Source organism: Biomphalaria glabrata, chromosome 5 (assembly GCF_947242115.1).
Source record: "Biomphalaria glabrata chromosome 5, xgBioGlab47.1, whole genome shotgun sequence".
NCBI lineage: Eukaryota > Metazoa > Mollusca > Gastropoda > Planorbidae > Biomphalaria > Biomphalaria glabrata.
Window position 1 is genome coordinate 6,603,193 of NC_074715.1, and position 72,089 is coordinate 6,675,281.

General features: G+C 37.4%; 1 protein-coding gene and 1 long non-coding RNA gene across 2 annotated transcripts; one reads left to right on the forward strand and one right to left on the reverse strand.

Annotated features, from left to right (window-relative positions):
• The first annotated feature begins 3,723 nt into the window (after nt 1–3,723).
• On the forward strand, nt 3,724–40,790 carry LOC106055505 (metalloprotease TIKI1-like). Its single transcript, XM_056029543.1, has 10 exons — nt 3,724–3,914; nt 18,496–18,710; nt 22,550–22,757; nt 23,896–24,045; nt 27,397–27,593; nt 33,460–33,590; nt 38,924–39,111; nt 39,244–39,334; nt 39,495–39,593; nt 40,632–40,790. The coding sequence occupies exons 2-10, from the start codon at nt 18,615–18,617 to the stop codon at nt 40,780–40,782; spliced, it is 1,311 nt and encodes a 436-aa protein (XP_055885518.1). The 5' UTR covers nt 3,724–3,914; nt 18,496–18,614; the 3' UTR covers nt 40,783–40,790.
• A 10,278-nt stretch (nt 40,791–51,068) lies between these two features.
• LOC129926291 (uncharacterized) lies at nt 51,069–59,398 on the reverse strand. The gene is made up of 3 exons (XR_008777937.1): nt 57,583–59,398; nt 55,204–55,296; nt 51,069–53,814 (listed from the first exon to the last, which is right to left on the reverse strand). It is a non-coding gene; the product is annotated as an uncharacterized LOC129926291 (long non-coding RNA).
• Nucleotides 59,399–72,089: the final 12,691 nt, after the last annotated feature.

Consider the following 72,089-nt stretch of genomic DNA (forward strand, 5'->3'; position numbering starts at 1 on the left):
CAATAGTGATGCTATCATGATTGTATTAGTTTTAGACTTTTAATTTGCTGTGTTCCATTATCGGAACACTAGGTAAATCCATTACAGTATCAGGACCACTAATGATAACTTTTACACTCGTAGAATCTTTCTGAAAATGCTCTTGGAACAAAGATAGATGCGTATAATGTACTGTTTAGTGCTGCTGTGAGTAGTGATTGATATGAAACCATATTTTCAAACTTGCATGTTGCTGAAAAAACAAATTTAAATCCAATGGACAAGTTTTCCAAATTGTGACCTTCCATAAAAGAACTTAATAACAGATGCATACAATTTACTTCAAATGAAACATTTTTCAGCCTTGATTTATCTATCCATGGTTCCTTGGTTTGTTTGTCACGGGTGCAAACAATTTATTTGCGGTAAGACCATTCATTTTGGTTTCAAGTTATTGGTGTGGTGCCACTCTTCTGGTCTACATTTGCTGGTTTCAGCCATATTTTGGCTAATAATTTTGATAAATATGACTTTGTGCATCCTTTGTTCTGCAGTTTAGTGAGGCCAGGCAAACCATTTTGTGTTTGATATATCTTTTTTTTTTCACTAGCATTGCACTTTTGGATATGCCAATTTCAATATGGCCATTTTTAACAGGTACTGTGAGAACAACTAACATTGACAAAGTGCCAGATGTAGTGAATAAGAAAATAGAAGCATGATCAATTAGATGCAAAGGCAATATTCTTTGCAGATGTTATGATAACAGTTTTTCCATTTTGCATCGTCTAGTTGTGGTGTTTGTGTCATGTTAATTGTTATTTGCAAAAACTGAAGATGAAAATTCAAGTGCAGCGCCAAACATAATCTACAGCCATTTCATGGGAGGTGTAGACAGAGCTGATGAAAACATAGTTAAATTTCAGGCATCAATCCATGGAAAGAAATAGGCTTTACAAATAGGCAACTGAATAAAAAACATTATAAGGAGCCAATGGATCTACTGAAGTGTGATGTATTGCATGTTATTGCTTGAAGAGTTACAGTCATCCTGCTGACCCTAGCCAAAATTAGGACCTTCTCAACAGGGCAACATTGACTCACGTTATGATGGTCTGAATTATGTGATAATCAAACAAACAAAACACAGATGGCTTATAATATTATTTCACTATGAACAATGTGCTGTTTCCTTCCTTGTGAAGTGCTGTGCTGCAAAAAATTATATTTGTTGTAGTACTGAATTAGCCCAGTGTTCCAGTTTTAAAACACCTTATCACCTTTGGTATGAACTTTTTTTTTTTTTCTCTTCAAATTATTGTTTCTTATATTTTTCTACAAAACATATGTGAATTTCAGGGAAAAAACTCAAAAAAAATTGCAACCTTCTGCATAAATGGGTTAAGTACCAAACGAAAACCTATTAATAGAGTCAAAGTTCCCCCCCCCCTCCTTTATCAGAGCAGCAAAAATGATCTTATCCTGGTGTGGTCCTATTAACTGGATTTGACTGTGTAAACTTTAAGATTTGTAATTAATTTTTAAAAGCATTAAAAATGGATCTCTCCAATTTTATTTAATGAGATAAATAATGTTCCTATCAGTTAAATTCTGATAGATAGAAAAAGAAAAGACAAGTCTGTCACTGTATTGGATAAGAGAAGATTTGTCTTTTTGTGATAGTGCTTAGAGATTGTTTACTTATTGACAGTGTCCAATAAGTGTCAATTTCTAATGAGACCCTTGAAAGTTTTCTCTCAAAGACTTGGCAGACCATATGCTCTATCACTGCAACATTTATCAGTAACAGAGGGAAAAATAAGACAGAAGGAATTACTAAATGTAAACTATTAATATAATAAATTATTCATAATTGTGAGATTATTTTTTTTTTTTGATTCAGAACTAAAGATTAGAATTGTAAAAACTATATCAATTGTTTCTTCATTTATAAGGTCACTTTAATTGAATTAAATTAATTGAATTAAAATAGAAAAGATAACTTGTCAAATAATTTAACTGACATAGATCTTATCAAAGCTTATATCATGTGACATATTCATTCCCTACACAATAAAAACTTCAGCATGTTAAAAATGAGAAAGTCCATACTCATTGAACAAATCTGCAAGTTGAAGTGAGTTAAAGCAAAAAAAAAATTATTGGTGTGAGAATTCTAAAAAATATTGAGCAAAACAAAAATGTAAGAAGTAAGAAAAGAGAGATCGTAGGCACAGTGCAATGAAAGTGGTAGAGAAGAGGAACAGGTTTAGTGAATGTGGTGGAATGTGAAGAGATCAAAGGATGATAAAGAAAGGTGAAGATAAGAAGAAAGACGGCTTACTGACAGTTGTTTCCCCTGAAAAGTGAATCACATAAGAACTTTTACCTAAATATTACCTCCGCAAAGAGTACATAGGAAATGAGAAATGCGACTCATTGAGAACTTAAAACAGCTTACATTTTCATTAACTACGCATATATTTTGATCAAATTCATAATTTTCTGTAAAAAAAAATTAATTATCTATTCCAATATGCCGTCAACTCTGTCAGAAAGAAAGTCGAATAAATTATGTCATATCTTGCATTCAATAAGATCCAGTGCTAAGCGTATTGCTTTTTAAAAAGAACACCAAATACTCTAATTGAACTAGGTTTATCAAAATGGAAAGAACTATATTAAAATATTAAATAATAGAATGAAATTTTATTTTTTTTTAAGCAACAAAATTTGCAGTTACAATTGAGTTCAAACAGGAAAACATAATCAGCTTAAATAGAAAAGTTAAAGTTCCCTTTCAGACATTGCGATAATGTAATGGTCATTTGTTTTTGTGGCCCACAGTTAACGAGGGTGTCATGTGGCCAAGCACAACGACCATCTGTCTTTAATTTTCCCCCAATTAATGTCAGGTACCCATTAGAGCTGGGTGGACTCAGAGGCGCACAAAGACCCCGAAATTAAAAAGGCCAGTCTTCACCATGATTCAAACCCGGGACCCCCGATTAGGAAGCCAAGCGCTTTACCACTCAGCCACCGCGCATCATGCATGTGTTGACGCATTTCACTGTTCAGTTTCTTTGTTTTTTATTTGGCTGATTCTTGTAAATATTCGAATTGATATGGTAAACTAGTTTTGGCTGGAAAAGATCTTTTAATTACCCTGAGCAATATTGTCCATTTGGGTGTAGGTACGGTATAGGCCTACCACTATGCATATTTCTATGAATGGTGCCTTTCCCACAGGGTACCGGGTATCAATAAAGTCAAATGTCTTGACTATATATAGATCTACGTTTTGCCAAACTTGACCTCAGGTTGTGTCAATGATTGATGGTAACTTTCAGCACTAATTAGTATAGTAAATTTTATTTATTAACTCTCTTAAACTCTGTAATTTCTTCTCTGCAATACTTCCGCTAGCCCTTTTTTGGTGAGGGGGTTGAGAAGGTGGCGAATGCTGCTACTATCCCTCCTATTGACGATTCAACCAATGGCCTTATTTGGCGTAACCTGTAAGTAAAATTCCGCTACATTGAAATTTATGAAATGCTAGAATATATAGGATCCAGATTTATTAATTGTTACGCCTTCCATTGTTCATTTCGTAATGGTAATCTAGTAATCGTAGCTATAGAGCTCTAATGACAAAGCAGTGACTCTAGCTTGCTTTAACAGTGTGAAAATCTACACAATTGGCAACAGCACACTTGCATTCAAAATGAATTACTGGCTTTACTGCAGTATTGGCTACTTGGCTTTCAGATCTACTGCCACCTTCGCAAGTTGACCTAGATATCTAGCGCTCTAAAAGAAATAAAAAAAGTGTGTGAAGTTAAAAGAACGTTTTCTCAGCCATATTCCATTCGTTGAGAAATGTTATTGTGTTCATTCATGACCAACACAAGTGTGTTGATGATCTGAACATAGTAGTAAGTAGACACATTTAGCTACTAAGCCTACTATTATATAAGGCCTATAAGATATATTATCATATAGGCCTACTATTTATATACTAATTATAGGCTATACTATGTCATAACATCTATAGTCTTATTGTGTTTTTTTCCCTGTATTGGTTTTTAGTCCATCTCGTAAAAAGTTGTAATTGTAGGCCTAGGCCTATACAGGCCAGACTTTAAATTTTTGAAAGTGTATAGGCCTTATTTTATTGGGAAAAGTGGCAGAATTATGTTTGAGCGAATCAGTTAGGACGTCTTGATCGGCTTTAGGGAATTAACGTGCATTTTAACAATTCTCCACCCCCCACCCCCATTTAAAAAAACCGGTAGCCTAATATTATGTAGGCCTAATAGATCTATAAGCCTTAATATTTAGCACGTGATCGGCGAATTGTGCGCGTTTGATACGAAACAGCAATCATCATCTGTCCCTTGACTTTCGTTGTAGGGGTGCTGTGACAGTTCACGTAACCAAATCCCTACATTTTTCCCAGTCAGCAGCTGTTCTTAGTAAAGGCCGATCCATTCTTTTACATTGTCCAGCCAGTTTTTGTTTGGACGACCCTTTCTTCATCCTCTCTTTCCTGTACCTTGACGAATGACATTTGATAGTGTCTTACAATATGACCAGCTCAGTTTTCGTCTCTTCTCACTATTGAGGAGCTCTTGCTTTTTGTCCGCCAATGTGTTAACTTGTAACAGTACAAACTCATTTGTCTTTTTTTCCTGGACTGTTGTGAGCCTGCTAAAGGGTCATGGGAGTCTGAACAGTCTGGTGCTGAATGCTGTCCTGTGTGATACTAAGAAACTGTTTGGGAGACCTGGAGCGACACTGGGAAGTGTGTCGGTGGTCTGTTCTGTGTTCTGGTATGAAGTAGGACTCTTAAAACATATTACTCCCTGTGACTTTATATCAGAAGACCAAGTCTAACTAGTAACTATTACTATTTGTTGATGCTTATAATAAATAAATACTGTTGCCGACCTGCCTTTCGTTGAGTGCCTGCCTTAGAGTTACAACAATTGGGTGTCGAAGTGGGATTTAGGCAGCTCAACGAAAGGAAAGAATGAAAACGCTTAGGAAACTAGATGAACTTAGCTGTAAACAGTTAAAAGAAAAGCTCCGAGCCAGGGAGCTGAGGATCTTCTGTGCCAAAGAAAAGGTGAGAGCCAGCCTTCGACAGAACCTGGTTGATGATGGGGAGGATCCCGAGACCTACCTGTTTGAAGTCGAACCAGATATGGAAGATATGCAACAACAGATGGCAGCTGTACTTAAAAAGATGGGTTTTCAGCAGGAACAGATGGGAGCTGTGCTCGAAAATATTGGGTCTATCCGAGAACAGTTGAACTCAGGGCTAGGAAACGCCAATGACAAGTTAGATCACATGGACAAAAAGATAGATGTCATGGAATCGGTAATCAAAACTGAGTTATTAGCTATGAACCAACGCATACATGCTGTGGAGGAGAGAATCACCAACATTGACGAACAGATGAATCAGAGGGTCGACGCAGTGGAAGAAAGAGAAGAAGTCTGCTTTGTGGCTGAAGCTATTGCTGTACCTGTTATGAATACCACTACGAGCAAGACAGGTGAATCGATGTGTACCATGTTCGGCAAGACTGATGAACCGATATATGATCTGCTAAACAAGACAGACGAACAGATGGCTATTATGTCGAGAAGAATAAGCGATCCGTTACTCATCGGAGACGCTGATAATGGTAGTGCTGTCAGGGACAAGCCTGGCGATTGCTACGAATATCACAACGATGAGCACAGACCTGATCATGTCCACGTGATTCCTGCTGCCTACACCCAGGCTTTCTACGAGATCTGTGCTGACGGGAGCTTGCAGGGAGAGGGCAAGTACTAGAAGACCTGCCAACAAGGTCTTGACCCAACAGGCGCTTGTCCTGAGGCCATAACGAGCGAGAGAAGACCTGAAGGTGGTCAGAGGAAACCAGTAAGACGTGATGCAGCAGCTGATGAACTTTTGCACATTGGACGTTACTCACGTGCCCTACAGACATGTCTTTCAGATGCTGCTGGTTTTTGGTGACCTGTTTGATAACCTGACCTGCTGGGGGCCTCCGACTTAATTGCAAAGCATTCACCGAGAAAGTCTGCTGAACCGACGATCTGGATTAACTGCATTAACAACAAGAGCTATCATCTCCGCTCTACGTGTCAGGTGGCTAACGGCAGCAACAACCGTCAGGATGGAGAGACAACGATTGCGACATCGTCTCGAGAGAAACTTGGTCAACTGCGAAGGAGAAAAGGCACCTGGAGAGAGCAGTGTGGGGTACTTTGTGGGGAACACGCTCCTTGCCGTCTGTGGCTCCCACAGACCGACCTCCACCTGCACTGACCAACGTCCACTACCTTGTAGAGTACCTATATCTGTTCGGGACGAACAGAGCTGAGAAGGGGGCATTGTTGTAACTCCTCTCCCGAGCCACACTGATGGTGCGCATCAGAGCGCCATTCAACACAAGTAGTGGAAGACATGTTTAGACAGGAAGAAGGACTATGTGAGCCGGCTAAAAGTCATGGGAGTCTGAACAGTCTGGTGCTGAGATAGTTTTTATTTGAATACATTGATTGGGGGGGGGGGGAGAAGGCACTGACCACACCGGGTGATACCGATTCAACTCACTCACTCCGTCGGTCTGTCTGTCTGGTAAAAATGTACGCGTTGTTTCTCTCACCCCCAATTTCGGATCAAGTTGAAATTTAGCACAATTATTTCTTGTACATGACAAAACAAGAATCAATAAATAAACAAGGTTACAAAGACAGTTTGTGTGGAAACTGAAAATCGGCCCCGAAGTGGTCCACCCAGGCAGGTAAAAAGGTAGGTTTCAATATTATCAGAATGAAATTCTAAATTGACAGAAAATAATGGAGAAAAAAAGTTAACAGATCTCGTGTGGTGCCCCAGCGGTCCAGCAGACCTAAGGATAGGTAAAAGTGAATGTGAAGTTAGATGTGAACCTGACCTAACTAATGTCTTATAATGAATATATAATTGCTCTAATTGTTTTGTAAAGGGGCAATCTCTTATTCCTCAAGAATAAAAAATTTCTTGAAAAAAAAAAAATTCCCTTTGGTTACGTTTTCTACAGTGATCGCAGCATTGCAGTTCACACGATAATATGAAACACTACTTGTTAATTGTTGTTTTAAATTATGTCTGACTTATAAACATACTAAATAAATTTGTGTGTATAAATATCGTACTTAGTATAACAGAACTTACATAACTTTAGAATACAAATATAAAAAAAAATGACAAAAAATCTATAACCGTTTGCATAAATGTGTTGAAAATATGGTAAATAGTCGTTTCCCCTAATAAAAAGCATCAAGTGTTTGTTACTATTAATAGTGAATAGTTGTAAAAGTGATGTATTTTTTATGAAAAAACTGCTTGAATAAGTGATTAAAAAAAATAGATTTTTCGTTTCAGAAAGAAAAAATTAACCGTTGCATCAGAACTTTGAATGGTCTAAAATATTGTGATGTCGGATTTTCACTATTTTTTCTAGTTTACGAGCTCTAAACGGGACGGACAGACAGGCCACACAAAACTAATAGCGTCTTTTCCCCTTTCGAGGGCCGCTAAAAATAACAAATTAACTATTGGTAATTAATTATTTTGTTTGGTATCGAACAAGGAAAAGAAATCGTACTTGACAGATGTAGTGGTATAAGTTGAATTAGTCCCCTTGCGCCTTGAGTAAACACGTTTTCTTTATGCATTTAAAAAGCGATCATGGAAAATTCACACAGATACCGGTACCCCCTTCTTTACACCCCCCCCCTATTTTCCCTACTGGCCCAGACAGGTGATAGGATAAAAGCGCATTGAGATAGCTAACAGCATGAAATTGCGCTTAACAAAAACAATTTGGTAAAAAAAAATTCTAATTGCACAGATTTATTGTTTTTAGTCTAGATCAAGTGAACATTTGACTAATCCAAAGTAATCGCTACAATTACACTTAATATAAACTTTGTTTTTTTAAGGTAATTTTAGCTGCCCCGAAAAGGGAATAGCCGCTATTAGTTTTAAAGACATCATTACAAGTGAAGGTTTTGTCTTTGGGTACAAGCTCTTTCAAATTTCTATCTTGATGAACTTGATCCTTTGTATTAGCCATTCATTTCTTCCTTCTTTCATTTACACATCGTGTCGTGTCTTTTGTATCAACACATTTTTTCTTGCATTATAAAGTTGGTGCACAGCCGATACTCTTAGACATATGTAATTAAAACGGCACGAGACTCTTAGACATGTGTAATTAAAACGGCACGAGACTCTTAGACATATGTAATTACAATGAACTCAACAACTTTAGATCACAACAAAATTGTTTAGATTTCTGGCGAAGAGAAATATTATTCTGAGAAACGTGTATTCCAGATTTTGTAGGCCACACATTTGTAGACAAATAAAGACCTACATAAATTCACACAAACAACCGACAGAGAGCGGCTTTGTCTTCATCAGTTGTGAAAAATATGCAGATCGCAACTGGATTTGCATGGACATGTGAACACTGCACTCATCCTTAGTCTTCAGAATTGAAGACATTGTCACTAAATTAAATAAATAAATATATATATATACTGGGTGGGACATAAAGATCTCCAACATTTTGAATGAATCTATCAAAAGAACCCAACTATCTAGAAAATAATGCTTATATTTTTGAAAAGTATATAAAACAAGGTTACAAAAGTGTTTGTGTTTCCACACAAACTCAAAATCGGCCCCCGAAAAGGTCCATCCATGCAGGCTTCAATATTTTCAGAAAGAACATGCAAATGAAATTATATCAAAGACAAATGAGAGATAAGAATGGAGAAAGAAGGTTAACAGATCTTGTGTAGTGCCCCAACGGTCCCGCAGATCAAAGGATAGGGGAAAGTGAATGTAAAGTTAGATGTGAACCTGGCCTAACTAGTTCCCCTTTTAGACCTTGTGGTCTATAGGACAGATGATGTTCATCTGTTTTTGTGGCCTACGATTAGCGAGGGTGTCATGTAGCCAGCACAACGACCAACCGCCTATACTTTTCCCCAACTAATGTCAGGTACCCATTAGAGCTGAGTGGACTCAGAGGCGCCCAAAGATTCTAAAGTTGAAAATCCCAGTCTTCACCAGGATTTGAACCCGGACCCCCAGTTCAGAAGCCAAGCACTTTACCGCTCAGCCACCGCGCCTCCCTTGGCCTACCTGATGTCTTATAATTGATCCAATTGTTTTGAAAAGGCCCAATCTCTTATTCTTTTTTTTTTTTTTTTTTTTCAAGAAATTTCAATTCATTTAATATCTACTAATTTGTAGTCATTTTCAAAAAATTAAAAATAAAACATGAGTGGTCAACAAATTTCAATTCATTTAATATCTACTAATTTGTAGTCATTTTCAAAAAATTAAAAATAAAACATGAGTGGTCAACAAATTACAATTCATTTAATTTCTACTAATTTGTAGTCATTTTCAAAAAAATAAAAATAAAACAAGAGTGGTCAAGAAATTACAATTCATTTAATATCCACTAGTTTGACAACGCCTTCAATTGTAGTCAAACTGAATTTAAGTTATCTTATCTTGTAGACATTTTCCAAAAAAATTAAACGAAACAAAGGGAAATCTGTAGTGTGATTGTATCCAATTGGTTTATGTTTCCTTTTAAGCACTTGGCATTGTCATTGTCACTTTATGGTTAAAGGGGACATAATGTATTGAACTTGGTGGTAGTACGAAGAGGAAAAAGTGACTGATTTCATCCTAAGCCTCCATTCTGTCTCGTCAAATATTATTTTAGACATATAATAATATTTAATTTTACACAACAGAACAACATCTTTTCTATAAAGTAATACAGAGAAAAAGGACTTCCTTGATAAGTGGCCTCAGTATTTTTGCTTTAACAGTAACAATCTTCTACATAAATGAGTTTATTAACAAAGCTGCACAGCATCATTAACAATCTTTCCGGAAATTGACTTTGTAGCAATGCTATGTTCCCAGGTAGTAGCAAGTAATTAGGCAAGGCAAGCTAATATAGGTTTTATACAGCTGCCTTGTATGCCTTGTGTATTTAAAAAGACTGATCAGGGAACAGGTTAATCCCTCTCACGACAATTTTTAAAGGTCTCCTTGAGATGTAAGAGGGCTACTCTAGCATCATCAAGGTGTCCCTTGTGTCTGTTAGAATCGTTCTGGGATAGTTAACCAAGCAAAGGTGCTGCTGTATCACAATTGTTCAGGGTTCTGTTAGGGTCATGTGTAAATTATTTCAGGATAGGGGTGTCGATTAAGGATTCTTTTTTCTCTCATTACGAGGGGTTTAAAAAAAAAATAAAAATAAAAAATTGATAAATAAATAAAAAAATAGATAATTTGTCTTAAACTATTACATTATTCATAAAAGATTCTTGACTTTCAATTGTCTGCCCTTGTCTATATTCTTTAGGATTATTGGTTTTGGTTATTTTTGTTTCTAGTCTCTTCGCAGGCTCCATTCAGTTGCGTCTTGTTTTCTTGTTCCTTTGTTTCCCAATATATCTAGGACGAGGCTGCCGCTAAGATATAGACATTGTCATACTGTTCTTGTTACGTTTCCACGGGCTTGCCGTGTTCTGTGAGTGTTGTACAGACACACTTGATATTGACTTGTGACATGCTCTCCGATCATGTGATCAAAGAGGACGTAACCGCGAGGGAGAAATAATTCTTCAAAAGTGTTGACTTCCCTTTAAAAAACATTCTTGAGTAGTTTTCCATAGATAAATAAAGTTCAATTTGATTCCTATCCCGCATCTCTCAGCCCAAACTCTCTTTAACCCAGGTACATACACACTCTCACACACTCGCATAACCACTTAAACTAACTGACATAATACCAATAGAGTAACTTTACAGAATGATTACAGTATTTAGATTTTTATCTCTGAGGTCTGACAATTTAATCAAGGACAATACATTATACAATAATTACAATTTCTATCTAACCAGTATAGTTATCAATTCTATGTTCAATTATTTTTCTAAATATTAACTCTAGATTATAAGGATTTAAAGATACATTGTTATTAACAACTTTAATTCTACTGTGCCACACAAGACTTCTGTATTCACTCACTATTATTAGATTAAATTTATGAATCATCTTACTTTTGATTTTAGGCAATTTATTTAAAACAATAGCTAGGTTAAGATTAACATTGGTGTTACAGTTTGCCTCTAGTAGGACTTTCATAGTGCATCTAACATTATCAAATATTTTACATTTTAAAAACATATGGCTTTCATTGTTACCATTATCTGTGTGACAGAAAACACATGTGTGTACATTTCTTTTTTTACTTCCTACAGGGGTCATCCCGAAGATTAGTCTGTATGTTATTTCTCTGGCTTTGGGTGTAATGTGTTTGCTTTGTAGATTTATAAAAGTGTCTCTGAAATCTATTACACCTAACTCTCTACTCCATTTGATCCTATTGAATAATCTTTCTTGTAACTGTTTCTTAAGTGTTGTATATGTGTCTTTTAATTTACTGTGTATTAAATGTTCATTGCCAGGGAGTATTCTTGATATGGATCTGTAAAATGGATGTGTGTTTGTACCAAAGTGGTGTGGGGTGTCATTTTTTATTGGAATTATTTTATTTAACCTTAAGCCGTAGTAGTATATTGTTAATGGAAAATTGTTTGGGTTCTTGGCTACTTGTCCTATGTATTTTAATCTAAGCGCTTGTATTTTGGTTCTGATGTCCTGTAAGTTTATCCCCCCATCCTCTTTGTTTTGTATAAGTGTTGTGTGTTTAATGTTCCTGATAGTGCTTTTAAATATAAAATTCCTAATGATTGTGTTTATGCTTGGTATAAAAGTTGGTGGAGGTTCTGTGATGTTTGCTAAATAAACTATCTTCGGGATGACCAGGTTGTTTACTAGTATTGCTCTACCAAATATAGTAGTTGCTGTATAATGAAATCTTTTAAGTGTGTTTTTGGTTTTGTTTAAAATATTTTCCCACTGCTGTGTGTGGTAATATGTTGGGTTGCTTGTCCACGTGATGCCGCATATTTTAATTGCCTTCTCTATTTTAAGGTTAAAGGGGATGTTTAAGGGGATTTCCCACCTGCCCAATCCCATAATACAAGATTTATTTATGTTGATTTTTGACCCGCTTGCCCTCCCAAATTGAATAAACTTATCTATGATTGCGGCTATGTCTTTTTCTGAGGAGGGAAAAAGGGTGGTGTCATCAGCGTATGCTTTAACTTTAACTACGGGCGTGGGGCCTGGGATTTTTATCCCCGTGATTCCACTATCTAGCCCAGTGTTTCTCAAACTTTTTTGTCTGGCGGCACAGTAAAAAAACTACAAAAATTTCGCGGCACACCACTAAGAGCAACAGTTGTTTTATAATAAAAAGAAAAAAAAAGATTTTACCTGTTTTTAAGTATTACATTTAATGTGTAGGGTGTGCCTGTTTTTGAGAGTAAATGCAATCTAATCGAGGCTCTAGAGTCGAAAAACAAACTCGCATTTCATCGTCTATTGTAAGAAGTCTCTCTCTTTTCTTAGACTTGATTTCAGTCAGTGCTGAAAATTCAAACTCACAAAACCATGAAGATGCAAATGGAAGAATTATTTTGATTGCTTTTATAAACTGATTGCAGGATATAACTTGTTGATTGAAATCCAAAACATGGTCCTGGCTGTTTTCCCCAAAATTTGACTTTAGAACTGCATCATTTTTTAAATCAATGAGCTGCTCTTCTTCTTCATTTTGTAAGATTTGTAGCTTCATTGTTTCCAAATGGAGAGCTGACCCATCCATACTCATTACTTCCAACTGTTGGAAAGTAATGCTGCAATGTTGACTGCAGATGTGTCAAAGTGTCCAGAATTTCGGGGCTCATTTCTTTATTTGAAGCACATTCATTGTAAGTAGGAAAGCAGTCCTTTCGAGATCTTACTTTGCATCAATTTTTCACCAAATGACTTCAGTTTTGAGATGCAGTGATGATGGTTTCCGATGGTCCTTTAAGACTTAAATTCAATGAATTTAATTTGTCAAATAAATCAAAGAGAAATGTGACCTTAACCCACCAGATCTCGTCATGAAAAGAAAATCCAAAGTCTTTTTTTTTCAGCCTCCAAGAATGAAATCAGCTCAGCCTTGAGTTGGACGACATGCTTTAACACATTTCCCCTGGAGAGCCAACGAACGTTGGTGTGATACAGGAGACATTTTTAGTCTGAATCCATTTCTTCACAAAGCTCTGAGAAAAGTCGGGATGCAAGCGGTCGAGATTTGATGAAGTTTACAACTTGAATCACTTGATCCAGAACAGACATCAAATCTTTCGGCCAAGTCTTGAAGGCAAGAGCATCTCTGTGGATCATGCAGTGAACAACTAATACATTTGGATTTTCTTGACGCAAAAGAGTGACGAATCCCTTTCTATTTCCCTGCGTTGAAGGACAGCCATCGGTGCAAACGCTGACACAGTTTTTCCACTGTAGTTTAAATAGCAAAATGTTTTCAATTACCACTTTGAAAATATCTTCACCTTTGGTCGTAGTTGGTAAGTCTTTGCAAAATAAGAATTCGTTGACACATTTTTCATCCTTTATGAACCGAATAAAAGCTAGCAGCTGGGCTTTGCCGCTAACGTCTGTGGATTCATCAACTTAAAGAAAGAGACCACAGCAGAGAAACTTTATCGTCAATCAAGTCGAAGTGTTCGCAGATTTGATCTTGTAAATCTGACGATAAGTTTGCGCGAGATAAAGGAAATTTCTTAACTTTTTCGGCAGTATCGGGTCCATGGATAGTTTCAACAACTATTGCTAAAGTTGGTGCAATGACAGATGCAGCCTCTGTGTGTGCTTTCTTCCGTTTCGCTAATAACTGAGCAACCTTATGACTTGCAATCAATCCCTTTTCTGTCAGCGTTAGGTAATTCATAAGTTTCTTAGCTTGTTTATTTTGTTGAGCCCTGATGTTTTCAAAGTATTCCTTCGGTTGCGCTTTTACAGCTGGATGTTTTGTTTCCATGTGTCTCTTCAATTTGCTTGGAACAAGCGGCTCATTCGACAGAGTTGCATTGCAGATCAGACAGAATAGCAATGGAGCATCTTCAGGTCCAGAAGATATAAAACTATATCCGATGTAATCTTCTTTGTACCTTCGTTTGGTTCCTTGCTTTTCATTTAATGCTTTCGCAGTTTCATTTTTGCTAACGTATTTCTCCATGGATAACTTTTTTTTGTTTTGTTATTATTAGCTTACACCTAAACAATTTACACGAAACACATCGCTTATTATTATCGTTACCAATTCAAGAACTGCTTTGCGTCTGCTAAGGCGGCCTACATTTGAGTCATTATAATTATGTATAGTGGAAAATTTCATAACCTAAAGAGCTAACACCCCTTTCCGTCAATATGGAGCGACCCACTACTATTACTGGTCGTTGCAAGTGGGGATGTCATCGCAACGTAAAATAAAAATTTAATAGTAGGCAGACCTGCGTAACGCTGCACGTGTGGCGTTCTGAAAACTCCCGCGGCACACCTGCAAATCTTCAGCTGCCGCGGCACACAGTTTGAGAAACACTGATCTAGCCTGATGGTTTCTAAAAGGGGTTCTAGGCAAAGGGTGTATAAAAAGGGAGAAAGGGACACCCTTGTCTAACAGATCTTCTAATAGGGATACTGCCACTTAGGGTTTGGTTTATTATGAGTTTGCTTGTGGCATCAGTGTAAACTAGCTTTATGTATTTCTTCATTCTTCCGTCTGTCTTCGTCTTGTCTAGTATTTTGAAAAGGTAATCATGGTCTATTCTGTCAAAGGCTTTTTCCTGGTCAATAGAAAAGAGGGCTGCTTTCAAGTCTTTGTCTTTACAGTAATATATAATGTCTCTTAAAAAATGGTTAAGTTCGTCGATGTTTTTGTCTGGGTTGCTAAAGTATTGGTCCTGTCCTATTAAGTGTGGTATGAGGGGTTTTAGTCTTAAAAAAATCATTTTCGTCAGGAGTTTGTAGTCGGTGTTTAGAAGTGAGATCGGTCGAAAGTCGCTAGGTGAGGTGTTGTTTTCTTGTTTTTTTGGTAGAAGTGTGATGTATGCTAAGTTGAAATCTCTAGGTAACTGTTCTGTCACTAACATGTCGCTGTATAGATTTAATAGTAGGGGTCCTATTTGGGGAAAAAAGGCTTTGTAAAATTCAAACGTCAGACCGTCTGGGCCAGGGGATTTGTTGTTTTGTGTTGTATCTAAAGCAGCCCTCAGTTCGTCAAGCGTAAAGGGAGCGTCTGTCTCTATCTGTTCTGTAATTGGTATTTCTTTGCAGTTCTGTAAAAATACTTTTTGTGCGTTGTCGTCCGTCTGTTCCTTGTCATACAAATTAGTAAAGTGTTTCGTAAATGTGTCTGTTATTTTGTCCAGGTCATGTATAGTTTCTCCTTTACTATCAACAATGTTGTCAATAGTTCTGTCAATTTGAATGTTTTGTTCTGCTGATAAAAAAGTTTGTTAGGCCCTTCGGTTATTTTTTTACTTTTGCACCTCAATTCCGCTCCTTTGTATTGATAGTTAAATAGTTCTTCTAGTTGTGTTAGTATATGTGTTTTGGCTGCTTCGTCTTCTTCGTGTGTTAGTAAATTTTTAAGTCTTTCCTCTTCTTTTTTCCTTTTTGAGTTAACTAGTGTGGCCAGTATTTGGCTTTGCTGCTTAATGGAGCTTTTAATTAGCGTCCATATTTGTGTGACTTTGAAATGGGGTGTGTTTGAGTCATGTATTATATTTTTGAGGAGGTTTGCGATTGTTTTTAAATAGAGCGGGTCATTTAGGAGGTCGTTGTTAAGTTTCCAGATCGGTGTTTTTTGTTTTTTCTTTTTTAGTTTTGGGTTCAGCAGTTCCACTAAGACTCCTTTGTGGTCTGTATATTGTAACGTCTCTACGAGATGTGTTACACTTTTTGTTTCGCACGCCCTTGGCACATACACTCTATCTATCCGTGTTTCAATTTGGTGTGCCTTGTCCCTGAACGTGGTGACCCGGCCCATGACCTCTACTTCTCTATAGGCATCTACTAACCGGAAAGCCTTGATGACTCCCCCCAAATAGTCATGCGTTTTAATTGTTACATGAGGAGTAGGACCCTCTGTGTTTGTGTTTTGCTTGTCTAATTGGGAATCAATGTAATTTAAATCACCCCCTACTATCAAATTTTCTCCTGCGTACTGAGTGTGTAGAATGTCACTTAGCATTCCAAAAAACTCGTGTTTCTCTTTTTTTTGAGCGGGTGCATAAATGTTGACTAACGTGTATGTGTGTTTTTGTGAGCTTGTCCTAATTATTACTATCCTCCCGCTATTGTCTTGATATGAGTGTGTGGTTGAAAACCTATTGGATGTTTGTAAAATGGCTGTCCCTCGTGGCTTTCTACCTAAACTAAAATAACCCTCCCGGAGGCCCATAAGAGAGACTGCTTTTTTGGCCTTGTACTCTAACTGTGTGTTGGTCTCTTGCAGAAAGATAAAATCTGGCTTGTATTTCCTTGTGAGGTGTGCTATGTAGGTGTGTTTATTGTTAAGCCCTCTGATGTTGAGTGTCAAAATTTTGATGTCTGCCATGAGTGTGTGAGATTGGTTTGCGTGTTTGTTTTTCTATTGTGTGTGTGTGCGTTTTATCTTTAAGAGTTGCTTTGTTGTTTATGTGTTTGAATGTGTGTTAGGGTCCTCGCCCTCATCTATGACTAGCACTGACGGGGAGTCTGGAAAGTTCAGCTCGAGCTTGAACTGTTCTTCCTCTCTTTTCTCCTCCTCTACCCGGGGATCCTCGTTTAGATCCTCTGATGAGGAAGAGAGAGAGAGGGCCCTCTTTCTTGTTATTTTGGTTGGGGTGGTGGGTGCTGAACTTGCCCCTCCGGATGTTTTAATTTTTTTACTTTGCTTAGATTTGTTTTCAGGGCTGTTAGGTGGGGGGAGACCACTTGGAGTAGCTCCCATAGCTTCTATTTGTTTTTTTCCCCCTCCTTTGCTGCTTTCAACCATTGTGAAGCCATCTTTTTTTAGCTGTTGATCAATCTCGGATTGCTTTTTCTCTCCCTCCCCTTTAAGGGCCATGGCATAGGAGATTTTCCCTCCTACCTCCTTTGCACCTTCTGTGGGGTTTTGGTCCCGTCTGGGGTTCGCCCTATTTGGACACTGGTTTGACCAGTGCTGATCCTGTCCGCAATGCCAACACTGTTGTCTACGTCCCGGGATGGTCACGAGGACCTTTTTGGTCCTCGGATCGTCCTCATATCGTAACTGAATATAATGGGGGAGTTCAGTCTGTTTGCGGAGTTTGATCCAAGCCGCCCACTTATCTGAGTTGCCTAGCTTGATTGGCTCTGTCTTGGAGCCTTCTTCTGCAAAGGCTCCAAAGATTTCTCCTATCTTTGATTTGTTTATGGTTGGTGCTACCCAGTGAAGGGTAACCCTGATTTTTTCGTCTTCTAAGGTACAGACATCTACCTTGAAGTCCTTATCATTCCCGAATGATTTCCCTAGTATACGGGTTCTCACTCGGGCGGATGTTGGGACCAGGAACCAGACAAAGGGGTTCTCGAAGCGATAGAGAGAACTCACTTCGTCCGGTGTTAGTTTCAGGCACTCTATTAGGCTCGCCATAGTGGCCTTAACAGCCCCTTGGCCTGACAGCTTTAGAAGCAAGGTACCTGGGGCGTGGACAAGTCCACCATCCAGGTCCTTTTTTTCAATAAAAAATGTCTTAACTGACATTTTTACAAGGGTTTATCACAAGTACAGAGACAGAAAAGAGACGATAACTACACTACAAACTACACAGTACTTTACTACACAACCCTCGCGCCGTCCACTCTAAACAGTAACACACAAATATCCGCAGAATCACAAAAAAAAAAACACAGAAACACAAGTAATCCACAGAAATAAATCCTCAAGTGTTAGCTACTTAATCAATCTCTTATTCGAATCCTCAAAAAAAAAAAATAATTCCGCAATAAAAAAAAATGTTCATAAAAATGAAGTTTATAAGATTCCTATTCATTTTAAATTAGGTCTAACTTATAATGCTTTTTTTTTTTTTTTTTTTTAACTTTTTTCTCTTTAAAAAACTGCTTGCATAACTGATTTAAAAAATTAGATTTTTCGCTTTCAGAAAAAAAAAAAAGGAGCCGTTGCATCAGAACTTTGAATGGTCTAAAATATTGTGATGTCGGATTTTCAATATCTTTTCTAATTTACGAGATCTAAACGGGACGGACGGACAAACGGTCAGACGGACCGACATTTCGCACAAAACTAATAGCGTCTTTTCCCCTTTCGGGGGCCGCTAAAAAAACAATAATGATAATAATAATAGAATTGCCCTTCTAGCTATAGCGTGTACTACGATACACACGAAATCGTTTTTACCCCCCCCCCCCCAAAAAAAAAAAAAATACTGGGACGAAAAAAAATGACATCTTATTTTTTTTTTAGGCCAACATCATCGAAAAAGAACTTAAGAACTTTGATGTAGGTATTTGTGTTTGTGTGTGAAGACAACAATTGATCCAATTAACAGCCGGAGACTTGTCTCATGGCTTCCTTCTCACATCATGTTGTCTTGGTGGCTAGTGTCACTTTTTCTGATTGGCATATTTCTGCGTCCATTGCACAGTCATGACAACCTGTCAGCCCATTGTGAAGACCAGGTAACATTTAATTCGTTGTTATTAATATAAATTATTCACTTATTATTATTTATTTCTGGTGTGTCTCTCCGAATCTCGCCTCAGTCCTAGCCAAAACTAATTTGTGTGTGTGTAATGTGATGGGATAGGGGGGCCCGGGTGGGCATACCCAATTGAGCGTTTCCACTCAGCCATCCCAATCTTTCCTGGCACAAAGAGTAAGGTGATAGTAGCACTGATGGATCCACCCCCGGGGGTGGGGGGAGATGCGTTACATATAATCTCCCCCATCCATTCAATAATCTTAACTCTTCTGTATGGCCCCGCGGGAGGGTCGTTTTATTATGTTTTTTTTTGTAAATGATTAGTTAATCATCGAATTTATTTTCTAATATTTTAAACTGATTTATGTTGTGTCGACTCCATTTTCCCAATCTAAAATTGAGAAGACCTACAACAGATTTTGAAATCAAAGAAAAATAGGATATGTAATAATGGAATTTGGTGGTGTCTTGGTATTTTCGTGGTATTTTTAAAAGTTGTATATGAATTCTGATGAATTGGTTCAAGGTCTGCCAGAGATTTGTGTTTAGGTAAAGAAGTCAAAATAACCTTGACATCGAAGGCCTTTAAAGAATGTTAAGTGGCAGCGCGCTGTCTATTCCTAAGGTCACCAGGTCAATCAGGTCACAAATATCCTCTTTATGAAATAAAACACTTTTAATCCTCCAGATCTTGAACAGTTTGAACCACGAGCGGATCCAGAACTTTGGAGGGAGGGGAGCAATTTTGTGATCAAAACCCCAAATCCTTTAATTCTAACCCTATGTATAAACACACACACACGTATAGACCTACACACACACACAGAGTGAGAGAGAGAGAGAGAGAATTAAATTTCAGTTGTAAATAGAGGGGGAGTAAGGGACGTAAAGGGAATTATTTACTTTTCTTAATATATTCTAATTATTTATAGGTTAACCAATTTTTTTTTATATTAAGTCACCCCCTCTCTGATATGTGGGTTGAGGGGGTGGTTGCAAATCTGCCCTCTCTTCGACAGGTTTGTGTGTGTGTGTGGGGAGGCCTTTGAATTTCTTTATTTTGTGTGTGTGTAGACATTGTTTTTAAATTAGTCAAATATCTAAATACTATAAAAATATTGCTATTTTAAACTATTTATTTATTATGTCGCTCCGCCCTTTAATATAATCTCCGGTAATTTGTAAATATGAAATGAAATTGTTGGTACCAGCGTTGATCAACTTTTGTTTTCAGCGTCTTGCAAGAATAGTTCTAGTTCTGTAACAAAACAGTTTCATGCAGACTTATTTAGCAAAATTAATGACTTAAATATGAAGGTATTTTGAAAATATTTGTAAAGAATCCCCCCCCCCTTTTTTTTTTTCTCTAGATCTGCTATTCTCAAGCTGTGTGACTTAGTTTGCTGACGGGTGTTTTTTTTTTCTAGGGCAAAAAATCTGTTGCATTTGCAATGTAGTTAGGGCCTATAAACGCATGTGAATAATTGTTAAGTTAAAACACTATTCAAAAGGTTCTTAGTAATAATACATTTTAATATGTATCTGTCAAACCATTTCTACCTGTTTTGCGAGCGTTAAAACGGTCGAATTTCCACAGCGCATTTAACCATCGTTCAATTGAAGTCTTCTGCTGACCAAAATAGGCCTACTACAAAAGATTTCGCTTAACACGAAGATAAAATTACAATGAATATGTTTACGCTTCGATTGTCAATCACACTGTGTCCCCATCTTACTTTATTTTACTTACTTTGACCTGCCCTTTTAAATAGGAAGGATAGTGAGCTGTAGACGTCAAGAGAATTCGTTTGTGCATCAAAGAATGCAAGAAAACGCTGGCGTATGGAGGTGTGTTTTTGTTAGTGTGTGTGGTCATACATAGGGTTAATGTTTACAATGGGGTTAGTTTTTGGGAAAAAAAAACACTTAACATACACAACATTCTCTGCGCACTAGCGGATCCAGAACATTTAAATGTCCGACAGCGTGGGGACCTACAAATAAAATAAAAAAAAAAATACCCAACACAACAGACGGAATACACTTCAACTAGATTTAGGTCAAGCTAGCGATAGATTTTAACAAATTATCGATCAATTCATTTTTTGTTCTTCGCGCAGTGATACAAAGCAAATTAGCTGGTAAGGTTTAAGAAAAAGTAATTTAAACCTGTTATTGAACATGCTTATCATTAATAAACTACCTTATATAAAAAAACAACACCCTATACAATTTTTTAAAAATATTAGTATTACTCAGTCGCTTTAATTATCAGCATGTTGACCCCTTAATTTCCTTCTATATCTAGGTCAAGAACTCCTTTTATAATTAAAATAACTAAAAGCCATTTTATCCGATCGTACAATTTTAATACCTAAGAGGAGACGACTCAACGGGACAGGTGTTTATTCACAGGACATTATAAATACACAACAGCACTGTCTTCAGCAGAGCTTCTGCATAAGCCGTAATCTTGGGTGGAACTCCGTCAACATTCCTTTCTAGTCGAGTTCTTAGCAGTGCAACGTTCGCAGAACGAAATGTCGGTGCGCATCACAGAGTTACAAATCACAGGGGAAAGTGGGGTAATTTGAGATACTTAACTTAAAAGAGCTATAAAACCTACAGGCTAATTAATACATTTTGACCATTTTTATAAAATGGATTGAGTATATATGAAATAAACTTTCTACTAAAGATCAGATGGATTAAAGTATTACTTTTTGAGTCATAGAAATAAAAATCATTTTTAGTATCCCATATTGACCTCTGTGAATGGGCAATATGGGAAACCATAGCCAATGTCAGAAGACTATAAAAGTACAAACAAAATATAATTCTGCATATCAAGGTAACAAAACAAACATTTTAAAACATCACAAAAAAACTGTATTATTTGTAAATATTTTCTGTTAAGTAGACAATAAAAGAAGTGACTGTAAATTGAACCGTGCACACTGGGGCTGATGAGAAGAAATAATTGTCTTCATTTTAATTAATATTATTGGCTAGTTAAGCTTTTATACGAGGTAATTATTTAGGTTTTTCTTCTGCTTGAATACTCACCACCTAGTATGATCTAGATGTAATATGTGAACAAATAAACATACAAAAAAAACATCGAACCCTAATTTACACAAACTGAAATTACTGTTGTATTCCATATTACCTCCTGGGTAGTACACTGTTTATTACAGACATATCGCTAAATTTAAGCCTCGTTTCCACTTCGCCAAATTGTATAATTCAAACATATAAAAAAAAAAAAACCACAAATGCTCGTATTGCCCACCAACTCATATTATTATATCATAATACGCCACATTCCCCTACAACAATTTCTTATTTATGAATTCGTTTTTGTGGTCAATAAAACGTTTTGAATAGGAGCTTTTTGTTGTCTTTTTGCTCATGCACAAGATGTTCTTACGAAAGAAAGACGTCTATACTCTAGAATAGCATTGGTGAAGGCGCATGGAAATGTCTTTTTGAACAGAGCTTTTTAATTCAATCAATCAATAAAAGGCGCTTTTCGGGAAAACAATATGAAAATTCATACTTAGAAGATGAATGATATGACGTCACCTAATGTGATAATTTAGGCCTAATTGATTGAACATTGGCAACACTTGATTATTACTTAAAAAATGAATCAATCCGATATATAACAGCTATGCAAATACAAAGGGTTTTTTTTGTCCTTGGAAACAACTTTGCGCTCCCCTTGGCAGGTGTTCAGGGTGGGGGGGGGCGCCTCACAGACGCACAAAAGTTACAATAAAATACGTTTACTTTCTATGTCTCTCTTACATTCAGGGTCGCAATTCATTCTTATGGACTATCCAGCGATCACCTCCAGCTTATTTGTTTGGTACTATACATGTACCATATAATAAAGTTTGGCAGTATATTCCTGAAAACAGCAAAGTGGCTTTTAATGAAAGTGACAGTGCCATTTTTGAGTTAGATTTAACAAACCCTAGGACAATGAAAGCTCTGGCAGATTGTCAAATGTTACCTGAAGGTAAGTTTTATAGAATTTGGTAAATTATCTGGCAATAACACCAATAACTTTCTTTTAAGGCTAGACACAGTCATATAGCTTGTGTAATTATGGTCAATGTGCTAAGTCATGATATAAACACAACACAAACACACACAAAGGTTAAATCTAGACATTATGAAGTTGTTATGTGCGAGTTGTGATTAAGACTCCAGCTGGACAAGCCAAAGGGATCTTGCTAATGAAATGTAACTTTATAGGCTTTCAATTTTATCATTGTCCCATATAAAGGGAATTTGTGATATATACTGTAACGAATTTCTCTATCCAGGCTCTCTGCAAACTGCACCACACGACACCACCAACTTAAAGAACTTGACAACTCAGGGCTCCAAAATAACGGAACAGTTTAATGTCCAATAAATTCATCCAATACTGTACAATTAGCTACTCGTAACACAAAATGTACAAATATTTCTCAGTTAACAACCGTACCGCCGTATCAACTCTTACAATGGCCTTTCCCATTCGTCCCGGACTTGCACTGGGTTCAACTGTTCCGAACCGACTTCACACTGGACTGGTTCTTGACTCCGACATCGACTCGTACTTGTGTAGTTGCGAGGTTATGACACACTCGCTCTAATATATGGGCTCTATTTACAACACAGATCCTTCTCGAACCGTCGAAATTCGTCACAGTTGACCGCTTGTCTAGCGCTGGCCTGGGGCAATTTGCTAGTGCTCTCTGCACACACCACTATCTCCATCTGTGTCACCACTAGATTTATTACAATACATTAATATTCATGGAGTATTAGGTTCTTAATAATTAGCCTATAAAGTCTCATGTTATATGTAATCGTGGGATGCGTGGTCGAAAGGCTAAGTACGCTTCAAATTGGCTTGGTTACCTATGAAGGGGGCTCGAGGTTCGACACCCGACTCCAGAAGAGTTGTGTTTACTGAGCGCCTAAAGGCAGCACGGAAAACTTTCTCCCAGATACCCCTTTCCCCCACTGGTCCACAAAAGAGATTGGACCATAGCGCTCTGAGCATGCTATAAGCATGAAAGTTGCGCTATATAAAAGCTATAAATTATTATTATACTTAACCCTAAACTGTATCATAAATACTAGGTCAACTATTTCTTTCTAAGGTGAGAGCTTGTCGGATATACTTCCAAGTGAGCTGCTGTCAAGACTTGAGCATCATTTTCACTTTATCAAATCTATTTTACCATATTGGATTAGCGAAGACCAAAAAAAGAAGGGACTTAACTCTGATTACATCTTTAATACAATTGCAGGTAAGGAAAGGAAGAAAATGGTTTTCGCAATTTGCCGGTAAAATATACTTAAAATAGTCTTATCATATCTTATTCTAGCTATATATTATTATATAACACTAGTCGACCGGCGACGTAGCATACGTCGCTATTTTGCAGGGCCGGCCTTAGGCCACTGCAACCTATGCGACCGCAGTGGGCCCCGCACTTTCATAGTACCCGCGCTAGTTTAAGGTGTATAAATTATTACACCATTTTATAACTTAAAACAGATTTCCCGCGCCCTCCTGTCGATTTATCAGGAGCTCCTGGAAATCTCCCGAAATTGCAAAATATACGAAAAAGTCCTTAAAATATACGGAAATATATAGACAAACGTTGTCATTTTGGGGTGTCACTAAATATGGAAAACACCAATCCAACGCGCGATAAATAAAAAACGGCATTATGCATAAACCGTAATTGTGTAATCTGGTGAAAGAAGCTTCTCGCGCCTCAAACTAATGAAGAATTACTTGAGGTCAACAATTCTCAAAGATAGATTGAAACATTTGGTAATTCATGCTATTGAGCGTGATCTTGTTCTCTTTCCATGACTTCTTGGTCACAATGGTTAAGTCCGCTCTGCTATTTAGTGTTTGTAAAATGTTTAACATGTTTCGGATGTTCCTTCAGAGTTGACGATAGTTTACTTCTTAGTCCAAACCTCCCGCGTGACGAAGGGGACAGGGTTTGACAGTCAGCAGCCATCCGTAGCGATGTGTGAATACCCACTTGTTCTCCTCCCCTCTTGTTTTTTCGTGGGGTTACTATCCACAGAAATAAGAGAGTGATCTTTCCTTTACTTCTTGCTCGTCCAAACTGTTGAGCGAAGAAGAGAATTATATATATATAGATATAGATAATAATAAACATTCAACGCTAGAATTCATTGGAAAAGTTTTTTATTGGAAGATAGTTTGGTAAGGAGGATGAGAACATGAACCGGGAGGCACCAAACGTAGCGACGTCGCCACTTAAAGAGGACCAGTGTGCTCATTCGCATGCTATTTGTAGTAAAGATTTTCATCTATGACGGAGGAACTATAAATAGATTTATTTTTTGGTGTAGGCCTACAGATTAAAGAAAGTGTTGTTGTTTTTTACCTTTAGCACCACCGAAGCACATTTTCTATCGCCTGTAACTTTTTTTTTCATTTTATTTATTTCACCATTGAAGTTCAGCTTAGAGCCCTTGACATGATTTCGTATTCACCTATCCCTTAGTTACTTGGTGCACTTCACTGTCTACACAATATCAGTTGACCATCTTTCTCCATTCTTCTTTGTCTTTTGCCTTGGATAGAATTTCTTTCAATGACAGGCCTGTCCATTCTTTTATGCTGTCTTCCTATCGCTTTCTCTGCTTTTCCTTATTTTTCCTGATACTGTTCCCTGAAGGAAGGTCTTTACTAGCCATGATGCGTGGATACCAATAGATTTAAATGATGAAACTATTAATAAACCCAATCCGTTCTTCCTATCACACATACAAAATGTACATATAAACTACCGAAATAAAAAAAAATACTTTAAAAAAAACTAACTTATATTAAGTGTATCAATTAGTTTAGATCAGTCAGGTAGTAAATTATATAATTAGCATCAGACGACAATCTATAAAGAAGAGTAATTCTTCTTATACAACCAATTCAGTCAAGTACTACTTCTTTCCATTGAAAAGGGGACAAATTTAGCTTATACCACCACTTTAGTCGAATACTAAGATACCAAACAAAGTAATGTATTACTAATAGTTAATAAGATTTTTTAAAATCTATTCTTGTGTTGTCAAGTAAAAGAAATAATTGGGCCAAATTTCAGCTTGATCCGAGAATGGGTGTCGGAGAAATAACGTGTACAAACTTATGGCCAGACAGAGTGAGTTGGTATAAGCTTTGTAAAGATGATTGCAATCACTTTCAATGCAGGACCTTTAAAAATAATACACATGGTCCTCCTGCTTGTCGTCTGTCTGAGTAAGCAAGGTAGAGTTTTTCTAATCACATAACTCTATTAAAAGGCACGAACTGCATATTAGAACTTATTACCAACCTAATATCAAGGCAAACTTCTTCTGCCTGGTCAAAATCTTTTACAAGTTATTTCTCCCACGTCTCATTCTTGGATCAAGTTGAAACTTTGCCGATGACAAACAGATGAATCAATTCACCAATCGTAAACAAACAACATTATGACACGTGCTTCTCTATCTCTTCTATACAAATTACGATCTAATTTTAATCAACAATGGTTATCACGTGACAATTTTTTCCGTTGTTTTATCAATATTATCACGTGACCGTTCGTTTTGGTGAACGAGGTCCATTAAAAAAGTAATCATTTAGTCGTAATTTTGTTTTACATGGAAAATGTGCTAAATCGGCGACGTGGGACCCATGACAATAATCATAATAATGTAGAATTATAAGTACTTGAATAGCTCAGTGGCAAAACACGTTGGCCTACCATCATGGAGGCTTGAGTTTGAATTCCAACTCTAGCAGACCTTTTTTTTTAAATTGCTTTTGAAAATGCAAATAATTATTGCACTGTCACTCAATATACGCGAGATATTTTTAAAAGTATTTTTACAAAGCTTATACCAACTCACTCTGTCTGTCTGTCTATCTGTCTGTCAGGCAAAAACTTTGTACAGTTATTTCTCCCACTCCCAACCTTGGATCAAGTTGAGATAAACCAAGAATCAATTAAAAAAAATTAATTAACTATCTGTTGATAATTATTTATTTTGTTTGGTTTCGAACAAGAGAAAAAAAATTGTACTTGACGGATGTGGTGGTATAAGTTGAATTAGTCCCCTCGAGGAAGCTTGAATCCTGAGTTCGAATAACGTCGTACAACTATAAATATGCTTCCATATTCACCCATCTACCCCCTTCTTTCCCCTTCCCCTTGCCCAACTGGTCCAGACAAGTGATAGGATCAGGGCGCATTGGGAAAGCTAAAAGCATGAAATTGCGCTAAACAAAAACAATCGGTAAAAATATTTCTATTCGCAAAGATGTGTAATTGTTAGTCTAGATACATTACACATGTATTTACATGACTGATCCAAACTAACTGATATAGATAGGCTACATTTAGTATAAGCTTTTTTTTTTAAAAAAAAAAGCTTTTTTTCTTTTTGTTCTTAAAAAAAATGCAGCGCATATTGTTCTTTAAATCGTATCAATTACAATACTTTAAAATCTTGATTTAAAAAAATGGATTATTTATATGAAAATTTTTATTGAATTTGAGTAAAACCGATAGCAGCTTTGTCTCTAAGGGACTGCTAGATCTATTACAATTATTTTGTTCTTGCTTCAGGTAATTGGCACAAAAAACGACCAGTGTGGATAATGCTTTTGGTCAATGCACTAACTAAAACAGAAGTGCAGTCAAGAGAAATACCTGTTCTTGACTTATTTCTTGCCCAGCAAGCAGAGAAAGATGGCAAGATGACCGGAGCAGTTGAGAAAGTTGAAGAGCAGTGTGTACCGCTCAACCAACTCAATCTGTCACAAGTAGGTTATTAATTTTACCTCCCCTCCCCCATGGCCCTAACCTATCATCTTATACCTTACAGGTATGTTCAATATTTTAAAGGTATGATATCAACTATAAAACTGAGCGACAAACCACACATGAGTCATCTGTTTGATAAGCAATGCAGGTAAAAAAGCTAAATCCTGCCTATCACCATGATAGGGCGAAAACGTTACAAAAGTGATTGTATTGGCCGGCTGATGTTATTATTATTAATACATTGTTAATACTCCGTAACATTGTTATTTGCCGGAAGTAGTAATGGATATAAACACTCCACTACCTATAAAATACTACCAATTGCATGCGTCTCAAATCGCCTCTGACAAGCACTCCTGGCCTTTCCGCGTGGCTTAGATATTGGGTCATGCGGATTTTTATCACTGACAGGAGAAGGGGCAAAGACAGTAACTGGCGCCTTCACGAGTAAGCCTCGGTCAGAAGGGGCTCATTACCCTTTGACTAGCCACCTGAATTCAAAACTCTCCTGCCTTGCAGCTATATCTAAACATGGGAAAGGATTCGGAAGATTACCCTGAGGGAAAACCAGGAGCCGGCGACCTTTAGGCAGCTTGCATGACACAATACTACATCCTGGCGGAGCCTGCGACGCCGTTGATCCCAAACTGTATCGGCATATCAGATCCATGAAGGTGTGGGGGGGGGGTGCTCCTGTGTGGGCGACATCGTAGGGACCATTGCTAATGCCCAAGCATTCATCTCACAGGTATTTAATGAACTAATTATGATTCAGAGTGAGCCTGGCCTAAGGGATGTTATTAAATGATAATCTAAATGATGGTTGATCTATGGACAAAAGGGTTGGTATATGGCCAATCTCGTATTTATACCCTCTGGAAGAAGTCTTTCCCTTTGGTCATGTCTAAAAGGCATTTGGCTTCATCTTCATATTGTGACCATGCTCTGTAGTGACTCTATAGCTGCGCACCAGCGCACGAGGATGGACTAAATGAATGGGGAGAGAGGAAGAGGAAGTGCGAGAAGATTGAGATGGTTCTTGTTCTGGTGATCTATTTGGATTAAACTTTGTATTGTCTTTGTTCCCATACCTCGTCGAGTTGCCTCCTTTAAATGTTGTAACAATATAATACCCCCCCCCCCCCAAATTTATACAACTTAACACTGACAAGTATTTTTGTTTTAAGTGTATGATTAAGGCAACTGTCTTTGATTCCGAAGATTAAGGAGAGTGCACTATTTCAGGTGACCACATCAGATTCAGACAAAGCATTGTACGCTTATGGTCTATTGTAGTCTTTTTTCAAAGCTTATATCAATTTACTCTGTCTTTTTAGTGAAATGTTTTTAAACGTTATTTCTTCGACACCCAATCTCGGATCTAATTGAAATTTCGTACAATTATTTCTTTTACCTGACAACACAAGAATCAATAAAAAAAATTAACCGATTAGTTAACTAAGTATTGGTAATTAATAATTTTGTTTGGTATCTCGAACAAGGGAAAGAAATTGTACTTGACTGAAGTGGTGGTATACGCTGAATTAGTCTCCTTTAAAGGTCGCCGCTTTAAAGTAAGTTTGTGACAAACAGTAGCTATCTATACAATCTTCTATTTTCATTGGCACCTCACTATCAGAGTGGTCAGTCTGTCAGCTTTGGGAGGCTTGAGCCATGAGTTCGAATTCAGGTCGTTCCCTTTTATTTTATTTTTTAAATAAAGGATTTTAAAAAGTTGATATGGTAAAATTTTCCCAGAAATTCCATTCTTTCTCCCCCCCCTCCCCCATTTTCCCAACTGGACTTATCATTGGGGTGTATGTGCATGTGAATGCAAAATACATTCTTTCTTTAAAAAAAAAATAATTGTATTCGGTAAATTATTAATAGCTTATATAATTGATGCATTAAATAGTAATATAATTAATATTATATATATATATATATATTTATAACTTTATTTTTGTGAAAAATACAAAACTACATGCATAAATTTTATTAAAAAATTTAAAGAAATTATATCCCCTTCGTACTTTTTGCCTCTCCTTTTTATGCTATTAATAGAAATTAGTTTTGAAAATTGAGTAGGCCTATTTTGTATGAAAAAAAAAATATTAATTATAAAATGGTTTTCTTACAGAAAATAAAAAGTAGCCGTTAGGCATAAACTTGCAAACAGCAAAATCTAATGAAATTGGAATGTCAATACCTTTTCTTGTTTTTTGAGATCTAAACGTGACGAATAGACAGATCACACAAAATAGCAGCTTTTCCCTTATAGTCGGACTGCTATCTGCTGATAACATCTGATTCGATTCATTAGAATAACACCATTAGTAAAATTCATCCAGAACCACTAGCGGATCAAGAACTTTGGAGTTCGCCCCCCCCCCCCCCCAAAAGCGTTTTCTTGCATTTTTCACTGGAGAAACGCATTCTCCTGACATCTACAGCTCATTATGATCAGTGGGGTTCTGGGCGAAGCCCCGACGCCAAAAGCATTTTCTTGCATTCTTCACTGAAGAAACGCATTCTCCTGACATAAAACTCATTATTCATTCTATTTAAAAATGACTTTGTGAATAATGTTGTACTTGAAAAATATTCTTATATGAATTTATAGGCCCTTAATGCATTGCAAATAAAACCAATTTGTTCGTTGAAAAGATAAGTTACCCCACATATTTAGATTAAGGCTTTGAGGATTGCCGCCGAAAAACAAATTATTCGATAAATAATACTCAATAAAATTCAAGTATAAATTGTAAGTTATAGTCCCAAATTTATTTAACTAGAAAAATATCAGATTGAGTAAAGGTTGGAAAAGATTATTTTTGGTTTAGAACTCATCTCGTTCGTGACTCTTATACTGAAAAATGTCGTTTGAATTCTAACATTTCCAAAGCAAAGTCTTTCTTAAAATAATTATGATAAATTCATGTGAAATTACATAAACTCTGTCTGGAAAGGGGAGGGGCGGTAGAATGAAAACGATTATTCATCGCTCCTTTTTATAATTTCTGCTAATGATTGCATTTGGGATTAAAGAATAGGGGTGGGGCGCCTCGATATAAGAATCTAATTTATAGCATATATAAATTATATTAGTGACAGATTTTTATTTATTTTGTAATTTCTTACTATAATACAAAAAGAAAAAGTATTGGTTTGTCCGACGGGGAAAAGGCGATTGCATGTATCGCCCATCCCACCTGGTACAACCCTTATTCATTTTATATTTACTAATAATAAAATTTGACATTAGAGTGTTGTACGATATAATATGCAAAGGTTTCACATATTATATAGATATTCAACTAATTTTGTTCACAAACTATGATTTCTCTATAAAAATAGGAACCCCCCCCCACTCAGAGGGATATAGTGGGAAGGGAAGTTCAAGCAATCGCCCCCCCCCACCCCACCGAATCGGCCAAGATACCAGAAGAAGAGCGACATAATATAAAATGTATGTATTAATTCAACACATTTTGTTCACAAACTATGATTTCTCCATAAAAGTAAGACCGCCCCCCCCACACTGTCAAAAGGCTTAGGTGGGAAGGGCAGTAGAGGTATTCGCCACCCCCCAGCCAATCGACCAACAGGGGAACGACATAATATAAAGATCAGTTAAAACCTCAATAACAAGTTTTAATCATGTAGATATTTAATTGATTCTGTTAACAAGCTGTGATTTCTACAAATAAATTTGACCGCCCCCCAACTCGAAAGTTTATGGGGGGGGGGCGAGATTGATGCCATCGCCCTCTCCCGACCTCACCAAATCGGTCAACATACTAGAGGGGGGGGGGCGAAATAATTTTTAAAAAGGTTGAAATATAAATAATTAGTATATATTATTAACATAAGTAATAAATTCGTATACAAATTGTGTGAACTCTATTCTAAAATTCGTCCGTCCCCCCCCCCCCAAGGGGGGGGGGGCGATCGCCCCTACCGCCCCCCCCCCTGGATCCGCCTGTGTGAGTTAAGGAAGCAGCATTGTTAACTTTGTTACCATGTAACAAAGCCTGGAATTTCCCGTGAAGTAGGCCTACTTTTCCTTTCCATTGGCGACTTGCATGTCTTGCGTCGTCTAAACCAATATCACCATCAGTTTTTTTTCAGGTTCAGAGGAATCGCTTCGGAGTCGTATTTGCTAAGGTAGGAAACTAGGTATTTGCTAGAGGCGAGAAGTTTATTTTAAAAACTTGCTTCTTACCCAATTTATAAATGCGCTGCATCCTTCCCGGGCAGGTAATCCTATAACCATATAGTGAAAGACTTGGGGGTAAACGTTTTTTGACAGTTTGTCCATATCATGTAGGTCAATGTCAGTCTGTCTATATAGATGTCGGTCCATTTTATAAGACACAGAAAGTGTAAAGTAGTGCTTGGACGTCCCAGCAATTTATTGTAATGATGATGTTCTTGCAAGACTATTCGGTGGTTGAGTATTTTAGTTACTCTTTGCTAATAACAATAATAATAAGGCTTGTCTTCGAGTTCGAAGATTGATGAGGAGTGCAGTATTCCCCGTGGCTACGCAGCCCCAGATGTGACATACATATCCTGCCACATCCAAGGCAAGCATAACCACCGGTGGTCGATTAAGATTTTTTTTCGCCGTTTGCATCTGTCCTCGGCAGCGGATTTTCTTTTGGTCTCAAATGTGTATCCCGCGGCCTTTGTGAGTGACCTTTAGCTGTCTCATTCTGAGACCACATGCAACCAGGTGCTTTTTTTCTACGTCAGAAGAGTTTTCGTGGGGCACCTCTGTTACGCCGACCGATTTTAGCTCACCAAAAAAGACTGCCCTAGGCATACGTTCGTCTCCCTGTCCAGCGTAACTGTCGGACCATAAGAACCTACTCAGACCCAATGATCACTGTAAACGGTCAGACCCTCAACGTGGTAGACCACTTCACATATTTGGGTAGTATAGTATCTAATGACGCCTCCCTTTCGAGGGAAGTTGATATCCGTCTGGCCATGGCCAGTAGCGCTTTTGGACGTCTTCAGGCGAGAGTTTGGCGGAATAAATTGCTCCGCCTGCCTACAAAAATCAATGCCTACCAAGCGGTGGTTCTCTCAACCCTTTTATATGAATCTGAGACATGGTTACTATACAGAAAGCAACTAAGACTACTTGAGCACTTTCACCAATGATGCTTGCGTTCCATCATGGGCATACGGTGGCAAGACCGCACTACAAACAGCAATGTTCTTGCGAACGCCGATATGGACAGTTTTGAGGGACTTTTGCTAATTCTTAGAAAGAAAGACACTTTTTTTCTTTGCGTGGTTTATCGAGGTATTAATTCACACATATTATTATTATTATCATTATTATTATTTATTTCCGCTTTTGCATAAAAAAAACATTTGTATAAGACGAACCTCTCTCTTGAATTTTTATACACAGCCTCCTCTCTCTCTCTTAAGTATAGGAATATATGTAGTTTGTCTGTTGTTGTTTTTTTTAAATTTGGCTCACATAAATATCTTTTTAACATTTAAGTTGAGAGGGGGGTCTAAATACATATAGAGATATAGTGTCTAAATAACGAAACTCTTTGAAGACATCTTAATGAATAGACATCAGAAATCTTTACGATATTTAAATGATCTTATGTTTTCTTCAAGATATTTGTCCAACTTAATAGATCAAGAGTTAGTTTTCTCCTTTTTATTTCTCTATAATATTCCTCTTTGCAGTTACAATTTCCAAATCTTTTTTTTTTTCTCTTTCTTTTTGCCCTTTACAATATAAAAGAAAAACTTTTGTGCCCTGTGTGTAAGTGAATAAATATTAAGACTCTATAAGGTCTACGCCTATTCAAAGGATTTCTTCAATTTCAGGTTGTATTTGCTTTGAACCAGATCTTAAATAAACAGGAACAGATGAGAGCGCAGGCGCGCCCACTATTAAGTAGAGAAACTTTAGTGATGCATTACACTTGTGGCAACTTGGATTCCTTGATCTTTAACAGGTGTGTTCAACGAGAAAGGGTCTGGTTTATATGTGCTGGCCAAGTCGGCTCACCTAGAAAGGGGCTGGTTTATGTGTGCTGGCCAAGTCTGCTCACCTAGATAGGGGCTGGTTTATGTGTGCTGGCCAAGTCTGCTCACCTAGAAACTTTGTAGTTCCAAAACGTCGTGTAGGGAGCATACAAATAAAGTCCAAGCTAATGTAAATCATCAAAATATAGTTTGTTACGACATTGCTCCACTGCTCCTCGTGGATCGCAGACAAATAATATCCATCACTTCATTCAAGAGGAACATTAATATTTTCAAAACATTGATAGATGAGTCATTTTAACTCTTATGTTTATGTCTCTGAATTTATTATAGAGCTTAACATGTTGAACAAAGAGGAATATTGTCACTACCTTAGTGTTAAACGTTTGGTACACGTTAAACTCTGTCTTGCTCAAGCTATCCCTCTTTCTGTCTTGCTCTAGCTAACCATTTCTGTCTTGCTCTAGCTATCCCTCTCTGTCTTGCTCTAGCCATCCTTCTCTCTGTCTTGCTCAAGCTATCCCTCTTTCTGTCTTGCTCTATCTATCCATCTCTCTGTCTTGCTCTAGCTATCCCTCTGTCTTGCTCTAGCTATCCCTCTGTCTTGCTCTAGCTATCCCTCTCTGTCTTGCTCTAGCTATCCCTCTCTCTGTCTTGCTCTAGCTATCCATCTCTCTGTCTTGCTCTAGCTATCCATCTCTCTGTCTTGCCCTAGCTATCCGTCTATCTGTCTTACTCTATCTATCTATCTATTTATCTTTCTCTATTTATCCCTCTCTCTGTCTTGCTCTATCTATCCATCTCTCTGTCTTGCTCTAGCAATCCCTCTCTGTCTTACTCTAGCTATCCATCTCTCTGTCTTGCTCTAGCTATTCATCTCTCTGTCTTGCTCTAGCTATCCCTCTCTCTGTCTTGCTCTAGCTATCCATCTCTCTGTCTTGCTCTAGCTATCCGTCTATCTGTCTTACTCTATCTATCTATCTATTTTTCTTTCTCTATTTATTCCTCTCTCTGTCTTGCTCTAGCTACCCATCTATCTGTCTTGCTCTAGCTATCCATCTCTCTGTCTTGCTCTAGCTATCCATTTCTCTGTCTTGCTCTAGCTATCCCTCTCTCTGTCTTGCTCTATCTATCCATCTCTCTGTCTTGCTCTAGCTATCCATCTCTCTGTCTTGCTCTAGCTATCCGTCTATCTGTCTTACTCTATCTATCTATCTATTTTTCTTTCTCTATTTATTCCTCTCTCTGTCTTGCTCTAGCTACCCATCTATCTGTCTTGCTCTAGCTATCCATCTCTCTGTCTTGCTCTAGCTATCCATTTCTCTGTCTTGCTCTAGCTATCCCTCTCTCTGTCTTGCTCTATCTATCCATCTCTCTGTCTTGCTCTAGCTATCCATCTCTCTGTCTTGCTCTAGCTATCCATCTCTCTGTCTTGCTCTAGCTATTCATCTCTCTGTCTTACTCTAGCTATCCCTCTCTCTGTCTTGCTCTATCTATCCATCTCTCTGTCTTGCTCTAGCTATCCCTCTCTCTGTCTTGCTCTATCTATCCATCTCTCTGTCTTGCTCTAGCTATCCATCTCTCTGTCTTGCTCTAGCTATCCATCTCTCTGTCTTGCTCTAGCTATCCATCTATCTGTCTTGCTCTAGCAATCCCTCTCTGTCTTACTCTAGCTATCTATCTCTCTGTCTTGCTATAGCTATTCATCTCTCTGTCTTGCTCTAGCTATCCCTCTCTCTGTCTTGCTCTAGCTATCCATCTCTCTGTCTTGCTCTAGCTATCCGTCTGTCTTACTCTATCTATCTATCTATTTTTCTTTCTCTATTTATTCGTCTCTCTGTCTTGCTCTAGCTATCCATCTATCAGTCACCAGGGGCGTAGATAGTGTGGGGAAGGAGGGGAGAGAATTTGATGATCCCCCCGGTCGCCCAAATAAGTGTCCGAAATTTGCTTTTAAATAAATTAAATAATACGTCACTGCCCATGTAATCTTGCTTTTCACGTTGTTATACCTGTGGCATTTTACCTGTGGCATTTTACGTCTCGTGAGACGATCTTTTCCCTTTGCAACTTCTTGTGTGACTAAAGAGGCCAATCCTTGATACACAGCTGCGATCACAGGTTGTTATATAAGTTAGTTATCCTGTTGTATTTATTCCTCACAGATTATTAACACTTTTTGTGCGGGGTTACTCTCAATTTCAAGGAGCAAATTCCATAGCGCTGACTAGTGCCGTGTTACTCTCAGGAAGTAACTGTTTGTTTGTTTATTTCACCATCCTTATCATTTAAGAAGAAAACTGATAAGAGCACTGAAAACAAAGGAGACATGAACGTGTCCAAGAAAAGTATCACTATTCAGATGATTCTTAGAAAGATACAGCAGTTGAAGAAGTGAAAATGTCTCTTGACGAGAGAAGTAGTTCTGAAGAGACTCCAGGGGAATACCTTTTACCACAGTCAGAGAAAACATCTGAAGTAAGTGATGATGAGTCGTGATGGTCTTCCAAAATCACTTTCTCCGGAAGTGGAAGAAGCTGTAGCTAAATACAAAGACTTCGGATATATTCAGCCTGGGTTTTATCTTAGGAACTGCGAGCAAAGATTGTGTTAAAGGGTAGCTTATTTTTCCAAAACAAAGATAAACGGTATTGTTTCCAGTACAGTTTACCAAAATAAATCACGAAGTTTGACATCATGGTTCACAAGAAAGCTTCCAGCAGGAGAAATTTGCAATCTGTCTTGGCTCCTCTTCTCTCTACACTTGGGGTGTCTATTTTGTTTTGCATGTGTATTTTTTTCTGAGGCATCAAAAAAGACATCTAGTGCATTGAACAAACCCGGAGTTTCGCCAAATGTAAGAAAACTGGGAGACTGAAAAAAAATGAAGAAAAAGTCCACCACAGAAAAAAGTTTTTTTTGAAGTAGAAGTTAGAAGAAGAAAAGTTTAAGGTAGAACAAGATGAAATGTCACATATGTTTCATGGTCAAATTTTAAAAAATCAGCAGTATTGGAAGATATTCTGAAGCGTGTAGCAGCAGCTATTAAGTACTTAGCAAAAACAAACTCAAGCTTAGGTGGTCACAACGAAAAACTGAATTCACCCAATCCTAGCATCTTTGAAATTTCTTGCAGAATTCGATGAAGTTACGAAACACCACTTACATAGAATCGAATATGAGAAGGCACATTATTTGTCACCAGAAATTCAAAATGAGTTCATAAACTTGATGGGCAATAAAGTTAGGGAATCAATTGTTGGGAAAGTCAAGCAAGTTTTTTTTTTTACTTTTCTCTTATGCTTGATCCCATCCCAGATGTTTCTCATCAAGAACAGGTATTAGGTTATATTTCGTTACTTGGATGTTGATAATTGGACTGGACTTTGATCTGTGCAGAGGTCAAATCTATGATAACTCAGCCACAATGAATGGCCGTCTGTCTCTTAGACATAAATCCTAAGGCAACATTTCTGAACTGTGATAATCACTCTCTCAACCTGGCAGCTCTTCATTCTACTGAGATAGATCTAGCAATTGTCCCTTTTTTTTTTAACTGTACATGAATTGTTCAACTTGCTTTTCAATTCACCCCAGAGATGGGCCAAACTGAAAAAAGCTGGAGCCCGGAGTTTTAAAAAGGAGAGTAATACAAGGTGGTCCGCAAGAGAAGAAGCTACGTCGGCAGTTTCCTTGCATCTCGACAAAATCAAACTTTCTGAATCAACAACTGAAAGAATGGACACTAGAAGCAATGCACAGAATCTTCATGCAGTGGAAAATTATGAACTTTTTGCTTATCTGGAATTCTGGTTAAATCTCCTGCGCCAAATCAATGTAGTTCAGAAGAAGCTACAAAAATCTAGACTGCACATATGGGAAGCTGCTGAAGAAATTAAAACCCTTTCATGATTTCTGCTAAATGATGAGAAACTGGCGAAACTGATCACCCAATCCATCTAAAGAACAAAAGAATGTAGTGAATGCTATGGATTTCCTGTAATCAAAACAACCAGAAGAAAGAAAACACTTGATGGGGAGTTGAGTTCTGATGTAGGACTGTCAATAGAACTGCAAATCAAAGGTGTTGCGACAGAAGTGCTGGGCAGACTTCATATGGACATGAAGGACAGATTCCAAAGGCTGGAAACCATGTAGACACCTTTGGGTTTCTTCTTAAACCAAGACACCTCTTGGAGTCTATGGATGATGACACGCTGAGGACAAACTGTGTTACTTTTTCCTATTTGATGAAATACAGACAAATCGCTTGTTCAATGATGTCATTGATGCATGAGCATCAACAAATCAGTGCCACAATCACCAATTAACATATTGAGAAAGCTGGTTTCATATGGCAATAATGTGCGCTCTAACCTAGCAATATTCATTCGAATACTTCTAACTTAGGCCACTTCCATTGCGTCATGTGAGAGATCATTCTCAAAGCTATGTTAATCAAAAACTATTCAGGAGCACAATGACGCAAGAAAGGCTTATCATGGCTTTGATGTCAGTGGAGTCACAAATATTAGACAGTATCAATGTAGATGATGATGCACAGAAAGCACGACGTGAAGCGATATGAATTGAGATTTGTCAATTGTGCATTATTTCGCCAATAAACAACGGTATTGTTCATTAAAAGAGTCTTAATGATTATTTCTTGTTAATTTTACTGATATACTATACCAATTTGAATGTAGGGTATATTTATTAATTACATTATCTCAAGTCATGATGTTAAAATGCAAGGGGCCCCCAAAGAGGTCAATACCCCGAGCCCCTAAATCCCTAGTTACGCCCCTGTATCAGTCTTGCTATATCTATTCATCTATGTTTCTTGCTCCATCTATTCATCTCTCTGTATTCTCTAGCCATCCATCTATCTATCTTGACATTTTTTAATAGTAGTGAAATCTAGATAATATATTCTAATGAAAGCAGTGTTGTCTATGAACAGTCACATTTTCTTGTCGTAGATTTAATTTTGTAAACTAATTGAAACATCACTAAACATTGTGCTATAATTTGCTTGGGGGAGGACGCGTGTTCATATTCTTGACTTTCCCAGACTTGGATTGGACAGGTCAGGACAAACCACTAGCTATTAACTTGTGGGGAAATATACATGCATTTCGCACTACTGCAATGTCACATTAGATTGCACATATTATTTCTCTGTACATATGTAGGCCTATATCTAGTCTACGTCTTTTGCAGTAGTGTAATGTTTCCTAAAGCAAGTGAAGACAGAATTCGTCCTCAAAATTTCCTATTTAGAATTCCATTTTTCCCCCAGAGACTCAACACAAGTGCCTGCTTTATTAAGTTCACCTGTAGCTCCATCAGACGTTGAACAGGCTCGACTCATAGAGGAATATTTTCAACATGAATTAATCGATAAGAGAAATGCTCGAATGGCTCAAAGAGTTAGCTACCTTCTAAATCAGTATCCACATACAAGTTTCTTCTTTGCCTTTGGAGCAGGTAAATAAAAATAAATAAATAAAATAAATACAAAATTAAAGTCATTTTGAAAAATTAAGATAAATATAGTTAATATACTTATACTCCATATCAATTTAATTTTTTTTCCTACTTTCTTGAACCTGTTGAAAGGTCATTTTGTTGGTAATCAAACTGTGATAGACCGACTGGGTCAATTAGGCTATAATGTGATACATACCAAGCCTGACCAAAACATTACCAGGTAAAATGTTAGGCTACTGTTTCTCATTTCTTTATTTAGCCTTTTACTTTGTATTGGCCCTATGTGTAATCATCTTCTTTTTTGAAGTAACTTCTGTATTATATATGTTACTTTTATAATGTCTTTTTGAACTGTTAATATACTTATACCTCCTATCAAGACTTATGAGAAATACAAGTAAAAAAAGACCAAAGAATATTAGAGAGAGGAAACGACAGGAGAGGCTTAATCAGATTTGGGAAAAGCTCATTATAGATAGGTAAGTTTATCATGATTGTAGATTTATTTACAAGTCTCATATGGGGCTAGTTTAATGCTTTACAGCAGGATCACAATTAAGAGGGATTCTTTCATCAGGTAGACCCTGAAAATTTTGTGAGATCACATGCTGTGAAGAACTTTATTAACCTGTCTAGAGTTGATTCCCTTTGTAAATTTAATTGCCTGTAATAACTCTATTTTTTTAATATCTAGAACATAAAATCAAAATATTAAGTACAACTTTTAAACTTCTTAAAACAACAAATATTTTTTTGCTAAACTGGGCATTGATCACCAATGTGAAATATGATCATTTAACAAGTCTCTGTAATAAATGGTTTCAAGCTCAATGTCATTTGGATTTATCGATGGTCCGGGTTCAAACCCTACCCGCTACCATCATCCTGCGGGAGGTTTGAACTAGGAAGTAAATAATCTTCAACTCTGAAGGAGCATCCGAAAAATTTTTAAATAAAATAGTATAAGGAACTAATTTTGAAAATAGTGACAGATCCACAATAACATGGTGACTTCAATTCAAAGATGCATTCACTGCTGTCTCTGAACAGATCACTGGTGTCAAAGTCCAAACTAGATCCCAACTTAACGCCATGTCATGTGACTCTATCACCTGACTTACCACTGCTTACTTGATCTCCTCACATTAGCTACTGTCTACAGACTTATGTGTCTAATTTCTTATGATTGACCTGACACTGATTAAATACATACATATATATATCCTGCATATTTTGCAACATCAAATGCAGACAAAGCAGTTGTCAGCAAGGGCTCTTATATAAGTCTCAAATGTGTGTCCCACGACCTTAGTGAGAATTCGCTAGCTGTCTTTTTAAGAGGTCATCCATTGCCAGCTGCTTACTTATGTGTTAGTGAGAGAAAATGGGACCTGATTTGATCTTCATAGCATTTTCAAATACATTGACAAAAATCAGCACACACATAAAATTTGACTAGTTAAAAAAAAAAAAAACACAGTTTCCAAATATTGAAAAAAAAAAGTTTATTTTTTTAGGTCAAGATACCTTCAACGAACAAGCAATCCTGATTTAACAGACAAACAATTCCAGCATAAGTCAAACTCAGCTCAGCAAGGAACAAGTAGTTTAATGATCAATCTTCCAGTACTTGTTTTTTTACTAGGAATATTAAATCTTGTTGCATGAAGATCACATTTACTGTACTATTCACTTTAATACAAACATCAATTTGTTCTCATGACATTTGGCAACTTTATTAAGATGTTCATTAGCAACCTGCATTTGACTGTGGCATATTTACTGGCAAGCAGCCAACTTGTATCCCTGGTTGCTGTTGTGAATCATAGCAGATACTATTAAGATTATTTTCCTTATATTGTATTTACTGATGCTAAGAAACACTAATTGGAAAAGATATATCTGATCATCAGAATGGTGTCACTGTTAGTACATGAAATATAGAGTGTAATCAATTTAGATCAAAATTGAGGCCTTACTAATTAATTACATACTTTGGCGTCATTTCAAGATTGACTTAAGCAAAGTGAAAAACAATGCCAATAATACAATTATTCTTTGAAGTATTACAGTTATTAAAGTCATAGCCAATTTTATTGCTGTTGGCAGGGTTTCCAAGAAATAGAATATAAAATTAAATGATATATCATTAAGTGTATTGTTTAAAACATGATAATTGAACAATTTAACAATTCCGCCTTCTCAAGTTTTTGGATTTGCTATAGCAACCAGAAAAATATTTAATTTATTCCTATATAATTTATTTTTCCTTCTCCAATGATAACAACCAATAGAAGCAATGCTCCTGTAATGTTCTCTTGAAGTAATAGTCTAATGACAGACTTTATGATCAATGTAAAGTGTAATTGTTAATACATGAAATATAGAGTGTATTCACCAAGGATCAAAATTGAAGCCTTCGTTATTATTAATAAATTTTTGTGTGATTTTAAGTTTGAATGAAGCCAAGTGAAACAAAATAAATAAAGATGCATCTGTTATGTTACATCTATAAGAACATAGTCCTTTCAGTGTGTACTTTCAATGTATTAGTTTCTCAGGTCTAACCATAACCCTTAGTTTGCGGCGCACTGCGATACACTCTGTCAGAGCCTTTTTGTTAAACATTTGTTACATGTAGTCAAAATTAAGATATTTTAGTTTATGAAATAATTACATTAATGGGATGTGAAAAATAAAGTCACAGCCTGATTATATGAAATCCATTATCGTAGACCCCCATGGACATCACATAGACCCCCAATTTATTTTTTCACTTTAGTAGACCCCTTGGAACTCTTCGGAGACCCCAGGGGTCTATATAGACCACTTAGGTTGGTTGAATGAGTTGTCAAGAAAAGTTGAGCGTCCCGAGACATGACGTTAAACTGCGCTCCTCTTTCCTTAGCACTTTTGGAGCTCCAAAGTGCCCTACTTCTTTTCTATCATTGTGTCTGCCTCCTCTTTTCCTAAGTCTGCCTTCATTGATCATCACACTGTCTCCTTATCTTTAAAACCCCACTACGTCCTAGACCAGTCCGTTTGCCGTGGACTGCGACGGGTAAGGGGGGAAAAAGAGATCCTGGTGTTTGAGTGGTGGCTATCTGAGGATAAACCACCACAACACAATACTTTGGCTCCAAGTTCCCCTAGACCTGAGGCCCAGATGGCATGCTCTGGGTCAACCGGCTGATCATGCCGAGCTAGGTCGACGACCTATGCTGGAGGGCGGTGGCTGGAGGGTCAATCAGGGAGCTGTTGAATCGCACACATGCCCGATGCAGCAGCTGACAGAGTATAGCACCTGTGTAGCCCTGGCGGGCTCATTCTGGACATCCGAATAGCCCGTCCCCTTGTTGGACTCAATGGCGGGTGGGGAGCACAGGTGCCGAACTAACAAGAAAATATATATGGATAAAAAAAAAAAATAAACTACTTGCCCCAGATTTAAGTCTGGGCAAGAGACGCCGTATTGAGGCAAAAAAGGAGGATGCCACAAAAAGCTGTAGCCTACTACCTGGCCATCATTTTTGGTGGTCAGATGCACAGAGGAGGGGAAAAGCCTGACAAAGCTGAGCCCTTTTATTATCTATAAGGGACTCAAGTCAGTAGTGGGAGAGCCCAAGAGTGTCTAAGCTACACAAATCAATGGAGCTTCTTGTAGAAGTAGATGGCAAGACACACTGATGGGCTTTTAAGATGCAGAAGACTCTGTGATCTCCAAGTGGAAGTCATGCCACACAAGCGTCTGAACACCAGCAGAGGTGTAATCAGCTCTAGGGACCTACTGGAATGTTCCCAGAAGGAAATAGTGGAGGGCATTGAAGGAGTCACCCATGCCCGGCGCATTACCAGGCGCAGGGATTGTGAGGAGGTCAAAACCGCCACTATTATCCTCACATTCGGAACTAGGACACCGCCAGAGTATGTGAAGGCAGGATACCTACAAGTTCCAGTGAGGCCCTACATACCTAACCCTATGAGGTGCTTCAATTGCCAGAGTTATGGACACGGCGCGGCAGTCTGCAAGAGGAACACTGTGTGTGCCAGATGTGCTGGAGAAAGTCATGAGGACAAAAGCTGCACAGCCAGTTCAAATGCCCAAACTGTCACGCTGGCCACTCAGCCTACTCCAAGGACTGCCCTGTGTGGAAACAGGAGGTTGCCGTGCAGGAGTACAAGGCAAGAAATGGATGTACCTTCAGCCAGGCGAAATCGGCTGTATTGGCCGTACCCAAGGGCCAATTCGGCTTGACAAAGACCTACGCCCAGGCTGTTGCTAAGATAGGAAGATCCATAGCCACACAGACGGACACATTGACCCCACCACCCCCTCCTCCTCCTCCAACTCAGAAGAAAACACCGCCAAAGAACAAACATCCGAAGAAAAAGGAAAGCCCTGTTGTCATGCAAAAGAACAGGTTCTCTGTGCTCGCTGATGAGAGCATGGAGACTGAGCAGCATGTCAAAACCAACACTCCGGGAGAACCCAGGGACATCATGTCTGACACAGGTTCTCAGAGAACCCAGCCAGACACCCCAACCTCTACCGAATTAGAGGTTGACCAACTCCCTAAGGGGAGAAATCAAAGCGGAGAGGACGCCCGAGGTGAGAGAGGAGGAAATAACCTCCGCTCTAACCAGAGGGATATCCCCTCTCCAGAGAGAAAGACTTCCCCCAAAAGGGGGTTGTCCTCCTCTCCATCCAAACCCAAGAATAAAAATACCAAGGTCACTGGAATAAAGGAAACCCCTCCGGGGGCCTCCCAAGGCCAAATAGCTCCAAGTAGGTCATTTAGAATAAGCCATGGATTCCAGAATTGTACAGTGGAATTGTAGAGGCCTAAAGGCCAATTATGAGGAAATGCAGCTACTGATGGACTCTGAGACTCCTGTAGCTGTCTGCTTACAGGAAACATTTCTGAAAGATAGCATCAGCTTCCGAAGCTACAGTGCTTACAGCAAGAATGTTGAGGATGCAGAAAGAGCATCAGATGGAGTCTGTATCCTTGTGAAGGATAGCATTCCCCATGAGAGGGTAGAACTACAGACCACACTACAGGCCGTAGCAGCTAGGATAACCCTTCAAAAGGTTAACACTTGCTGCAGCCTGTATCTACCACCAGGCGCTTCATTAAACCGAACAGACATGAAGGACCTATTGAAACAACTTATATAATCCTTCGGGATTTCAATGCCCATAACACCATGTGGGAATCCAACAATACCGACACAAGAGGTCGTATGCTGGAAGAAAATCTTCCTCCAACATGATTTATACATACTTAATGATGCATCACCGACCTACTTGCACCCAGGAACTGGATCGCTCACATGCATTGACCTCACCGTATGCGTCCCCGGACTTCTGGACGACTTTTAATGGTCAGTTAGCAATGATCTACGGGGAAGTGTTCACTTCCCAATCATCATTACTAACAATCTCCCTTCATTGGGACGACCTCAGCGGTGGAAACTGAATAAGGCCGATTGGGAACAATTCCAAAAAAGATGCTCCGAGGATATCACAGAAAATATCCTCTTTCAACAGAACCCAGCTGATACCTTTGCTAGCAAGCTACTAAGTATAGCCAGGAAAGTTTTTACCCCTAACCTCTGCAAATCCAAAACGGCCTAGCAAACCATGGTTTGATACAGCTTGCAAAAGTGCTATTGGCGATAGGAAAAAACGACTGGCTGCATTTATAAAGAACCCTTCCCAGGAAAACCTAAAGCTATTCAGGATAGCTAGAGCAAAGGCTAGACAAACCATACAGTCAGCCAAAAGGAATTCCTGGAGAAGTTTTGTCGGCAGTCTGGATGCCAAAACTTCTGCTAGAGCGGTTTGGAAGGCAGTAAGGCGAACCAAAGGGATAGAATCAAATGCAATAGGGCATTTGAAAACCAAGGACGAACTGTCACGTTCCCCAGAGAAATAGCTGACTGCCTTGCATCCTCAATAGCAGAAAAATTATCCACTGCACACTACACGCCAGAGTTCCAAAAAGTCAAAACCAGGGAGGAAAGACACCCCATTGATTTCTGGTCAGAGAACAATGAAGACTACAACAAACCGTTCTCGCTTGAGGAACTGATGGAATCGCTGGACAAGTCACATGACACAGCGCCTGGAGAAGATGAAATCCATTACCAGTTCCTCCAGCACCTTCCCGAACCCTCATTGACAGTGCTAGGGGTCTATAACTGTGTGTGGCAAACAGACGCTTTCCCAAACAGCTGGAGGAAAGCCACAGTTATACCGATACCTAAACCGGGAAGAGACTGCTCTGACCCAGCTAACTATCGACCAATAGCACTAACAAGCTGCATCTGCAAAACCATGGAAAGAATGATTAACAGTACCTGGTACCTGGAGAGGAACAAGGTGATCTCCAACTACCAGTGCGGATTCCGGCAGGGGCGGACAACAACTGACCACCTGGTAAGGCTGGAAGTTTATATTAGAAATGCATTACTCAGAAGAGAACATCTAGTAGCTGTATTCTTCGATATAGAAAAGGCCTATGACACAACCTGGAAACATGGCATTCTACGTGACCTGGAGCTTATGGGGCTTAAGGGACACCTCCCACGTTTTGTGGGAGAATTCCTGAAAGATCGAAAATTTCAGGTTCGAGTGGGCAACTCCGCTTCTGACACTCATGACCAGGAAATGGGTGTACCCCAGGGCAGCATTCTTTCCGTCACCCTGTTCAACATTAAAATAAATAGCATCATAAATGCGCTGTCCCCTGGCATAGAGTGCTCTTTGTATGTTGATGACTTTGTCATTTTTACTTATGGGAAAAACATGAACACTTAGCTTAGAAAGAAAATTACAGTTATGTTTAAACAAAATTCAGGGTTGGGCAAACGACAATGGTTTTAAATTTTCAGACTCCAAAACAGTTAGTATGCATTTTTGTAATCTAAGGGGACTCCACCCAGACCCTGAACTATTTATACACAAAAAAAAAACAAGATCCCGGTCGTGAAAACTACAAAATTTTTAGGCCTCACCTTAGATTCAAAATTTAATTTTCTCCCCCACATTAAGGAACTTAAGAAGAAATGCCAAAAGTCATTAAACATACTTAGAGTACTCAGCCATACGGACAGGGGAGCTGACAGAGATACCTTGCTGCTGCTATATCGGAGTCTAATTCGATCCAAGCTAGACTACGGGTCCATAATATATGGAGCAGCAAGGAAGTCTTATCTAAAAATACTGGAACCAATACAAAATGCTGCCCCCTTCGTCTCTGTCTCGGCGCGTTTCGTACATCACCTATCCCAAGTCTCCATGTGGAGGCTGGAGAACTCCCCATGGATATAAGAATGAAAAAGCTTGCAATGCAGTATATAGTCAAGCTAAAATCCAACCCCACGAACCCTGCTTTCGACTCCATATTTAACCCCACAGAGGTAGAATTATACAATCGAAGGCCTAACGTCATACAGCCGTTGGGCCTTTGAATGAGAGAACCCATCCAAAATTTATCCCCACCCATTGACCAAATCTCTAAAACAGAAACCCCTCAGAATCCTCCTTGGCTAATGAATAAACCCAAATTAAATTTATCCCTCCTTAATTTCAAAAAAGAAAATACAGACCCAAGCATACTACAAGTTCACTTTAGGGAACTGCAGGAGAGCTACGGAGATTGTGGCACCATCTACACAGACGGATCCAAAATGGATGGAAAGATCGCGTGTGCCTGCTCCTTTCGGAACTAAACAATCTCCCGTAGACTCCCCGATGGCTGCTCCATCTTTACGGCCGAATTATATGCAATATCGCTTGCACTTATGGCCGTCAAAGCATCAGAAAGGAGTAAATTTATAATCTGCTCCGACTCCAAATTTGCATTGCAAGCTTTGGGCCGGATGAAAACTGACATTCCATTGGTGCATAAGAGCCTGAAGCTGTTGGACCAAATAACAGCCGACCGTAGGGATGTCACCTTCATCTGGGTCCCCTCCCATGTTGGCATTGAGAGAAACGAAGCCGCAGACAGAGAAGCAAAGAGAGCCCTAAATCATGCGGAGTCAGGAACCCAAATTCCCTGCTCGAACCTGAGACAAAGTATTGCCTCTGCCACCTATCAAGAGTGGCAGGACCGATGGGAGGCTGAGACTCACAATAAACTCAGGCAGATTGTGGTGGATGTCAGAGCCACTAATTTAAAAACACTATTCAATAATGCCGACCCAGTGAAGGTACTGAGCTTTATCCGGGAAGTGGGGTTGTCTACGAAGATCTGATTTATGAATTTGTAAACATGTACTATTTACATTAGATTTTTACCAAATAATTAAATTTTTACTACCTCTACTATTTTAACTGTGAATAGACTTTGATTTTAATGATTTGACTGTATGGAATTTGGCCCTTGTTGTGTGGAGGGAGAGTGGCCCTTGAGGGGCTGCAAGCACGACATGGCCTAAATTGTGCCGATGTGCCCAAAATCTAAATAAAAAATCAAAAAATCATTTATTTCTTGTGTAAATAAAGTGTATATAATTTTTTTTTATATAAAATTAGTTTGGTTGTTTTTTTTTTAGTTTAGTTTAGTCATAGACTATATATAAATGGACTGCCAACACTAAGGTAACTAAGCATAAGTCCCGTTCACCGAGGCGTCCTTGGCTGCATGACAAATTGACTTCCGGTAGATTTTTTTTACTATATAAAGAAACCATTCCCGAAGATTTTTACCACCACTTTTACAGCAAATCATGAATGGAAAATTAATTTTCATAGAAGATGTTACAGATGTAAGAGTGCACAAACCAATTTGTAACTTAGATCTATAACTGTAAAGCTTTTTAACTGATTTTCTTAGCCAACATAGACTAATTAGCCAAGCCTGTATTTCGTGTATTTTCTTGTTTACGACATTAATCAAATTGTAATGCCAGTTTGGATTTTTTTAATAATCATATTAGACAATTTCTTCATTGTCTGTATAGCTCTTTCAGCCTCGCCATTACAACTCTGAAAATGAGGACTCGACATTTCATGCTCTATTCCGTATGATTTACAGAAATTCCCTTGTAGCGAACTGTGGCCCGCTATCTGACCTTAACTTTCTAAGTATTCCATGGCATGCGAATATACTCCTCATTGCTTCGATGATATCTGATGTAGTTTCCTTTGACAGTTCTTTGACATCAATATACTTTGAGAAGTAGTCAACCAGAAGCACATACTTTTTACCCTCAAAGTTAAACAGATCACACCCAACCATGCTGTATGGAAGATCCGGTGTCTTGGTAGGCATTAGCGGTTCTGACACATTTTGATTCTGATGTTCAGCACACCTGCTACAATCCCTGTCACTTCAATGTCTGCATTCATGCCTGGCCAATACATGACTTCTCTGGCTCGCAGTTTACACTTAACTATTCCTAAGTGAAACTTGTGAATCAGATATAACATGTATTTACGTAAGCTTGGTGGCATGACTATTCTCAGACCTTTGTATATAATACCATCCGAAGTTGATAACTGGTCTCTTGAATCCCAATATGGCCTGACTTCAGTTGGAGTCTCGCTTCTTGTATCTGGCCAACCAGTCATAATTACTTCCAGAAGCATTGAAAGTTCTTTGTTTGTACAGTCTTGAATTTCACTGTATTTCGAATCACTTACAGAGATCATATGCACTGAATCATTTAAATTCACATGTCTGTGTATCAGTATTTGGTAGATGTGCACGAGAAAGTGTATCGGAGATAAACATTTCCTTGCCTTTTCTGTAACAGACTTTCAGATCATACCACTGTAGTCTTATTAGCATCTTCTGTATTCTCATTGGTGCTGACAATAGAGGTTTCTTGAAGATTTGCTCCAGAGGTTTGTGATCATTATAAACTGTTACTTCTTTACCAAATATGTAGCAGTGAAATTTGCTTGTACTATACACAATTGAAAGCATTTCCTTCTCAATTTGAGCATATCTTGTTTCTGTATCCGTGAGAGCTCTTGATGCGTATGCATTTATACGTTTCTTGGAGTAATACTGCTCCCAGTCCATCTTTACTTGCATCACATTCTATCTCTACGTTCTTGTTGACATCATAATATGCTAAAACTGGAGGGTTTGTACAAAGATGTTTCAATTCTTCAAAACTCTTGTTTTGTTCATGATTCCATTGAAATTCTACATAATCTTTTAGAAGCTTTCGTATTGGAGCATCTGCTTGACTTAGATTAGGAATAAATTTTGCTAGGTACTGAATTAAACCTAGAAATCTTCTGATTCCATCTTTGTCTTGAGGAGCTGGCATGTCAGTAATTGCATTTATCTTTGCTGGATCTGGTTCTAAACCTTTCTCTGACAAGATATGGCGCATATAAGGTACTCTGTTTTGTCTTATCTTGCACTTGTCATAGTTCAGCTTTAGATTGTACTCCGTTGCTCTTTGAATTACTTGTTTCAAAATGTGATCATGATGTTCAACATCTCTACCAGCTACTAGAATGTCGTCTATGATGACATATGCTCCTTCAATACCTTGAAGCATTTCATCCATAATTCTTTGATAAATTTCTGGCGCTGATTTGATTCCAAAAGGTAATCGTAACCATCTATATCTTCCCAGAGGTGTGTTGAAATTAGTTTTTTTTTTAACTAACTAGAATCCCAAATAACATCCAGTTCTTCTAAAAGCTATAAAAAGATCTGATATTGTTCCAAATATTTCTTTGCCCAATAAAATTATAGAATCAATACAAAGTGATTGTGCACATAAACATGTAGACTTTCACACAAATAGGCAACATGTAGTGACCTATGGCTATAAACTTTATCTCCAAGTACGACCGTAAACACTACTATATAGTTTCTTTATTTTATTAATAAACAAGTTAAAACACTGTTCATGTAAATGCACAGAGGAGAATCTGGCTAAATAAGAATTTGTTTTTATAAAAATCTGGCTATCCCTGCCTCTAGTGCTGTTAACAAAATTATGACTAATAATATTTTGAACGTCAAAACCGTCAAGAGTCAAGTTGCTAGATTCATCATCATGTTTGTGTGTCTGATAAACCCAGAGAATCAAGAACTAGTCTAGATCTGTATTTTATATAGAATCTATCTCTAGACTATACACAGAATAAATCTCAATTCTAGATCTAGATCTAGATAATAATATACCTAGATCATATGATATGATCAGCTTCATCTTATGATCTTATCTTCTTCATCATCATGGCTAATCTTTTAAATTAATCTGACTTGTTAAATTCGTCTTAAGGCTTAGCCTTATTAGCTTCTTCATTTGTGAATCACGAATGGAAGTGCTTGCCTCACATATCATTTTTAAAGATCTACTTTATCTTTACTAACGACTCTAATCTAAATTTATATCTATATTTTATATAATAATAATAGACCTTGACTCTTATAACTTAGACTATATAATTTATAATAATATATTCAATATTGTCTATATAGGTAGTTCGATAAAAAATTCAAACTCACAATATACTTATAAAACCTATATGGTTGAAAAGGGCTTGAAAAAATATTTCCAACCATACTAAATTTATCATTGTATGGCAAGTGGAAGGGGAGATATTAATTTTTATTTGAGAGGGGACAAGTCTTGATTTTTTAGATCCATGTCATTTCTGTTCACTACCGGAAGTTGAATCAAACTGGGAATTAGGTCAAGAGTATTTTTTTTATTGTGCTGCCAATTGAGCTAATTTTGTAACAAGAATGAACCTCATTTTTTTTTTAATTTATTTTTTTAGTTTCTTTTTATTGCATGTAACATGGAATTAATTTTGAATGTATGGATAGGATTATTAATTATATTTAAAGAAAAAAAGTGTACTCTTAATGAATATATAATAAAACACTTTTTGGATTTGAAAAATTACTTAAGTTTGTTAAAAAGTCATTTTTAAAATTTAAATCTTAAAAGAGAAATAAATAATGTTATTTTAGTGTCTGGTATCTATACTTTTAAAGTATGAATTAATTATTATGCTGAAAATATTATTTAAAAAAATGAAAAGTAATGCTTTGATTTCAAGTAATTTTTGATGCATGAAAATGTAAATAATTTTTACATCTATATCAATTTTATATAAAATCTGCAACACTATTTAATGAAGAACATAATGGGTATCATCAAAATATTAAATACATTCTAAATATTAATGTCTAATGCATGAATATATTTTTAAAAAATGTCTAAGTATTCTATTTTATAGGTTGATTATTAATTAATGTAGATTTATTTTTTGATTCCAACAAATGTTGTTTTTTTTTAAATAAACTTTACAATTATCACTCATTAGCAAATCAATTAAATAAAATTAAAATACATTTAGAGAGATGTAAAATAGTATCACAATTAAAGAATAAATATAATCTCAGCATCATCCTCATATTTTTCCCAATAAGATATTGCGAATTTCACAGATTCTTAGATTATTTGCTTTTGTAAACAATATATTTTAAAAATATCTAAAAATTTATAGTGACTTAAGTTCAAATAATTATGTAAAGACTTTCTTTAAGCATTTTCTCAACTCATCTGACATCCTTTTCAACCAAGATAACTGGTAAATCTGTACTTCTAATTGACAATTGTTGTATGTTTAATTCGTATGCAAGAAAATATAATGTGAAGGAAAACACCTTAGATAAAAAAAGAGTGGTATTGGCCTGCATGAGGCAATTATCACTTTAAAAATGCACATACTGAAGGGAATATAATGTTTTATTTACAATATAACAACAATATTGTGTAAATATTTACCAAGAAAATTAGCTTTAAATAAAATAGCACATGGATTCTTACAATAAAAATAGACTTACATACTGTTTAAAAATAAATTATGAATTAATTAAATACTTACTGTTAAATGTATTTATACAGCTTCTGGCACTGGGTGCAAACTCTTTTGAAAACTATGAATATATTGTGGCAGTATCTGGGTAAATACTTGAATCCACACATTGAATGGTGGCAATTATAGCACTTTGTGTACCATTCAACATCCTTTGCGTACTTCTTTGGTACTTAAAAGTTAAGATCTAGATCTTTATGAATAATAGCACAGTTTGGTACCTACTCATCCTACTGGAATTGTGAGAACAATTAAAAAAAAAGAAAATAGAACCTATTAGAATGTCTAGTCCAAACTAGTAGTTGTTTATATCTAGGCAATATATGAGTAGTGATCAATAGAGCCAGATCTAGTACGAGTAGGCTAATTGGTAATGGCTGTTGACAGTAGTATTGCTCACCAGAAACATTAAATCTGTATATGTATAATCAGTGTTTTTTTTAACTGTGAATGTAAGCTGAATCAAGTTAACTAGCACACTAAAAAAATTAAAAACAATACTTTAACTAACATGAGACTTAGAGCTTATTGACTTATAAAAATATTAGCTGTAGTATCTCAAAATTCATGACCAGCTGAGACAAAAAAGACAAGAAATTCAAACTAGTTTAGACATGTTATAAATATATATATATATTTGCTAATAAAAATGTAAGACTATTTTATGTTACAACAATGGACAGCATCTTTAAAGCTGATTAAATATAGCATGTACTTTAGCTGACTTTTACTTATTATTTCACAAGGACAAGTAATTTAAAGTGATACCTTTATGTTTTTAAAAAATACAACACACAATGTTATTGGAGAAAGTAAAAAAAAATCTCACTTGTAGTAGATCCCCTTCAATTTGAAAGTTAGTGACAATCAAATCAGGTTTTTGGAAGTAGTAAAAAAGATACATGCATTATAAAAATTGTTTTAAATAAAATTTCTCTTGGGTGACGAGTAGAAAGTAATAGAAATATGAACTTCATTTAGCAATATGCTCACACTAAGCAAAAGTGGTTTTTACTAGTGAAAATTGTCTGTCTAAATAAGCTATTGAAACTAATGTCAGCCACACATGAAAGGAACTGTAAAGTTTTACAGTTATTCCTCTTAGACTTTTAGTTATTATCTATCAAGAGCAGGATAAAACAAGGTTGGGTTTTGGCCATTAACACTATTCGGAATTGTTTCGCCTGTACTCTCATAGCGTGTTTAAAAACCTTGAAGATGTATATATCCACAGTAGATCGGATGGAAGGCTTCTTAAACTGGCTTGACCAAAACGAGAAGACGACATATCCTGATTAGGGAATTGGTGTTTGACGACGATGCAGCTCTCACTACCGTTCGCAGTATTGATTACAAAGGCTAGTCAATACTTCGACATCTGCAGATCAATAATTCAATCTTACAATAACTCTCACCAAGACAGAAAATAGGGCATAAGAAGTCACCATCATCAATATCATCAAACTCTTCTGTATTGCGTAGGGCATACAGGTCGAGAATTTTGGTTTCTCTGACCTGTTGAGACGGAGATCAGGCAGCCAAACAGAATATGGAGGAACGGGGGCACTGTGAATCGAAATTTGGCCATGGCCGTGAGAAATATGAGCCAACAGGACAGTGGCCTGTCCTGCACTGTGTTATAATAGCTGGTCATAAAACGTCACAGAATATACTGAAAGGTGTGATTCATCCTTTTTCTATTTTATCATTCAAAAGCCGCATGTAACCAAGATGCTGTCTTCTATGTCAGCTAAGGCAAGTTGGCGCCTAAGCTGGTATTGAAAGAATTTCCATGGGTCATCTTTGTTACGTCGACCACTTTTTAGCTAACAAAAAAAAAAAAAAAAGACTTATTTTGGCATATGTTCATTCACCATACGAGATATGTGTAAATTGTCTATCTGATTTTAAAAAAAAATCCAAACTGGCATCACAATTCGATTAATGTCGTAAACAAGATGACAGTATTGATATTGGGGAACCATGGTCAAACGCTTTGCAAAGCCTGTAGTACAGATTGTCAGTGACCACAACTATCTCTGTTGCCCTTAAAAGTCCCTTGCCGAGTTGAGAGTCAATGACTTTTAAGGCTTAACAGACTGAGACTGCCATGGTCTCCGCATTAAAACTGCAAACACTACCACATGGTCCAAAGATTTTGACTGTTTAAGAGCCAAGAAAGTCGATGTAGGCTCCATAGCCTGCTCTTCCAGAATCTATTGATGCCGACCCATCAGTGTATGCAAAAATAGCACTGGGCTTGAATATATTTATGGTCTCCAATGCTAGAATTTGAAGGTCGTTACATGAACGACTTAGCTTAGTGGCATTAGGATCTACTAGTTTCAAGCGTATGTCTGGGGTCGTTGGGCTTTTGATTTTGAGGTTAAAAACCCCCTCTTCAATATTATTCTAAGCAAACTACTCTCGCCAAATTCTATGAGCGTAGCTGAAGGTGATTTTGAATTTGTTAAATAAAATACCTTAGAGATTTTTTAGTTTCAAACCCCTGAACAGATGTTTTGACGATAAAACCTCTCTTTCGATATAAAAATGGGCTCCACTAATAAAGTACAGTAAATAGTCCGCAAAAATTGAAAAAGACTAAATGTCGAACTGGGAGTCAATCCCTTAGTAAGGTTGTGACAGAGAGTAGAAAGAATTAGGCACGGAAAGAGTTGCGATGACATGGAGGCCAATTCGAGGAAAGCGCAAAAAGGGATATCCTAGTACAACTTCAAGCCACACTTTCATAGAGGTCCTCAGAGCAGGTGGGAAAAGGCTTCAGACATTGCCAGTGATAGTTTTTTGTTTAAACAGCTTTCCGAACAATGAGCGGAACGGCGTGGGAGGGTCTAAGTTATTAAAAATAGCACATTTGGTTTTTGAAATAAATCTTTTTAATAGCAGTATAATACATGTAGATACCTCAGAATATGCATTTTGTTGACTTTCAATACCGGAAATAGTGCTTGGCGGCGAGGCTTCGCCCGCATTGTGACCGCCCCCAGAGCCCCTTGCTGACAAAATCAGGTAATCTACAATTTTTCCACTTACTCCAGGAAGAACCAATTTTAGGATACAATAAACGTCTTTCGAAAGAATAAATGTAATGTAATAATGAATAAATGTAATGAATGTATGTAATAAAGATTAATTATGCGGGATAATGCATGTAGATACCTCAAAATATGTATTTTATTGGCTTTCAATACCTGAAATAGCGCTTGGCTTTGGAGCTTCGCCACACACCGGGAGAACTCACAGCAAAGGGGAGTCTACAATTTTTCACTAACTCCAGGAACAACCTATTATCGGGTACAAAAAAATCTTTCGTAAGAATGAAAGGTCAGAATGTAATAAATTTAATTATATACACACACAAATACACACACACACACATAGTGATGGGCAAAAGTTAACTAAAAAGTTGTTAACTTTTAGTTTAACTAAAAAAAAATAGTTAAGGCCAAAGTTTAATTACAAAAAAAAAGTTTAGTCAAAATCCTAGTTTAATTATTTTTTTTAGTTACAAACTAAAAAGTTTAATTACAAATTTTACAAACTTTTTTAACATACATACCAATAAATATTTAGATCTATGTAATTTGGAGAATATATATAATGAATAATAGAGAGGAGAATAAACTAAAGGGTGCACAGGTCACTAGAAAGCCTTCTGACCTTTACCCTATAATGGTCGCTATAAATTTCCAGGAAAATACTCAACAGGTTAATGATAATATAGATAAGGATTTAATAATTAATTAAAGAACACACACAAACCACAGAATGTCAATTTGTTCTAGATCTAGTTTGATTCAACGAAATAAGCCGGCATCTACTATCATGTCTCCATTTCCTCCTGTCCCTTGTTCCACGCTGGTGTGGAACAGTGCCTAGTGCGCACCATGTATCTCAGTGCGGAAATAGAGTTACAACAATATATATATAATGAATAATAGAGAGGAGAATAAACTAGAGGGTGCACAGGTCACAAGAAAGCCTTTTGACCTTTACCCTATAATGGCCGCTATTCCCGCCAATTCAAGGTATTTGAAAGGCGAGAAAAATAAACGTGTTCATTATATTTCTAGCAAGTTTCGCTGCTTGATAAATCCTGATAATTCCTTAATTGCTTCTATAGATCTACATTTTGCTGCTTTTTATTAAACACCAGTGTGTTCCTGTATAGATGATTAATTAGATCTAGCTGCAGGCAAAGAATTTTGCTTTACTATAGATCTAGATCTAAAAGAAATGTCGACTCTTTTTATTTTAAAACTTTTTACTAGATAGATCTAAAGTTAGAGTCTAGTGACGTCTAGTCTATTAGTATTAGTCTATCACTACTATTAGATCTATAGACATACATAATAGTCTATATTTAATTATTTTAGTCTCTTAGTCTTAAGTAGAGTCTAACTCTTAGTAGTCTTAGTCTTAGATCAAAATGTAAATTTAAAATTATAAGTCAATAATATAGATCTAGATCTATTAGTTTAGAGATTCTAATATTCTAGAATTAGAGTCTAGATTAGATCTAGATTACTTATTAGGCCTATAGGCCTACTAAGACTAAGACCTAAGATGCAAAGATCATAGATCTATAATATTAATGACTATAATATGCCTACTAATAATAGTCGTCACTATACTAGATCTAATACTAAATTAACTAACTCTAGACTAGATCTACATCTACTTCTATTATAATTATACTTATATCTACTATCTAGATCTATTAGATCTAGATCTAGTATTACCTACTAGAGTATATAGATCTAAATACCCATATCTAGTTATAATAATAATTATAATAATCTAAAATCTCTAGATAGATCTAGAGTTACTAAGATATCTACTAGACTCTATTTAGATCTAGTAGAAGTAGTAGTAACTACTACTTCTTAGATTAATTTTTTTTTTAGATTAAAATATTAATTATTTGATCTAGGTCTACTAGCTAGATGTAATTCTAGATCCAGATTATATTTCTGATCATTTCGTTTGTAGAAGATATTAGATCCAGAATATTCTAGAATCTAGAGTTAGTTAGCGAGTCAACATGAAGTTTTATCATTACTTCTAAAATGGTAACTTATATTAGAACTTGGTATCATTCTAGTGATTCTATTAAGATCTACATCTATCCCATAAAGACATTTAAATCTTTTTTCATGTGCACAAATAAATGTTTATTACATTTTGCTAAAGAGATTGGTTGTTGTTTATATTTTTCATGTTAGGCTGTTTCGTCCTTAAAAAAGCCTTAGGTCAAAATAGTTAGTAAAAGTTTAACTAAAGTTTCTTAGTTTAGTTTAACTAATTTTTTCAATTTGTGATTAACTAAAAGTTTAATTACTTTTTTAAAGTTCATACTTAGTTTTAGTTTAACTAAAAAAACTTAGTTTAGTTCCCATCACTAATAGTTATATATTGGCTGAAATGTAAGTCCTAGAATTTATAGCTCAATTGCCGCCATTTTTTTTTTCACATAGATATAGTACATAAAACATATTTGACTCCCCCCAAATAAAAAGAACTTCCTACTTCCAGTCTATATTTATTTATGTCTATGGTTGAGTGCCTACCCTAGAGTTACAACAATTCCCAGATGCACTGTACTTCTCACTCTTCTAGTGTCTTCCTGTTTACGTTCACTAGTGCGCTAGTGCGCACCTAAAGCACTTGTGCAAGGCAAGGTTACAACAGTATTTTGTCCTATTGGTGTGCTCGCATTGTGTTTTTGTTGTCAATGGATCGTATTGCTAATGTTTATGGATTTGTCCTGAGGAGCTAAATGTTGCAGTGATGCGAATCTTATGTTTTGTTTTCGATATGGTTATTTCTTTGTCCGCCATATGTGAAGTAGTATTTGGGTTTTGATTGTTAATGTACTTTTTTTAGCCTCCCACCATGTTTGTTTGGGTGTCCGATTGCTTCGTTTTATGGTCTAGCGCGTGTGTTTGAGTGTCTGAATGCATTATGTATAGTGTACCCTCGCCCTCTCCCCCCGACCCGTATTTCTGTCTACACATGTATCATTTTGAAAATGTTATGTATTTGGTCCTATTGGTGTGCCAGCATTGTGTTTTTGTTGTCAATGGATCGTATTGCTAATGTTTATAGATTTGTCCTGAGGTGCTAAATGTTGCAGTGATGCGAATCTTATGTTTTGTTTTCGATATGGTTATTTCTATGTCCTCCGTATGTGAAGTAGTATTTGGGTTTTGATTGTTAATGTACTTTTTTTAGCCTCCCACCATGTTTGTTTGGGTGTCCGATTGCTTCGTTTTATGGTCTAGCGTGTGTGTTTGAGTGTCTGAATGCATTATGTATAGTGTACCCTCGCCCTCTCCCCCCGACCTGTATTTCTGTCTACACATGTATCATTTTGAAAATGTTATGTATTTGGTCCTATTGGTGCGCCCGCATTGTGTTTTTGTTGTCAATGGATCGTATTGCTAATGTTTATGGATTTGTCCTGAGGTGCTAAATGTTGCAGTGATGCGAATCTTATGTTTTGTTTTCGATATGGTTATTTCTATGTCCTCCGTATGTGAAGTAGTATTTGGGTTTTGATTGTTAATGTACTTTTTTTAGCCTCCCACCATGTTTGTTTGGGTGTCCGATTGCTTCGTTTTATGGTCTAGCGTGTGTGTTTGAGTGTCTGAATGCATTATGTATAGTGTACCCTCGCCCTCTCTCCCCGACCCGTATTTCTGTCTACACATGTATCATTTTGAAAATGTTATGTATTTGGTCCTATTGGTGCGCCCGCATTGTGTTTTTGTTGTCAATGGATCGTATTGCTAATGTTTATAGATTTGTCCTGAGGTGCTAAATGTTGCAGTGATGCGAATCTTATGTTTTGTTTTCGATATGGTTATTTCTATGTCCTCCGTATGTGAAGTAGTATTTGGGTTTTGATTGTTAATGTACTTTTTTTAGCCTCCCACCATGTTTGTTTGGGTGTCCGATTGCTTCGTTTTATGGTCTAGCGTGTGTGTTTGAGTGTCTGAATGCATTATGTATAGTGTACCCTCGCCCTCTCCCCCCGACCCGTATTTCTGTCTACACATGTATCATTTTGAAAATGTTATGTATTTGGTCCTATTGGTGCGCCCGCATTGTGTTTTTGTTGTCAATGGATCGTATTGCTAATGTTTATGGATTTGTCCTGAGGTGCTAAATGTTGCAGTGATGCGAATCTTATGTTTTGTTTTCGATATGGTTATTTCTATGTCCTCCGTATGTGAAGTAGTATTTGGGTTTTGATTGTTAATGTACTTTTTTTAGCCTCCGACCATGTTTGTTTGGGTGTCCGATTGCTTCGTTTTATGGTCTAGCGTGTGTGTTTGTGTGTCTGAATGCATTATGTATAGTGTACCCTCGCCCTCTCCCCCAGACCCGTATTTCTGTCTACACATGTATCATTTTGAAAATTTTATGTATTTGGTCCTATTGGTGCGCCCGCATTGTGTTTTTGTTGTCAATGGATCGTATTGCTAATGTTTATAGATTTGTCCTGAGGTGCTAAATGTTGCAGTGATGCGAATCTTATGTTTTGTTTTCGATATGGTTATTTCTATGTCCTCCGTATGTGAAGTAGTATTTGGGTTTTGATTGTTAATGTACTTTTTTTAGCCTCCCACCATGTTTGTTTGGGTGTCCGATTGCTTCGTTTTATGGTCTAGCGTGTGTGTTTGAGTGTCTGAATGCATTATGTATAGTGTACCCTCGCCCTCTTCCCCCGACCCGTATTTCTGTCTACACATGTATCATTTTGAAAATGTTATGTATTTGGTCCTATTGGTGCGCCCGCATTGTGTTTTTGTTGTCAATGGATCGTATTGCTAATGTTTATGGATTTGTCCTGAGGTGCTAAATGTTGCAGTGATGCGAATCTTATGTTTTGTTTTCGATATGGTTATTTCTATGTCCTCCGTATGTGAAGTAGTATTTGGGTTTTGATTGTTAATGTACTTTTTTTAGCCTCCCACCATGTTTGTTTTGGGTGTCCGATTGCTTCGTTTTATGGTCTAGCGTGTGTGTTTGAGTGTCTGAATGCATTATGTATAGTGTACCCTCGCCCTCTCCCCCCGACCCGTATTTCTGTCTACACATGTATCATTTTGAAAATGTTATGTATTTGGTCCTATTGGTGTGCCAGCATTGTGTTTTTTGTTGTCAATGGATCGTATTGCTAATGTTTATGGATTTGTCCTGAGTTGCTAAATGTTTCAGTGATGCGATTCTTACGTTTTGTTTTCGATATGGTTATTTCTATGTCCAGCGTATGTGAAGTAGTATTATGGTTTTGATTGTTGATGTATTATTTTTTTAGCCTCCCACCATGTTTGTTTGAGTGTGCGATTGCTTCGTTTTATGGTCTAGCGTGTGTGTTTGAGTGTCTGAATGCATTATGTATAGTGTACCCTCGCCCTCTCCCCCCGACCCGTATTTCTGTCTACACATGTATCATTTTGAAAATGTTATGTATTTGGTCCTATTGGTGCGCCCGCATTGTGTTTTTGTTGTCAATGGATCGTATTGCTAATGTTTATAGATTTGTCCTGAGGTGCTAAATGTTGCAGTGATGCGAATCTTATGTTTTGTTTTCGATATGGTTATTTCTATGTCCTCCGTATGTGAAGTAGTATTTGGGTTTTGATTGTTAATGTACTTTTTTTAGCCTCCCACCATGTTTGTTTGGGTGTCCGATTGCTTCGTTTTATGGTCTAGCGTGTGTGTTTGAGTGTCTGAATGCATTATGTATAGTGTACCCTCGCCCTCTCCCCCCGACCTGTATTTCTGTCTACACATGTATCATTTTGAAAATGTTATGTATTTGGTCCTATTGGTGCGCCCGCATTGTGTTTTTGTTGTCAATGGATCGTATTGCTAATGTTTATGGATTTGTCCTGAGGTGCTAAATGTTGCAGTGATGCGAATCTTATGTTTTGTTTTCGATATGGTTATTTCTATGTCCTCCGTATGTGAAGTAGTATTTGGGTTTTGATTGTTAATGTACTTTTTTTAGCCTCCGACCATGTTTGTTTGGGTGTCCGATTGCTTCGTTTTATGGTCTAGCGTGTGTGTTTGTGTGTCTGAATGCATTATGTATAGTGTACCCTCGCCCTCTCCCCCAGACCCGTATTTCTGTCTACACATGTATCATTTTGAAAATGTTATGTATTTGGTCCTATTGGTGCGCCCGCATTGTGTTTTTGTTGTCAATGGATCGTATTGCTAATGTTTATAGATTTGTCCTGAGGTGCTAAATGTTGCAGTGATGCGAATCTTATGTTTTGTTTTCGATATGGTTATTTCTATGTCCTCCGTATGTGAAGTAGTATTTGGGTTTTGATTGTTAATGTACTTTTTTTAGCCTCCCACCATGTTTGTTTGGGTGTCCGATTGCTTCGTTTTATGGTCTAGCGTGTGTGTTTGAGTGTCTGAATGCATTATGTATAGTGTACCCTCGCCCTCTCCCCCCGACCCGTATTTCTGTCTACACATGTATCATTTTGAAAATGTTATGTATTTGGTCCTATTGGTGCGCCCGCATTGTGTTTTTGTTGTCAATGGATCGTATTGCTAATGTTTATGGATTTGTCCTGAGGTGCTAAATGTTGCAGTGATGCGAATCTTATGTTTTGTTTTCGATATGGTTATTTCTATGTCCTCCGTATGTGAAGTAGTATTTGGGTTTTGATTGTTAATGTACTTTTTTTAGCCTCCGACCATGTTTGTTTGGGTGTCCGATTGCTTCGTTTTATGGTCTAGCGTGTGTGTTTGAGTGTCTGAATGCATTATGTATAGTGTACCCTCGCCCTCTCCCTCCGACCCGTATTTCTGTCTACACATGTATCATTTTGAAAATGTTATGTATTTGGTCCTATTGGTGCGCCCGCATTGTGTTTTTGTTGTCAATGGATCGTATTGCTAATGTTTATAGATTTGTCCTGAGGTGCTAAATGTTGCAGTGATGCGAATCTTATGTTTTGTTTTCGATATGGTTATTTCTATGTCCTCCGTATGTGAAGTAGTATTTGGGTTTTGATTGTTAATGTACTTTTTTTAGCCTCCCACCATGTTTGTTTGGGTGTCCGATTGCTTCGTTTTATGGTCTAGCGTGTGTGTTTGAGTGTCTGAATGCATTATGTATAGTGTACCCTCGCCCTCTCCCCCCAACCCGTATTTCTGTTTACACATGTATCATTTTGAAAATGTTATGTATTTGGTCCTATTGGTGCGCCCGCATTGTGTTTTTGTTGTCAATGGATCGTATTGCTAATGTTTATGGATTTGTCCTGAGGTGCTAAATGTTGCAGTGATGCGAATCTTAAGTTTTGTTTTCGATATGGTTATTTCTATGTCCTCCGTATGTTAAGTAGTATTTGGGTTTTGATTGTTAATGTACTTTTTTTAGCCTCCCACCATGTTTGTTTGGGTGTCCGATTGCTTCGTTTTATGGTCTAGCGTGTGTGTTTGAGTGTCTGAATGCATTATGTATAGTGTACCCTCGCCCTCTCCCCCCGACCCGTATTTCTGTCTACACATGTATCATTTTGAAAATGTTATGTATTTGGTCCTATTGGTGCGCCCGCATTGTGTTTTTGTTGTCAATGGATCGTATTGCTAATGTTTATAGATTTGTCCTGAGGTGCTAAATGTTGCAGTGATGCGAATCTTATGTTTTGTTTTCGATATGGTTATCTCTATGTCCTCCGTATGTGAAGTAGTATTTGGGTTTTGATTGTTAATGTACTTTTTTTAGCCTCCCACCATGTTTGTTTGGGTGTCCGATTGCTTCGTTTTATGGTCTAGCGTGTGTGTTTGAGTGTTTGAATGCATTATGTATAGTGTACCCTCACCCTCTCCCCCCGACCCGTATTTCTGTCTACACATGTATCATTTTGAAAATGTTATGTATTTGGTCCTATTGGTGTGCCAGCATTGTGTTTTTGTTGTCAATGGATCGTATTGCTAATGTTTATGGATTTGTCCTGAGGTGCTTAATGTTGCAGTGATGCGAATCTTATGTTTTGTTTTCGATATGTTTATTTCTATGTCCTCCGTATGTGAAGTAGTATTTGGGTTTCGATTGTTAATGTACTTTTTTTAGCCTCCCACCATGTTTGTTTGGGTGTGCGATTGCTTCGTTTTATGGTCTAGCGTGTGTGTTACTGTTTAAACGTGTAGTTTTTATAGAAATTAGACCTTTGATTTATATTGGAATTTATAAATTAACTCGAACGTCAAAGTAAACACATTTTTAATGTATTTAATTAAAATACTTAAAAATTGGAAATATTTATCCAATCATCTTGCATTTGTTTTTATCATTCTTTCTTTCTTTTTTTTTTTGCACTGTCATTTGTTTTTATAACTTGCTCGTTCTTTGGTCTCTAGACATCCTTTAAAAAAACATGTAGTAAATGAAAACCAATGAAAAGGCTGAAAAAGTTTTTGGGTACTGATTAAATATTTAATGCAATGTTGCAGGATTATAAATATTGTTGTAACTCTCTAAGGCAGGCACTCAACGAAAGACAGGTCGGCAACAGTAAACGATGTATTTATTTATTATAAATAGTATAAGCATCAACAAATAGTAATAGTTACTAGTTAGACTTGGACGTCTGCTATAAAGTCACAGGGAGTAATATGTCTAAGTTCTAAGAGTCCTATTTTATACCAGAACACAGAACAGACCACCGACACACTTCCCAGTGTCGCTCCAGGTCTCACACACAGTTTCCTAGTATCACACAGGACAGCACTCAGCACCAGACTGTTCAGACTCCCATGACTTTTTAGCCGGCTCACAACAGTCCTTCTTCCTGTCTCAATATGTCTTTCACTAGTCGTGTTCAGTAGTGCTCAGATGCGCACCATTAGTGTAGCGCGGGAGCGGGGTTACAACAATATTGATAGACAAAAGTTAAATAAAAATTAGAAACTTTTAGCCAAATATATAAAGTAGAATGTGAGGCGTGTGTATGTATTGTTATAAACATGGTGGTGGCACAGATGGGGGTAGTGGTGTGTGTGTAGTCAGCCGATGCAAATCGCCACAAGCCAGCGCTAGACGAGCGGTCAACCGTGACGAGCTACGACGGTCGGCCGAGACGAGTATCAACATGACGGTTCGGGAAGGATCGCCGTCGTGAACAGAGCTCATGAGCGTCACGAGGGATATGAGGAAGCTAGAAACATCGAGCGATGTTCCGTCCGGTTCTAGAAGGCCAGCAGGGACCCTATATAAAGAGCGGAGGTGTCGCAGTCAAGACAGTCCACGACCGAAGGTTCACGACAGGGGTTCAGAACACGATCGACTACGGCACAGTTCAACGGTGTGGTTCTGTGCGGAGCATTACGATGGTTCACTGCGGAGTACTGTCAAGTACAGTTGACACGACTGGCTTCTTGATCTTGGTCTGCGATCGAGTCCGCCACAACGAGCCTAGTGTGTGAAGTCAGTCCTGAACTGTTGAACCCAGTGCAAGCCCGGAACGAGACGGAGAGGCCAGTGCAAGAGTTGATACGGCGGTACGGTGTTATCAGAGAGATATTTGTACAGTGTACGTGTTGCCAATTGTACAGTATTGGCTGTTATTTATTCAACTATTAAAGTGTTACGTTACTTTGGAGCCCTGAGTTGTCAAGTTCTTTAAGTTGGTGGTGTATGGTGCAGTTTGCAGAGAGCCTAGATAGTGAGATTCGTAAAAGTATGTATGTATGTCCCAGTATAGAAATCAAAACTGTTTGAACTATTTTGATAAAACTTGGCAGAAATGTTTCTTATGTACTAATTTAAACCGTAGTGTATGTATTGAAGCCCTAAAACAAACTTAAAACCCTCAAAAAAAAAGTTGACCAGCTCTATGAAAGCATTATAACTTCATCGATTTAGGCCATGTTTACATGAGAAAAGATCGAAAGGATCTAGAATTAGATCTAATTTTAAGAACTACACTTTGCACATATAGTTTTTTTTTTTTTGACACATGGAAATACAAAATATAGTCCATTGATTTCATTATATGATAAAATTAACCTTCAAATTTGTGTTTCAAAAGCATTTTTTACATAAATTCGTTCCTTATATCTGCGAATGTAAAATTCCTGATGAGCATTCTATCATTATAATACAGTAATGTTACACATCTCTTTGTTCCTATGTCTAAAACTCTAATTCAACTCTAAGGTGTTATAACTTCTCTTCGCAAAGATAGTTTTATACTTTAACACATGAACATAATGTTGTAACTCTAGGGTAGGCACTCAACGTAAGGCAGACAACTCAACACAGTTTAAAAGGAAATAAATAGTTGTGTTTATTCACTAGGACAAACACATAACATCCTTCAGCTTCCTCAGAGTCTTGTACTAATTTACCAGTCCTTTAGACAGCAACCCGAATGTGGACCTACGACAGCCTTCCCCGCTTCGCTCCAGGTCCCTTCTACAACCTTAAGGCAGCACCAAAAGCTGGCTTCTTATTTTCCAAACATTCAGACTCTTCACAATCCCTGATGTACTGTTATTCTTTCTCTCCTAGTGTCTTCATGTTTCCGTTTACTAGTGCGCTAGTGTGCACCTCTAGCACTGGTGCAAGGCAGGGTTACAACACTACCCCCACCTTAGTCTTTTCGTCCCGCAAAAGAAACATGTTCACGGTTGATCAGTGCAGGTGGAGGTCGGTCAGTGGGAGTCATAGATTGCATGGAGCGTGCTCCCCACAAAGCGATCCACACTGCTCTCTGCAGGTGCCGTTTTCTCCGTCTCCAATTGACCAAGTTTCTTTCGACACGATGTCGCAAACGTATCCTCTCCTTCCTGACGGTTGTCGCTGGCATCAGCCACCTGACACATAGAGTGGTAGTGACAGTTCTTGTTGTTGTTAATGCAGTTGACTCAGAACTGCGCTTCATCAGGCCCTTTCTAAGGATGACTCGTGAAAGAGCTGTAGACCCACATGAAGCCACGCTGTTTAACAAACTGTCAGCCTCAGCCGTCTCAGGGACAATTGTCTGTAAGGCACCTTTACAACGTTTCAGGTGCAAAAGTTCATCAGCTGCAGGGTTCTTTTAACTACCTTCAAGGCCTCTCTCGCTGGTGAAAACAGAAGTATCGAAGTCCACTGGTGTCAGACCCTGTTGATGGGTTTCTTGACATTTGCACTCCCTTCGTGAAGCACCGCATGTACAGCTGTTGCTTACCGCCGGAATGCAACAATCAAAATTCAAGTTCCCCTCGTAGGTAGATCGACAGGGATCCTTAAGGTCCAAAGTGACAGGCTCTAACGCAGGCTCAAAGTTGTCCTGCTCTGTCCTGGTCGTTGTGGCACTCAAAGCTGGTACAGCAAAAGTTTCAGTCGCGTAGCAGACTTCTTCCATTGCTTCGACTGTCTCTTTCTGTTCATCTTTGTTTTTTCTTGTTAAGATTGAGGCATTCTTTGTAACTATCAGTACAGCCACAGTCTTGAATGAGTAACGGTTCATTGCTGTTGAATGATGGACTCCTCTCTTTTACTGGATTAATCTGGCCTTGCACGTTACGTATCAGTTTGTCCATAGAATGATGCATCGAACCCTGGAAAGTACAAAGTTCACATAACTAGTTTTGCATGTTGTTCAGCACCTCACCAATATCTGGTTCTACCTCAAACAGGTAGGTCTCGGGATCCTCACCTTCATAAACCAAGTCCTATCGAAGACTGGCTCTTATCTTTTCTTTGGCCCCAATGATCTTTAGCTCTCTGGCTCGGAGCTCCTCCTTTAACAGTTTGTAGCTCAGTTCATCTAGCTTCCTCAGCATTGTCACTCTTTCCTTTTGTTGAGCTACCTAAATCCCACTTCTGACACCAAATGTTGTAACTCTAGGTTAGGCACTCGACGAAAAGGCATGCAAATCAACACAATTTAACAGGAAATAAATAGATGTGTTTATTCACTAGGACAAACACATAACATCCTTCAGCTTCCTCAGTCTTACTACTAAGTGTGGACCAACGACAGCCTTCCCCGCTTCGCTCCTAGTCCCTACTACAACCTTCAGGCAGCACAAAAGCTGGCATCTTAATTTCTCAAACATTCAGACTCTTCACAATCCCTGATGCACTGTTATTCTCTATCTCCTAGTGTCTTCCTGTTTACATTCACTAGTGCGCTCGTGCGCACCTCAAGCACTGGTGCAAGGCAGGGTTACAACAGTATTTTACACAAAATCTGGAATGTTTTAATATACATGTCATTATTATCATCTGTCCCGGAAAACACAATCCTCTATTATTCCCGGTCACCAGTTGTTATTAACAAGATAACATGAGAGAGACCGGTCTATTCTTTGCGTTGTCCAGCCAGCTTTTCTTATGACAACCCTTTTTCGTTTTCCCTCAGGTCTACATATTAAAAGATAATTTTTGAAAGTTAGTTTTACAAAATACAATTCCGAACCAGCTCAGTTTTCGTTCTTTCACAGTATTAAGGAGTCCTCTTTTTTGCCAGCCAGAGTGTTGATTGGAAAAAGTAAACATTTATTTGTATGATTCCTTTTTTAGTAAATATTCATAACTATATCTTATATAATAAATATCTTTTATATAGACATGTTTTAATAGATCCTAATCATGCAACTATACTAATGAATAATTAACAGTGACCTACCAATATGGGTATATTAATATTTAAATCTGGGTATTTTAAATATCGAATGCGCATTTATAAAAAAACGAAACATAATTTATACAGATCATGTATGCCTACACTATAGTTCTCTAGATGTAGAATAGAGATCTATGTAGATCTAGACCAAGACCTATTTCAAATTAAAATAACATAACTCAATAGTCACAAGATCCAATCTACTTTCTCTAAATCATAGATGAAATCAATATGAATATTTATAGATCTAGTCTAGATCTACTTCACATCACACGATTATACACGCTCCTGAATCTGCGACAGTGAAATAAGTGGTAGTCACAAATGTCATAATTTTTTTATAGTGCCTTTTATTTTATTAGATAGAGCTACAATCTCTCTCTCTCTCTCTCTCTCTCTCTCTCTATATATATATATATATATATATATATATATATATATATATATATATATATATATATATATATTAGTGGTGCACCGGATAGTACTTTTTGATATCCGGCTCCGGATAGTAAAATTTGATATTCGACCGGAGCCGAATACCTAAGTGTCTTGTAAATAGCTTGTATTTTACGAAACTGTTAAATAACATACCTATATTTGTTGGTATTATTTTTTTCCTTTCATATACCTTATTGTTTTAAACTCTGTTACTGATTGATATTAAAGATTAACAGTATTTATAAACAAAAATTAATCTGTGTAGCATGAGCGTGTCTGTGTGTATGTTCGAGGTCACAAACTATAAAGGCTGTGTGTTGGAGGGTCAATGTAAAATATGTTAGTATATATTTAAATAGTTACTAATGTAAATATCTCATCTGGCTCGTATGGTGGTTGGATAAATGTGTTCAAGAATTTCGGACCAACAACTGGTCATCAGACATGTAATTTTAAGTCCAAAGACTGCTTCTGGTTCTGGCTTCAAGGGATTAATACTGTTGCGAAGCATAGATTTAATTGTAGTCTGTAGGCCTATTTTTTTATATCTATGTTTAGATCTACTGTTATATAGATCTAAGAGAATTAGGAAAACCAACAATAGAAAAAAAAAAACCCACACCCTCCTTACAAAAAAAAAACATAAATAAACTTTGTGTTCGACTGATTGTAACAACCTGGTCAGATAGTCCTAGTGTAGTGTGTATTGATGAATGTGTTGACCTTCACGCGTTTTTTTTTCCTTGGGCATACGTAATAGTGTTTAGTGTGCAGGAAAAAAACCCACATTGGAATGGTCAGTCAAGCATATAGATAAATTAATTATATCTGTACCTTAGTTACAGAGGTCAAGTGTTTCTTAACATTCCATCATATTTTTTCTTTGTTTTCTAGATCTAATCGTGGTGCTTTAGATCAATTTATTTTCTGCGATGTTAAATTTTACTGTAAGGTTTTCCTTTATATATTAAGTCAATAGATTTAAACAATGAAATTAGCTTTCTTTCTAAAGGTTTTAATACAAGGGAAAAAAATACATACACGCACACATACATCTTTGTTTTATTTTATTGTGGAACGAATGTGTATTCAGCGCCCTAATTGACATTTCTCTCCAAGTAGACAAACGTAGTGTCATCATCTAGTGACCTCTAGACAGTGTCAATATTTCTCAACAATCTGCGTTAATCCATTCTGGCCTCCTAATAGAGACTTAACACAAAGTAAACAAACTTATTACCCGGCCAATAGTATAAAAGGTGTGGCTTGTGGTCAAGATTGACATCATAATAATTGTGGGAAGCGTGGTCAAGAGGCTAAGTGCGCTAAACTTGGCTTGTTTTGGCTACCTAGAAGGGGGCTCGAGGTTAGGTTCGACACCCGACTCGGGCAGAGTAGTATTTACTGAGCGCCAAAGGCATCACGGAAAACCAACTCCTAGATACCCTCCCCCCCCCCAACTGGTCCACAAATGAGATTGGACCAAAGCGCTCTGAGCATGCTATAAGCATGAAAGTAGCGCTATATAAAAAGCTATAAATAAACAAACTCATGCCAGATTAACCTTATAGAGATTTGGCTTGTAGTCCCGCCCCTAATCAAAATTTTTCTCCAAGTAAACAAACTAAGTTCCCTCATAAGATGTGACCTCTAGACAGTGTCAACACGTCGTGGCTTAAAGTGGTCAACTGCCTATCTGTGAACTCAATGTTATGGACTAAAATAGAAACCCCACAGAATCCTCCTTGGCTAATGAATAAACCCAAATTAAATTTATCCCTCCTTAATTTCAAAAAAGAAAATACAGACCCAAGCGTACTGCAAGTCCACTTTAGGGAACTGCAGGAGAGCTACGGAGATTGTGGCACCATCTACACAGACGGATCCAAAATGGATGGAAAGATCGCGTGTGCCTGCTCTTTTCGGAACAAAACAATCTCCCGTAGACTCCCCGATAGCTGCTCCATCTTTACGGCCGAATTATATGCAATATCGCTTGCACTTATGGCCGTCAAAGCATCAGAAAGGAGAAAATGTATAATACTTTGCTCCCACTCCAAATCTGCATTGCAAGCTTTGGGGCGGATGAAGGCTGACATTCCATTGGTACATAAGAGCCTGAAGCTGTTGGACCAAATAACAGAGATGTCACCTTCATCTGGGTCCCCTCCCATGTGGGCATTGAGGGAAACGAAGCCGCAGACAGAAAAGCAAAGAGAGCCCTAAATCAAGCAGTGTTAGGAACTCAAATTTCCTGCTCGGACCTGAGACAAAGTATTGCCTCTGCCACCTATCGAGAGTGGCTAGATGGGAGGCTGAGACTCACAATAAACTCAGGCAGATTGTGGTGGATGTCAGGTGGCCCACATCTAAGGGTATGACAAGGCGTGGTAGCACGACCATGTCCAGACTTAGGATTGGCCACACTTACATCACGCACTCTTTTGTACTGAAGAGAGAGGAGCCCCCACTTTGTGAGTACTATGACTCTCGCCTCACCGTGGAACATATCCTCATTGATTGGCTCAGATACCAGGGTGTCAGGGAGAAATTTTTTAGACCACACAACTTAAAAATACTGTTCGATAATTTCGACCCTGGGAAGGTACTGGGCTTTGTCCGGGAGGTGGGGTTGTCTAACAAGATCTGATTTATGAATTGTGAACATATAATATTTACATAAGATTTTTACCAAATGTTTAAACTTTTACTACCTTTACTATTTTAACTGTGAATAGACATTGTTTTTTAATGATTTAACTGTATAGAATTTAGCCCTTATTATTTAAGGGGAGAGTGATCCTTAAAAGATTACGGGCACGACATGGTCTAAAATGCCGATGTGCCTAAATTCAAATTTCAACTCTTTGAATGGCTTTGTTAAGATCTCTAGGGTCTAGGTCTAGGCAAACCCTTAATCCGCCTCCTTTCTTTTCAACATCTATTAGTGAGTTGACCCATGTAGTGGGATGATCTACTTTTTCAATGACACTCTCATCTTCAATTCTTCTCAATTCCTTTTTTAGTGGCCCCCTTAAGGGGAAAAAGCCGCTATTAGGTCCGTCTGTCACACTCAGATCTCGAAAACTAGAAAAGAAATGAAAAATATTATTTCACCATTAAATGCTGCTTGAAAAGTTTAGGTGCAACGTCTACTTTTGGTTTTCTAAAAGCAAACCGTTAAATTTATAAAATTAATTATGCAAGCGATTTTTTCATAAAAATACACCAATTCTAAAACAATAACGTAAATGTAAGGGAGGCAATGTTACAATATGCTAACACAGATGCATCTCACATGTGTATTTTCAGTATCAACAAGCCAAATATGTTTATAAAATGTACTAGAAATGTTTACAACAAATATTAATATTAATTAAAGGTGTTTTTTTCTGGTCATCTAGCTGTTAAAATTAAAAGAAAACATTTATGTTTGTTTATAAAGGCTAAGAATGCACTTTGTATGTAAATATCACGCACTGTCAAGATTCATTTTCTCTCTAATATACGTATGTGTCATACTAAATGTACCCAAGTCCTGGGTAATACCATAACGACACATACGACAAAATAAGATTCAGAATGCCACTTCACCGACATATAACATGTTTAATTACATTATTTGCACTATAATACAGAATTAGTTCAGACATTTGAAATATCCAGTATCGATTAAAAATATACCAGCTTAATACTCCATAGACTGAATAGTGACAACATAGAAAAATAATTAGAGTCTACACTTAGACTATATCTATATCCAAAAGTCCAACTGTCCTCGACTAGGAACAAAAACACACTGCCTTATTATGAGTTACATTATATTCAACAAAAACATCTCACCAAGTAAAAACAACCTGAATTGCCCCCCCCCCTTTCTCCTCTACAGTAAACAGGAGACCCAGGCTGACCAGAACTCAGTCATGACACGCACATTTTTTAAAATTGATTTTTTATGCAGCGACTTTCATTTAGTAGCGTAA

Excerpts from the sequence above, each read along its gene's own strand:
- LOC106055505 (XM_056029543.1), top strand. The coding sequence starts at position 18,615 with ATGTTGTCTTGGTGGCTAGTGTCACTTTTTCTGATTGGCATATTTCTG. Across the intron at positions 18,711-22,549 it reads CAGCCCATTGTGAAGACCAG|GGTCGCAATTCATTCTTATG; the intron begins GTAACATTTAAT and ends TCTTACATTCAG. Across the intron at positions 39,112-39,243 it reads CTTCTTTGCCTTTGGAGCAG|GTCATTTTGTTGGTAATCAA; the intron begins GTAAATAAAAAT and ends ACCTGTTGAAAG.